Genomic DNA, 72,089 nt, shown 5'->3' with positions numbered 1-72,089 from the left:
AGTTTTTTTTTTTTTCAATAACTTCTGCGCTATATTATAATGCTTACATTAAATGAAAAAATTTTTGATTTCATACTGTTTGAAAACATCTTTTATCTAAATATCTTATTTTTACCAAGTGAATGTTTTTGTGTTTATTATTTGGTGTTTAAGTATTAATGATTAAAATGTTTTAAAACACGATTCATTGTGTATAATAAGGTTGCAAAAAATGCTTACTTTTTTCTAAAAGAGTTAGGCTGACTAGTCTTCATTAATTTATTATAATTTCTTGCATTTTACTGTATACATTTAGCATACTTATGTTCAAACTTTTTATTTTAACAAAAACTATTAAGTAAAATTTCTGTTAAATTTAAGTTTTATTTAAAAAATTATGCTTATGCTTTTTTGTTTAAAAAAGCATTAACAGAGGCAATTGTAAAATGTAATTCTTCACTTGAACTAAATAATATATAGTTTAATAAATTACTGAATTTGTTAAAATTACTCCTTTTGTATATTAAAGATACTGTTTGTGTTAAAAGGCATAGTATTTTTACTGTTTTAATAAATGAGAAATTAAAAATTACATAACTGAAACTAATGGAATTGTGTTTCTGAACTACAAAGTTCTTGCAAAATATTCTGAAGAGGAATGAAAATTGCAGCTAAGGAAGGAGCAAGAAAAAAATGAGAGAGGAAAATAAAATTCTGATGATAAGTAAATAAACAGAAAGTATAGGGCAACTTTTAGGAGAACTTCACCTGACAACAGGCGCGTGTCGTGGCAAGTACTGTGGTTATGAGAAAAAGTCATTTCAAATAGGGGTGTTTTGTGAATAGTTTTGTCTTGATTTTAGATCACCGGGGGTAAACCAATTGATACCTTTATTTCTCCATTGTTCCCCCATTAGAAATGTGCTCTTACTTGTTACCATAGCAGCCGACAACACCAGACTAAAAGCCTGGAGGAGTTCTCCTCTGAGCCACATAAAAAATAATTTTATGTTTTGTTTATAACTTACTGCTGGCTTCAATGTAAGATTTAGCTAGGATAAAAATTTTTTTTTTATGAAATACTATTCTAATTCAGATTTGTGCTGTATATGTATGTAATTTTGTCTTGTAATATGTGACTAAAATTTGTAAAATAGATTTTCTTATATCTAAATATTTGGATGTACTCAATCGATATATATTTAGTAAAAATTCCATGAAAATAATAAACAGTTTTAATATTTTTTTTTACATTTTATTTAACTCTTTATTTTATCTAGTCAGTATTGCTTCGTTTTAGAAATCTAATGTTGGTTGAAACATTTTAATATTTATCATTTATATAATTATATCATTTAATAATTATATCATTTTTTTTTTTTTCATATGCTAAAATAGTTATTTGTTTTCCAGGTACATTGCAGTGAAGAGGTGATACAAACAGCGGGGTGGAAGAAGTTATGAATAGATATATTTCTGATCTGTGGCGATGTGTTATAATTGTAAATCTGTATATTGTATGATAGTTGTAAAATAAATAAAACTTAATAAATCTTATTTGATTTAATGTTTTTTTCTGTATTTAAAATTATTAAGTTAACTGCTCTTCTGGATTAAAAATTGTAATTTTTACGAACATATGACTTTTAATTTTTGTAAGTAAACAAATCAAATGGTAAATTTGGTTAATATATATTTTTTTTTTACTTCGTGTGTGTGTTAAAGTAAATTTTAGTTAAATTTTTCAAGCTAAAAACTAAAAAATATGCATTTAAAAAAAATAAAAATAACCCAAAAGCATTCTAGAAGAGTAGATAATTTCAAGCAAGCAATTTGGAAACATGGATTTAAGGAGAGCAGTAGACTTCTTAATTATTAATTTGAACTATAAAAAAAAAAATAATTTTTCCATAGGGGTTTGGAAAATCATGTAAGTATTGAGTAATTTTTTCTCCTACCAATTCTTTATATTACAAACTTTTAGGCATGAAAAATTTTAAAAATTCCTGAGAGACATGAAACTTCGTAAATAAACTAGTATGTTGCTGTAAAGAGGTAGTAAGATTTGCATTCCATATTCGTTGAGTTACAATTTGAATTGTAAAAATTTACAAAAAGTGAGATTAAAAACAAAAAGGTTTTTCTAGGATTCTTAAAAAAAAGCATTAATTTCGGCTGTTTTGCGTTGTTTTAGTTTGATAAGAATTAAAAGTTTTTTTTTAAATAAAAAATAAATGCTATAGTTTTAGTTTGATAAGAATTAAAAGTTTTTTTTTAAATAAGAAATAAATGCTATATTTTTTAGTGTAATTAGTGCAGCGTAAACATTAAAATACGGAATGGTTTCTTCCCTTCTTAGTTAAAAAAATTAAAATTACGTTAAAATTGAAATTAATTTAGTTAAATTTACGCGAAAAATTTATTAATTCACCTAACTCAAAATAAGCGTTAAAAATATTGATAATAATACGTAAATTGTACGGATTAAATCCGTTTGTATTTTGGTTAAAATAACGTTAAATGTGCGTTATTTTAATAAAAATAAGCGTTAAAAACACGTAAATATTCATGGTGAAAGAAACGAATTTATAGAACCAAAAATAAACGTAAATAGTTGGTGAAAAAAGCGTAAAATATGCGTTAAAAAAGAAACCTGCTTGGTTACAATCACGTGAAAAATTGGTCACGAAATTCACCTTGGTCAAAATAAAGGCAAAAATCCGTCATTTTTACGTTAAAAACAGCCCAAATATTAACGCATTTTTAACTAATTCTAAACTACCACTTGAAACGTAAATAAAACGCTTTGAAAAAACGTTTTTTTGCTCTAAACCTTGTGGCATTTTAACGTTATTTTCACGTAATTAATACTTATCGCTGCTGCATGGGATGAAATTTTATTTTGGTAAACGTAAGTTCTGGAAATATTATTTCATTTGGAATCTTATTTATTAGAGTTCATAAGGCGATACCATCAGGTGAAAGAAAATAGAGATTAGTTTTAAATCTATGTTAAACTCTCCATTGGCCCATTTTCCACCGAAATCCGATTGACTACTTTGAATTTTAGTAGATACTAATTTGATATTAAGCGTTTTTAATTTTGAAATTATTTTGAATTTAAATAAAGTGTTTTATTTTATGACTTGCCGCAAAAATTTTAGGTGTAGATTGGCGGCACTCGAAAATCGCTAAATCTGTAGCTGCGATGGCTAAAACGTAAGTACCTAATTTTTATTCCATATTTTCTGAATCATATTACTTCAAATATTAGAATATGCAAGAAGTATACATAAAAACATAATGGTATAACATAAATGTTATACCATTTAATTTTTCAAAAAAAATGCTTCTCTGGTTCAAAAAAATGGTTCTCTGGTTCATTGGAAATAATAGATTTTCTGTTGATTAGATAAATTTAAAAGTATGCTTTACACTGCACTCTCAAAAAGGCAGAAATTCAATTCCTTCATTGGATTTTGCTTAAAAAAACCTATGCCATTAATCTTATAAAAAATGAAATTATATATGACAGTATTTCACGTTGTAGCAGGAAATCGATTAAATTTACTGTTGGGTGCAAAGCTATTTTGTGTATTTATTAACAAATTTTCTTCGGAAGGAAGATGAATCATTTTCACTACTAGTGCAAAAAAATTTTAAAAAAATCTTACATATTAACAAAATAAACAATAATTACTCATTGGAAAATTATACAAAAAAATTCCAGATGAACTGTGGAAAAACGAATGGCTAATATTTGTTTTTGGTTCACAAACTGGAAATCTCCACATCATCACAAATGGTTGTGAGTAAATAATTTTTTCAAGTTAGACAGGGTTGGATATAAAAATTTTCAATGTTTGGATCATTTTCAGGATTCGTTCTTTAAGTAAAACTATTAGACTTTTTATTTGCGAAATTTTTTTAAAATGGTTTTTGAGTTTAAAACTGAAGAACTATCAGAAATTTGTAAGAAAGAAACATCAATTTACACGCTGCAATACTTTTTGTGAAATGAGTGAACTCGACATGAATGTATAAAAATAACACCTTTCCTGGTAGTGAATTTAGTCAATATCTAAAATTTACTGATGGGTAGAAGGAAAAAGGGCAAAACATACTCGTTGCTCATGCAATAGATATGCTTCCTATGAAACTTTTTTACGCTGAATCAAAAGAAATCACACCCAAGTCGATATACCTAATAGTTAAGAAGTTATTTAAGATTTATATGGAAACAGAGAAAATTAAGACTTATGCGAGGTTAGGGGCCCTGGACTTAACCGCACCGATCGTTCCTAAATTACGGTGCAAACTGAAATCACGTGACTAATTCGCTTTCGTGTAACCAGTGTCACCGGTGCGAATATTGGAACGCGACCAAATTTTTTATATTTTTAAAATTTTTCAACTAGTTATACTTATAAATATTTTTAAAAACAAAGAAATACGATGGCGCAATGTACCATCAATGGAATCCAAGTATTGTTTCCTTGTCAACCATATCCGGCTCAAGAAGAATATATGAAAAAAGTAATCGAGTGCTTACAGAAGGTAAATATACAAATGTGATTGTATATTAATGGAGTAATTTTCTTTTGCTTTCAATTTAATTTAAATTATTTTATTTTGTTTCTCATAAAATTTGGCTATTTTAAATTTTTGCTTATAAACAATTTTAAAGACACTAAAATTACAATGAAACATTAAGTTAAAAACATTATAATAGAGTGTTTTTCTGAAAGAAAGTTTGCAATAGTTTAGGCGATGTGTGACTCTGGGTTTATTTTCCTATTTTGGGAAAAATTCGTATTAATTCTATTAAACGGTCCCTTCAAAATTCAAATTCGTAAAAACTATCCGCTTAACAAGCATTTCTTTATAAAAATGATTCGAAAAATGGGAAGATTTCCGTATCCTGATTTATTTTATTTTACCTGTCGTTGAACAGCCGACCCAATATTGGGTTTACAACTACTAATGTTCAACTCCGTAGCCTTGAAATTTTGAACCTATCCAGAACACAAAGAAACTCCTGGATCAGTACCTCTAGAGGTTTTTATTTGTTATGAGAACATGGAGGACTTTGCGACTCGACAGATTTAACGTTCTTTTTCTTCGCAATTGCAAACTTTTCAGTTTTTTCAAAAAAAGAAAAACATTATTTTCTTCTATTTTATAATATTTTTTATAATAAATTATAATTCGCAACACAAACATTGCAATATTTATTTTTCATATTTAATAATTTATCTCTTTTTAGAAAATGGTATTTTCGATCGTTGATTGAACTAGATTTGGAAAAAAATTCTTTGCAATTAACTTTTTGCCTTTTATTACCATCTTACATTAAACCCAACTCAGAAGACAAGGATGCCAAGTAGTCGTACTTTATTTAAGAATTTCGTGCTAGAGCTATTAGTTACACAATTTCACTGTTGTCGTTCTAACCATAACGGCAAATTGCGATTTTTTTTAATATCACAAATTCGTTTTTAAAGTTTAATTTGTTAGAAATAATTTTAATGCTTTCAATTAAACACATTTTCAATTTCAAAATACCCTCAATTGTTTTTATATTTGATGCTGGATTTTACTTTTTCGCCTTATCATTTACCATTGTATATGTAAATAAATTATGAAAAAGTCATTCGGAAAAATATTTGTTTTAAGTGCCACATAAATTTGCACAAGACTTTTTGAATTAGAATTAATTGCATCAATCAGGATAACTTAAAATATATTATAATAATATTAAAAAAAAGACTAGTATAATAATGACCAATGAATACAGGTAAGACAGAATATATTAGTTAATATTTAAAAATTAATAATACTTAGCAAATTATTAATACTTAACTAATATTTAAAAAAAAATTCTTAAAGCAGAGAAAACAATTATGTTCGATTTTTTCTCACCCTAAAATTTGTAATACTAACAATAAGTATTTTCAAAAGTTCAAATGTCAAACAGCAGCTTAAGAAATAACTAAAAAGTTTTCTTTAGTCTAGCATTTTTTTAGTACAATTTTTAAACAAAATATTTAAAACAACGTGATTTTATAAATTTTTTAATGTTCATTTTAATATTTTTTTTTCTTCAAATATTGCATAATTTTTAAATAACAAATTTTCGAGTATATTTCGATGTTATAATTATAAGACAAGAAATATAAATAATTTTTTCTTGGAATATTGAGAACAGGAAAATTAAGGAAATAAATAATAAAAAAAGGTTTCTTAATTATGTAACTAAATTTATTTGCAACTTTAAATCAATTAATTCAAAAACAATTTTATTAAAATTATTTTCTTTCTTTATATTCCAGTCTCTTTATTACGCTCTGATATGGAATCCAACTCAGAAGACAAGGGTTCCAAGAAGGAAGTGAGAAATTTGTTAGAACTTTTGGGAGTTAGAACTTTTAGTTAGAACTAGACATAAGAATTGTTCGACATTTTATTGCATTACAAATTCGTGTTAGTAGTTTAACTCGATGCAAATATCAACTAGTTTTCATTGCACACATTTTTAGTAACAAAATTCTCTCAATTGTTTTTCTGATTGACGCAGGATATTTTTTTCTTATGATTTACCATTCTGTATGTAAATGAATCATGCTAAAGTAATTCAAAAGAAATTCTCTTCTTTTACACGTCGCATAAATTCGTAAAAAACTTTTTGAAGTAGAATTAATCGCATAATGTAAAGTATTATTTGAATAAAAACATAATAACGCTAGTTTAATAATTACAAATGAATATAAGTGAATATCTTTAGAATAACTTAGGAGATACTTAATAGAGATTCTCAAAACCGATAAGAAAATAATGCTCAAGAAATTGGGTATAATATGAAAAAAACACAACTACTTCGATTTAGTAGGAACAACATATGACGCAATGCTAAACGAATGGAATTTAGTTGTTGTTTATTTAGTTATTGTTATTAGTAGTTGTTGTTATTTGTTTTAGTTGTTGTTGTTTATTTAGTTGTATTTAGTTTCAATAACTTTTCTTTATAATGCAATAAAATCTGGCGAGCAGCTATTTAAACGATTGAACACTTCGTTTGTTTATTTGTGGCTTGAAGTTAGGCTCGCAGAAAATGCCGTTCATGGGTTAAATTTAGTAGGAACAACACAACCTGTGACGTAGGCTATATTATACCCAATTATGCGTAAAGAAATAATTTTTTTTCTGCCCTAAAATTTGTTATTTACCATTTTGTTAAAGGAGTAAGTATTTTATAAAGGCCAAATGTCAAACAGAAGAGTAAGAAATAACTCTAAAACGTTTTTCTTATTCGATTACTTTTTTAATGCTATTTCTAACAAAAAATATTTAAAAAAGGTGATTTTAGAATTTTTTTAAATCTTAATCTTAACAAATTTTATTCCAAAAAATAATACATTATTTTTCAAAAAATAAATTGTCGAATATATTTTGGTATTATAGATATAAGAGTAAAAATATATTTTTGCCTTAGAAAAAAAAGAGGAAATTTTCGCATTTTAAAATATGAACAGAAAAGATAATAATAAAAAAAATTTCTTAATTATGCATTTAAGTTTATCTGCAACTCAATAATAATTCCAAAAGCGATTATATCGAATAAATTTCCGATCTTCATATTCCATGCTTTTTATTACCCACTTATATTCTCCCCAACTCAAAAGTCAAGCGAATATAAATGAAATTATGTTTCTTAATTATGTATCTGAACTAATCAACTAGTTTATAAAAATTACAAAAGCGATCATATTCTAAAAGCTTCAGTTCTTTCAAATATTTGATAGAAAATTGCACAGCGGATTAAAAATAAGTATACAATTTATAGTAATTCTTATTTACATTATATACGATTTAGATATAGTAATCTTTTTTATTTATTATGCACTAATCTCAGTTATAACTCACCAATTTTTTAAGGAAAAAAATTGAATTTTTTTTTTCTTTCTTTTTTTTTTTTTTGCAAATATTTCGAAAATATTACGAGGTAGTTAAAATAAAAGTAAATAAAAACACGGCAATAATTATACTAAACATATAATGGCTGAGAATACACAAAAATTTGGAACGGAAAAAATTTTCTCGTTTTATTTAAAGTCGTGCAAGATAATTATGGATTTTATTATAAGTTCTGCTAGAAACCGAAACTAATTATTTAATCCATTTATTATTTGAAATAATAAATTTGTGAAAGAAAAAATTATGTCTGAAATATATTTATAAAATATCTAGGTAAATGATTATAAGAAATCATAAAATATCTGGGTAAAAATTATCTTTGAAATCGGAAATCTAATTTAATCCCAGCGTTAAACGCATCCTATTCAAACGTTCGAATCGCTTTCACCAGCAAATTGTTAGGTGAAAGACATCCGATAGATGGGAGGAAAAATGAAGATCGCAGCCCGTTAGCAAAATCCGTTCGAAAGCGAGAGGCGGCTTGTATTGTTTACTGTGTCGTAATTTTAGCGTGTTATAAAGATCTCCTAATAAATTATTAGTAATATTTGTTCGGTCTTAAGCGAAGCGCCAGCTGTGGTAATTGTTGTGAACTGCTCAGTTTTCTTTTGAACTCTTGTTGGAGTCACTCGTGGCTACTATTACAATTGATAAAATAAAGTATTGTTTTGTTTTAAACTTTCTAGTAGTTAATGAACCCGTGTCAGGGGTGTTTTACCGAATGTCTCTGCTTCCCCTTTTGTATGGGCGAGGGGATGATCAATCACTATATTCTCAACCAAGTCTAGGTTTTATTACCTACTAGATTGGCACTCTTTTTTCGCCTCAGTATATGCCAAATGATGATCGCCAAAGGGGAAAGTTTATAGGAAGGAATGGCTCTTTCGTAAAACACAACCGGTATATTTGCTTCTAGTCGTCTGCTGTCGAAGTACCAGGAGAATGTATATATGATTCTCGAGATCTCTCATATTCTGAGGAAGAAAAGATTACAAGCTAACGTTCCTGAGACGTTTGCTTTATTAATGCATTTGCTGATAATTTCAATGGTTAAAACAAAAGAAAAGAAACTAAATTTGAAAACTTTCTTTTAAAGTTTGTATCATGAGCAGCCTTTTACCTTTTTTATTAATTTATTTTTTTTAATTAATTTATTTTATTATACTTGCTTTTGTTTGTTTATTATTTAAAAAACAAGATTTTATTTCTAAAATGATATTGAAAGGTTATATCCTAAAAACAAGATATTACGCTGATCAAGGGTCCTCTCCACCCGATTTGATTGATTTTTGTTTCTTGACACGAAAGTTTATTTTTTTATTTTAAGTTAAAACCATTCACTTTATAACTTCTTTGCAGCCATCTTTGTTTCTGAAGAACTATAATTATTCTCCTGTTTCATTTTGTGCCGGTAATGAGCTTCCTAACCCGAATTAGCACACTTTATGAAATAAAGTATTCTGTATATTTTATTCGATTTATTTTTATAAGATTCTAAATAGCAACATTATTTAATGTGCGTAAACATCTTGGCTTAGCTATTAAAAATAGCATCAGAAATAGACTTGTTTGAAATGATAACAATTTTAAGCAATATCAATTAAAAGCAATATTATTTGAATAACATTGCTTTTAAGCGTATTCAATGTCGCAGTTGATTATTGTTAGAAATATAAAATAATTACGAAAAATTCTTATGAGACTCTAATACTTTCACTTCAGATAACTCAAAAAGGAAATTGATTTAACTATGTTAAAATGGTTAAGGAAGTGAAGGAGGAATTATGGAAAACTGATTTAATTATTCATAGTTGCAATTTGAAGTCTTCCACACCTGAAAATCTTGCTCTAAGTTTAATAGAAAGAACAATTTGTCTAGTTAGAAATAAATATTATTCCTTATTATTAAAGAAAGCTGATATTTAATAAAAATAATTAATTTCTGCCAGTTTCTGACTGTAACAAATCTGAACAATCAATAAAATGAAATTCTCAGGATATAATAGATTTCCCAAAAGAGCTCAAAACGAATAGTCATGACCAATTATTGCTACTAGGTAAATAAAAAGTAGGTAAAGAATCAATAAATCACTACTAAGAAACACTATGAAATCATGCTCAAAACTGGAAAACATATATCGACACAATTAAAGAGCTTAATGGAAGAACCAGGTAAGTGACATCTTTAGGAGAAAAAAATGAATGTGGAAAAATAACAAAAAGTGTGTTGCATCAATATGAATAGTGGTTGCTTAAAGGATTCATTTTAATCATCAATCAATTTTTTAAGAATATAACTTACCTCGTTTTTCCACTAAGTTTTTCAATTAATATAGCTAATATAGCTTTTGTTTAATAATACATCTTTATTGGTGGCTTTACGTTATTGAAATAAAAACTCGTTTTGTGTAATTCATTTCATAAGAATAAAAAAAAAATGCCCAAAAATCAAAGTAATGCACAATTTAAATATAGGCGTAAAACAATGTTTATAAAAGTTATAAAAATAATTTATTTTAAACAAGATGAAGTTTAAATTAAAATAATCAAATTTTGCGTTACACGCAAAGAAAATTCACGAAAATGTTTTTCAGATTGCTTGGCGGTAATAGGATTTCGACTAAATGTTCATCCTTATCTCAATGAAATAATTTTTTATAAGTTACCATTTTTTATTATTATTTAGGCCTAGCCGTTGTGACTCAGAAGATCACGAGTCTCCTTGAGGTCAGGCAAACCGTGGGAGGTTTTCGTGGTTTTCCTCTCCATGTAACGCAAATGCTGGTTAGTTCCATCAAGAAGTCCTCCACAAAGGCAAATTTTCTCTCAATACCTGAACCAGGACTATCCTTGTCTTCTGGATTGGATTTAAAATTGAATTTACGGAGTTGAACATCAGTAGGAGTAAACACAAAATTAGGTCGGCTGTTCGACGACGGTTATAAAATTATGAAACAGATAATGTATCAACTTACTGAATATGAACGAAAAGCTCTTCTTTTTAACTGAACCAGTAAAACAAAATAATCTACAATTTAAGAATCGAAATACAATTATATACTTATGAAAGCTATAAAAATAACCTATTTTAAATAAAATTAAATTATCAAATTTTGCGTTACATTCTAAAGAAAACTACAAAAATGTTTTTCAGATTGTTTTTATCGGTAATAGGCATTCCAGCCAAGTATTAATTATCTGGAAGAAGTTATTTTTAAATAATCAAGTTTTTTTTTCCATCTCATCCTTGATAGATGGTTTATCATCTTTGTGAATATAAGGAAACGTCATTATTTTTAATTCAACCCAGAAATCAAAATTACTCATAAGTTACTTGAAGTACAATCATAATCATTAAAGTTATAAGAATAACTTATTTCAATTAAGACTAAATAAAAATAATCAAATTTTGCGTTACATGCAAGGGAAAACCACATAAAAGTCTTTTAGATTGCTGAACAGTAATAAGATTCTAGCATCGTTCTAATAGTTCTTTATCGCAATGAAATTATTTTTTTAACCATTAAATTTTTTTAATCATCCTTGACAGACAAATTGTCATCTTAGTGAATGTTGTGAGACACTTTTCTTATATTTTTAACTTTTAACACGACCCAAAAATCAAAGTAACTTGCAATTTAAGTATCAGAGTAATATAAAAGCTACTGTAGTAACATATATATTATTACCTATATATTAACCTATATATAATAGGACTTCTTCTCAATGTTTATTATAGCAATGAAATTATTTTTTAATAATCAGTATTTTTTTATCATCCTGGATATATAGCCTATGATCTTAGTAAATGTTGTGAAATGCTCTTCTTATTTTTGTACTTTTTTTACTTTTTTGTACACAACGCAGATATCAAAATAACTTTTAATTGAAATAGAGGAGTAAAATCACATTTTGAAAGACCTTTTGTATGAAAATAATTAGAATTTCCATTACGCATAAATGAAAACCTGGAAAACGCTTTTTACAAACTAATTGAACGCTAACAGATAATAATGAGACTATATATCAGCAATTATTATCATTTTCCAATTTCTTGTGCTTTATATGAAATTTAATGTTTTGGACAGCTCAGATTGTTCACTAAAATGTTCTTTATTTTATTTATTTAACTTAATTTATTTATTTTTTGTAAGTACATAAATTGTGTTTTTTTTTATTTCAAGTATTTGAATTTCAGAATCACATAAAGAATTAATTTTTAAGAACATATTAGTTTTTTTTTAATTTTAAAGTTTACAATTATAAATCTTTCAAAAATTCGAGAAAAAAAAATGTGTTATAAAATTTGCGAATTTTCTTACTTTTCTGCAAAGAGACAGAATGTTATGAATTAATATTAATCATTATAAAAAAAGGAACAAATTACAACAAAGAAGCACCACAGCTCTCTCGGGGGCGTGGATATAGAGTAAAACTATTTATTAGACCAGTGCTGTCAATACTAGTCACAACTGATCTAGTATTTCGATTTGTCGAGCATGCGCAGCTAATTCGTGTGTAAGAGGGAAGATGTAGTTTACAAACATATCACAAGCGAGATTTTTGACTTCATATTGTTATGCCAAAAATCAATCTTATGTTAACCCCTGTACTTGTTTTCGATGTCAGTATACCTACCTCAGGAGTTCCTTTCGTTCTGTAGGGGTGGGGGTAAAGTGGTATGTTCGGTGAAACACCCCTATAACCGATCGCAGCTATAGCTCGCTCCAAAAACGAAATAACGTGCTGAAACCAGTTATACTTCCTGCAGACCATCCTTTCACTAAATTGTAAATGACTCATAGCAAAAATCTCCATTTAGGACCTCAAGCGTTATTATATTGAACGAGAGAAAGGCCACTTCGTGGTCGATCGATAGCTTCGAAAATTGTTCATAAATGCATAGTTTGTTTTAAACATAAGCCCCTTCTATCAAATCAAACCTTGCCTCGAGAAAGAGTAGACCCTAATTATCCTTTTTTGCACTCTGGTGTTGATTATTGCGGCCCTTTTTAAATTAAATATAAACCCCAGAGGAAATGGAATTTCCAACGGATTTATGTTGCAATATTTGTGTGTTTAGCCTCGAAGGCGATTCACTTAGAAGTGGTTTCCGATTTAACAACTGATGCTTTTCTTGCTACCTTAAAGTGTTTTGTGGCTAGGCGTGGCAAATGTGCCACAATATCACATGATAATGCAAAAAAACTTTGTTGGGGCTAGTAGATAATTGCAGCGATTGCAGAATTTAACTAGGTTTCCAGACGAAAAACTAGCATCCTATTTGGCATCTGAAGGGATAGTTTGGAATTTTATTCCTCCCAGAGCTCCTAATTTCGGGGGTCTCTGGAAGGAAGGGGTCAAATCCTTTAAGTTTTACTTAAAACGAGCTGCAGGAAATCTAAAATTAGCATTTGAGGAATTACTTACAATAACAACACAAGTCGAAGGAATCCTAAATTCTCGGCCATTAACACCTTTGTCAGATGATATTGATGACCGGGATGTTCTAACACCTGGGCATTTTTTGGTTGAAAGGTCCATAACTACCATAGCTGAACCAAGTTTGTTGGATAAATCGGAAACCCGACTTTCTCGATGGCAAAGGTTGACAAAAATTGTTCAATACATTTGGACTAAACGGTCTCGCGATTATTTGAACAATTTGCAACAAAGATCAAAATGGAAGGTAGAGAAAACGAACATAAATTTAAATGCGATGGTTTTGATAAAGGAGGATAATCTTCCTGTAAATCAGTGGAGCTTGGGACGCATTTTAAAGCTATTTCCTGGAACGGATGCTAGGGTCAGAGTAGCGGAGATTAAAACAAGCAAAGGAATTATTAAACGTAGCATTAGTAAATTGTGCATTTTGCCATTGGACAATTAAAAAATATATATGTTAATTTTTTTCTCATTATGTGTACCTCCAGCATTTATTCAAAGTTCTAAGTTTTATATTGGAATATGTTTATGTACCATTTTTGTGCTAATTTGTATGTTTATTGAATATTCAACGGCGGGTGGATGTTCAATATCTCAGAAATATAGCGCCAACTTGGCATCCTTGTCTTAGCATCCTCGCCACCGTTTCTTGAAACCCTATCAGTCGAAATTTGTTTGTTGATCTTATATCATGAGCGTGCTCGTAGCACCAATGATAATAAAATCTTTAATGCAGTCCAATCGCTATTTTATTCATTTGTTATCAAACGAACCAGCCTAGAAATCAAATTAATTAGTGTCGAACAGTGATAACAGTAACATTTGCCAAATATAAAAGCTGTATAACTAAATATGTATACATACATTAATTAAAAAAGAGTTAAGTTTGTAAATTAAAAAATTTCTTAAAAATTTGAATTATATTTATTTGAAATGCATGTGAAATTAATATTATTAAATAAGTAAAATTTAAACACCTATGTGAATACATAGATTAATAAATATGAATGTTAAATAAAAGTTTATGTTTAAGTTTGCATCCATTCTTTTCACTATAATGCTTACAATCTGGAGCGAAACACATAACCATTTTGAAACTTTTTTTATAGCATTTAATGCACTTAACTCGTAAAATCTACTGATACCCCGTATAAAGAAAACTACTTAAATTAGGAATAAGTCCCTTAGAAGCGCTATATAAATGTATTTATTTCAATAATAAACTAAAAATCTTGCCGTCTTAAATTCACATAGGAAATGCCATTGAAATGGTTCGTTCGAAAAAATGTTTGGAAGGACGCAGCGTTTGACGTCATCACTGTCCCTGTCTATAAAGAGTTCTGCTGTGTACTACCTCTCGCCAATATTGCAAATTGAAAGAAAAAAAATGGAAAAATTAATACAAGATTAATTAAAATTTTACGACTTTTATTAAATTACTATGTTCCTAGAATTGTGAAAATTTTAATAATGTGTAAGTTGGACTTTCAGAAAAGTCCCAAAATTCGATCTTTTCAACAACTGACTCGCGATTCCCACAGTCTTTCAAGTGCATTTTAAAGTTTATTAAATGTTGTCAGTTTTTTGTCAAGATATACATATATATTTACATTTAATACCTAAAAGGATATAAATTTTCTGCAAAATGTTTTGAAAGTTGGCATCCCTTTCTTTGGTTACAATTCTTTTTTCGTCTTTTGTTAAAAAAAGAGAGTGAGACTTTTACTCCTCATAGCTTCTATGTGACAATTTAAAATTCTGTGTAAATTGTTAAAAGTAGGAAGGAGTGCGATATAAGTGTCATAATTTTCATTTAATGATCAAACATTGTATAATTTTTTGCATATTATGAATTTATTGATTGTTGTAGCATCATCCTTTTTTTTTTCAAGTTCTTTCTCGTCACAATGCATCATAATCATGGGCAACTGGTTTACCTTGAAGTGCCTGACTAAACCAACGTTTTCAGTTCTGTTGAGAGAAATCATGTAAATTCATTTATATCAGATTTTAAAGCAATTTGTTTTTATTATTAGTTATCTATGAATATTGTTTGAATTTTAAGAATTATACTTTTGAAAAAGTTCGAATGAAATATTTTATTCTTGTTTTCTAAGACAGACTCTTTCTTACTTCCCTTCCCTCTCCCTCTATCAAGGATCAAGTTACACACAATTAAGACAGTCAGAAGCTAAGAGATTGAAGGGACCAAAAACTATGTATAATGTTGGAAAGAGTTAGCTGGGCACGTGCCCCCCCCCCCCCAATAACTTTCCAAAATTTAAAAAAAATTTTATTTTATTTCAATTTTTTCATGAAACTCTAAGTTTAGATTGTTTAAATATACTTAAAATAATTTATTCTTAAATTCATTTTATTTTATTATTTATTTATTTTTAATCCTTTGCAACTGAGTACTTTAAAATGCTCTTTGAACAAATGTAAGCACTAAATCATTTAACATATGTAATATTTTATTTTATAACCCTCATTGAACAGCCGATTAAATTTTTGGGTTTACGTCTATTAATGTTCAACTCTGTAGCCTTGTAATTTGGAACCCAATCCAGAAGACAAGGGAATTCCTGGATCAAGTATTGGGAGAAATTTGCCTTTGTGGAGTACTTTCTCATGGAACTGATCTGCATTTGCGTTATATGAAGAGGAAGACCACGAGAACCTCCTACGGTTAGCCTGACGGCAAAGAGACTTTAATCCTTCATCCGTCTACCACTGAGGATATTTCTCGTCACCACTGTGATCGGTGCTGGAATTCGAACTCGGTTCCCCTCATTAGAAGGAGAACGCCCTAACCACTGAGCCATCGTGGCAAAATATGCAATATAGTCTTTTCACATAATTAGAATGCTGTGGTTACTAATTATTAAAGTACAAAATTTTTAATTTGTGGCTACGCCTTTGTAATAAATCTTCAACATTTTAAAAAATTTGATTTGTCAAGTATGATATGTGTACTGATAAAATTTTATAAAATGTAAAGTTAGCAAATCTTTATAAGTGCTTAAGTGTCATGAAAACAGTTGAATATATTTAAAATTTTGTTATTTTAATCAGTCAGCATGATACCGGAAACATTTTCTTTTAACGCTGATTTATGTCTCTCAAAATTTTAAGTATTTTTATTATCAACATTGTTTTCATTATTTTAATTTCAGATATTTTCACATGATTATTCATTTAAAATTTGAGACGAAAAGTTTGCTTTTTTATTTTTATCATGTTTAAAATAATATAATTGTAAAATAATTTGAATCTTAAAAATTTCTTTGACTTCAAGCTGAATAACATTTAAATGGAGAAAATTTTCACGTAATTATTCATTTGAAATTTGAGACAAATAGCTTGCTATTTTATTTTTATCGAGTTTAAAATAATATATAAATTAATCCTAAAAATTTCATCTTAAGCTGAATAACATTTACATTTTAATAAAAATTACCAATCAATGTAGAAAAGAATAATGCTTAAACTTTCATCTGTGAGGTTTGTATGTACTTTGTGAAAACATGTTGGGCGATTGCATCTTCTTTCTTTTTAAAAAAATCCCATTTCAGACATTTATATGTAATGTTATTTTTGTTTTATTATGTTATTAATGCCTAATCTCTTATCAGAAAAATACAAACAATCGAAGTGATTGCTTTTGAACAAAAATTTTGTGATTGCAATATTCTCAAAAAGTAACTGATAGTAGTAAAACTTTTATCATTAATAGTGAAGGCAGCTTATAGTAAAAAAAAGATGTTACGTTTTTTCGTCTTTTCTTGTGCGCAATTAAATATAAGTGCAAATTTAATTTTCATTAATACAAAATTTACTACTTTTTTGGTTTCGAAATTTGAATGTTACCTGAATTTTTTGGCTAAAATTGTTGGTTAATACATAGTACCTTAAACTAATTATCAAATCGTAAAAATTTCTGATGTACCAATTTCACATTGACACAGCAGAAGTTATTTTTTCATTGCAAAAAATAAGTGGCAAAATTTTTAATTAAAATTCACAAAGGCTTTCCTGGTTGCACTCCCAGAAAATATTTCTACGCGTGCCTTTGAGTTTTGCTTCAAGTGTTTTGTTAAGTAAAATTTCAGCTTCTAAAAGGATTAAGTTACGTAAGTATTTTTCTATTTAATTTCAGTGAAAAATTTATGCAAGTAAGTAATTTGAATATTTTTAAATTTTCTTTATTGTCTCGATTGTTACAAAAGGTAATTTAAAAAATCAAAATATTTTATTTTAATATTTTTAGAAGTTATAAAGGTAAATTTCAACTCAAATTGGATGTAAATTTAACTTTATTTATGTAGTGTGGTTTTTCATTATATTATTTCAGAATATAAATAATGAATGATAAATAGGAAATTACAAATGGCTTAAGTTACGACTTTTATAAAGCATGTTTCACAAGTTTTACAAAACTAACTCAATTCAGATTTTGATAAAATAGGCTAATTTCTAAAAAAAAAATTAAGAATGCATTTTAAAATTTAAGACTTGAAAATTAATAAGGATTCATCTGAAAACTTAGAAAATTTTAGTCTTGAAAATTCAAAATCTAATATTATATAGCATTAAAACTAATGCAAAATAATACTACGAAGAACGCTAGATAATATTACTTTGCAAAGAATCTAATATTATATAATGCAGAGCAAACAGCGACCCCTTGTATCTTTCTAATATTAGAAGTTGTGCAAGATAACATTAGATTTTATCGGTTTTCTGATATTTTCTAATATTAGGTACTACTTGGGAGTTTTATTTTTATCTGCTACAGAACAGATTAATTGGAAACTCGACTTTCCCTTCTCAGCTCTAATTTGCAGCTGCTTAAATTAGACATTTGAAAAAAAAAAGAAATATTGCAATTTAATTCATCTATCAAGTTTTTAGTTTTCATAACTGACGCATTTCCGAATTTAATGCTGATCAAAAAAATTACGATCACAATTCCTCAAAACGAATATGTGGGTGATTCTTTTTAAACATGACAATTGGACCAAAAAATTTCTTCAAATTTAAAGTCTTCAAAGTAATCTAACATTTTTTTTACACTTCTTTAGTTACACTTATTAATATCTTACAGATAGCAGTGTAGTTTATTGACATTTGCTCGAGAGAAAAATAAAATAGAAATTCGCCAAATCTTGAATGCCAGGAAAATGACATATTAGCTTAGAAGTTAAAAAAACAGTTATTTTAAGTTAATAGTAAGTAACTCAACTTAAGCTTTATGTTAGATGGACCATAAATTACTTAAATTAATTATTTTTATCCGCTGTAGAAATAATCAAAAAAAATTTTTGTAGCTGATATGTACAGAATAAAATTGTGTATAATAATCAATCATTAAATAAATAAATAACTTTGATTACATCCAATCATACATAAAATTGGTATTAGGTTAATATTTCCTTTCCCTCCTTACAGTATTAGCAGGCAAAAAAATTTCTGGTAACACTTCAATGTCCTGTCATTCATAAGCCAGGATAATGAAAAATTCGTCACTTTATAGCATATAACTTTACTTTAATATTTTGGCCTAAGACGTTTATATTCTGCAGAAAAAAACAGGATTTCTAAAAATAACTCAGAAAAATCTATGTAGTTTATGATATTAATAATTTCAAGAAGCCAGAAAAATGACAACACAAAAACCTACTCACCTTGAAAAAATTTTTGAAATAGATTTTAACCCTTTATATCACCGTGTTGCATATCTGCAACATACACAAAAAGCCTATGTCTTTCCCCCAACAAATTTTGAAGGACGATTTCGGCGATTGTCTGCCAAAACCAGTGCGTCAAGATGAAATTGGGCACTGGCCTAATTGGGCTAACAAAAGAATCAGATGCAAATACCCAAAATCCAAAGATTTACACAAACTATTTGTGAGAAAAGTGGTGTAGGACTTTGTTGCAACAAAAGTAACAACTGTTTTAAAAATTTTCATATGAATTAAAATTTTTGAATCTTTCAATCTTAGTGCCATTTTTCACAATGTTGCAGGAATGCAAAAAGCACTTTTTTGTCATTTTGCTTAATATTGCAGAAATGCAACAATCAAATTTTTTCCAATATTTATTTTATTTTATGTTGTAAATTTTTTTTATTATTTTTTACATGCTTAGAATGATGTATGAGTAATTTTTATCAAAATCAGAGATGTTGAGATATAAAGGGTTAAACCAGAAAATTGGTTCTTTATTCATGCAACTAGACATGCTCAGATAGGAGGGTATCTAATCAATCTATTAACATAAGATATTGATTGATGGCTCTATCTATTTTGGTTATAAACCACGAAATAAAAGTAGCCTAGAAAATGACAGATTTTCTTGGGACAAACAAATTACTTTAAACGAAGTTTTTGTAAATAATACCCTCTGCGTTTATTCTAGAAATGCTTACACCAGTTGAGATAAAAAAAATTAGATATTGAAAAATTTATTGGAAGTTTTGAAGCTAGTTATTATTGGAGATATTGTTGGGACATAACAAAAACATGAAATTTTGAAGTTCAATTAAATTTTTTAACTATACAAAACAGTCAATGCTATGCAAAGTCATTTTAAAATGCTAACAGCAATGCTATTTATTAATATTTTTTTAAAAAAGTTCTTTTAGAATTATAGTATTAGATCTTGGAGCAAGGGACAGTGAATTGTCATATTTCTTCAGAATCACCTAATATATATATATATTTCTATTCTAAATCGCTCTAAAAAATTAACTACACATTTTGTGTATTTAAAGACAATTTGTTTTAATTTTGCCTCTTCGTTTAAATTAAAAGAGGGGGGGAAAACGTAATCCTCAGAGATATTACATAAGCTTCCTGAAGCAGGAGGAGCAATTCAATTCCATTAGTCTGATTGGTAAAACATGTCTGTCTTGCTTTTGACTGAGGAAGAATAAAGTTTGGATAAAACGAAAGCGCTGCGAAAAAAAGTGGGGAAAGGGGGAAACTCAAGAAGCTATTCTTCATTTTAGTCGCTAATTGGCTAAAAAAAGTCGCCGATTTTACGCAACTCACTGTAAATTAGTTGTTTTTACTCATATTTCTACTAAAATAGTCGCCCTAGTTAATATTGCTTTAAAACAGTCGATTTAGTCGCCAAAGGCAGCCCTATATTCATAACAACAACAAAGTTTAATATCCAGAGTACTGTTACATACAGAAATTTCTTTTTATTAGAATGTCGTATTACAGCTCAAGAGAAATAACAAAGTTGATAAAGAAATTTATTTATCCTTAAACGATTTAGGGTTTGAGAACACTTAGCCCACCACACATGTGATTCAGGCATTGTAGATGCGCCATACTCCTCGAGGTCATCGTGTTCCCCGTAATCAGTGATATAACCCTCATCATCCTCATCTTCCAGATAAGCCCAAAATTCAGCATCTTTACACATATTATCAATATCCCTATCTAATTTCTCGATGCACAAATCTATCCTGTTCATATCAAAACGTTTTAATGGAGTTTCATCAACAGGAAATGAATCAAAAAAATCTCTGAAATACTGAAGGGAGGATCTTCGTAACAACAAAAAACTTTTTATCTTACCGTGCCCTTGAATACCACTGGTTCTACACCCAAATTTTTCAATAGGTGTAATAGCATCTACCATCAAAAATCCAATTTTTTTCTTCTCTTCGTCGAAGAAATGCAATTGGTATTTATGGCATAATGCTCTTAGAAGGTCTGCTGTACAGCTCCTTGTAATATACATTAAAGTAGTAGAAATTTTTTCTAAAGCATTGAAATTTTTTCTGTCATGCATATTATAACCATAAAAATTAGCAATACTATAACCATGCAAATTAATAAGACGTTCTAATTCTTGTATGAAATGCATTAAATATTCTTCTGAATTCTGTTTTCCACAGTCAAAGTTATCAATATCCAAAAGAAATCGAGATATAAACTGACTTACTTCTTTTAAGTCATGAGTTCTATTCTCTAGGGACATCAGGATAAATTTATTTATGTTATATTCAGGCTTTTCAGTATGAATTATGTCTTTAAGACGATTCATAATTAAATCACTATTTAAAGATTTTTTATTCGTATCAATATCAGAATTAAGTTTATTTATAGAGCTAAGCAATTCACAAAACTCCCAGGCATTGTTACTACTCTTAGTGTCTTTCAAGTACTGCAGGAGTCTCTCTTTTCTTGACATATAATAAAAAGGCACCTAAAACGAAACAAAAAATAGTATAAAAATAATGACTGTCTAAATCTTGGCCAAGGTCTAAATTACAGATTTTCTTCGTTGGAGTGGTGTTTTGAAATTTTGTGAAAAATATTTAAGTTAAAAATTGAAAAACTTATTTCGAGGAAATAAATAATTTCTTCGCAATTTAAGCATGTCAAAAATTAGTTTCTCAAGATTTGATGGCTATAAAAATAGCTTTGTTTTTAAATAAAATATTTTGAAATTTTCGTTTGTTGCAAGATATTTCACATAAGAACTCGCACCCCTGCTAAACTTTTCCCGTAGCCCTGTGGGTACGCGTACCGAACTTTGGGAAACACCATACCTTAGACACCTTAATAAACTATGTTTACTGATCGAAAACAAAACTAATTAAATATAATAATAAAAGCTTAAATAGAAAATTTCTTCGCTGGCTTTTGTGCCAATAATTAGATAAATTATTATCCTATTGCGGTCTTTAACGTCATAACGGAAACTGGTAGGAAAACGACATCCACAGCCTGGTCGGTAGGGCGCTGGGCCCATATCCAAGAGGTCGTGGGTTCGATCCTCGCCGGCCAGTTCAAAATTACAGGTCTACGGAGTTGAACATTAGTAGTCGTAAACCCATGAAATTGGGTCGGCTGTGAAACAGTTCTCCAACCAGTATTTTTCTTTTCAGTCTCGCTTTCAGGCCTGGTCTGAAGAACTTTAGAGGAATCTTTAGGAGGGAAGTAGCCCTGGCATCCTTTTAGAAAGTGATTGTATTTACAATGCGAACTAAACGAGAATTGAATACTGCCCTTAAACGGGAAAAATCTTTGGCCCTAAAAATTATGAGGATTTGTATTTTATAGTACCTAGGAAAGAAAAAGTACCTTCATTGGTAGTTTTTCCTTTCTGAAGAATTCTTTGAGGTACTTCAGAATCAGTCCCTGCTATATATTTCATTAGAAAAAGCGATTCATGAAATGAAACGGTGACCGCAGCAACATTTTACAAATATATTGCAAATGTTTCTACCCATGGCTAATTAAAAATGCTACTAAATTCCCTATTTTGCTTCTTCTGGTTAGGGATAAATCTCATATCAATTTGAAACCGAGCAAGTTTTGTTCATCAAAACAAATTCTCTGGTTTAGCTTTCCACCTAATTCATGGAAATCTCCCGTTAGATCTGGAAAGCAAAAGAATTGTAAAACAATATGCCGAGAGAATTTTACATTCATTTTTAAATAAGATTTTGAGGCATCAACTGATGAAGTTCAAATGCTTTTATGAAGTGCGATATTTTTCCATTCGATGTAGAAAACGTTGACAACAAATGCAGGCAAAACAAACACCAAGAGTTAATGAGCAAGGCAGCTTATCAACAAAACACATGCTTCGAGAATAACATGCACTATTTCTTCAGAAGCTTGAGAAGGAAATCTCACAAGTTATGTTGCAAATTTTTAAAGGAACGTTGACAGAAAAGTTTAATTTCCCAAATATCCAATGTCCTGTGCTTTTCTCAATATGGAAGAATTTATTTCAGAAAGAACATTTGGTTAATCAAATTTTGGCACTGAAGCTGATACAACTAACTTTGATAATGAAAGTATCTTGAAAACTGATTTTGATATAAGTCCTCTTGAGGCATTGTTAGTTGCAAAAACAATTGGTTCCATAAGTAAATGGTAAGTACTGCTGAAGACCCACTAGATATAAGTCAATGAGAGATGGATTTTACTCAAACTTCGAAACTCCTTTTTCTCATTTATTATCCAGTGAGGAATTCTAGCAATGGTACTGGAAAATCAAAAGAAATTTCGAAGATACATTTACATTGGCCAAACATTTGGAAAAAAGAGGAAGGTTAAATCAAAAGAAATAAATTACTTTTTTGCATTAGCTTAAGAAAAAGATCTAAAATTTAAAGAGATTGAAAGAGCTTAAAAAAAAGTTAAAGCAGAAAGTATGACGAAGAGAAAAAAAAATAATTAAAAAGATTTAAAAAAAACTTTAAAAATATGGGGAAAAGATTAAACAAAAAAGTGTTTTTATTATTATAATAATAATAAAAACATCATCTGATTACACAATAATAAACATTCATGATTTAGAACGGACTATTAAACTCTGAGAAAAAAATGAAAAACAATTTTTTTTAATTCTGTATTCAACCATATTTTACTTTCCATTCCATGACTGAAAAAAAAAACATTTTCCACGTTAACTGTGGTTGAATGCGGTTATATTCCAAGAAAAAACTTGTTTTCAGACATTTGTATGACCTATGAATTCCTAAAGAGCTTCAGAAACTCTCAAAATTTAGTGTTCATTCACTGGAAAATTTAGTGTTTATTCACTGGTAAGAACTTTTCCTTCACTTGCTTATCTTACTACTTATTATTCAAACCACCAAAAGTTTAAAACAATATTATGTAAGTTATCTAAAAAAATTTCACGTAATTTGCATTTAATAACAAATATGTCGACGCCATCAACTAGAATTACAAATTTGGAAATTTTTATGATTTTTTTAAAGGCAAACTAAGCTTAAGTGTTCCTTTACTGGTAAGTTTACTTTATAAGATGTTGAGAAATTTGCGATAATGTGAGAGATGCTTATCTTGACTACGTATTTCTATTAATATTTATAAAATATATATTCAAGAAATTGATAAATATTTTATTCCAAATCTATTTATACGTATGTATATTTTTGAAATTGTATCAGTTATTAAGGAAAAAAAACTATAAAATAAAAAATAATCACATTAAATAAGCACAATCTGGTGTATAATCATATTCTATCAGAAGCATGCTTTTATAAAACTAGACATTCGTTGAATAAAATGCTTTTTATTTAATAAAATGTTTTATTTAAATTTCTTTACTAAATTGCAAATAGATTTTTAGAGGAATAAAAAAGAAACATCGTATTTTATAGTTTAAAAAAAATAAAAAGATTAGCAAACGATTATTAGCGAAAAAAATATGAATGAAATTTTACGCTACGCGTGCTAAGACAAGTTCTTCCTAAGTTTATCTCATTTTAATATAAATCACCCCATTTAATTATTTCTTCATTGTCGCCAAATTATTTTTTTAAAAATAATTAATTTTTCTCATTTTCTAATAAATAAAAACAGTTGAAACTTTTAGATTTTTCAATTGAAAAATATGTAGATTAATATGGTATAAAAAAATCTATACCTAATAAGTTAAAATTTTTTCATCTTCAATTTAATTAAATAATAAAAAATAATAATTATTAAAAATTATTTTTTTCATGAAATTATCTTTGGGTAAATGAGTTTTATGAGTGGGAGCAAATTTTTTTTGAATTGCTTCACTAGTTTTTTAAAATATGACTGAAAACGCAAAAAACGAAATTAACATTAAAGGGTCCAAACTTTGAATCGCTCTCCTAACCAAACTATGGGGACCATATTTCCTAGATTGCGGCTACCCCCTATATTTTGAAGATAAGGAATCCAAATATGTAAAAAATATGTATATATATATTTGTGTGTGTGTTTATTCAGAGAAAGTACGTTTTTGTGTCTGATTTCGTAACTTAATTAATAGTTAGCACTAATTAATTGGGATATTTGAGGTCACCCTCAAGAATCATTAAGATTGACACTTTGTTCGTGAAAATCCGATCATTGGAACAAAAAATATTCAGGCTAATTCGTTTTTTTTTTTTTCTGCGGACTGTACATAAGTTAAAAATAAATGAATTGAAATAAATAATATAAATAAGTTCAAATAAGCTGAATTATAAATTACTTCGAAATGAAAATTTAGAAAAACTGCAACAAACGTTGAAAATGGTTATTAAAGAACCATATTTCTTTATTAAAGAATATAATTATTTTAATCGGAAACGGGTGATGACAATTACTAATGCTTGTCGTTTTCATAATTCATTCATTATATTGGTGTTAGAAATATTATATTTTATTTTAAAAAATGCCATTTATTTAGAAATAATTTCCTAAAGTAACCGAAAGATTAAATAAATTATGATAGATTATATATAGATTGTATCTAAATATAATCTGAGGTTTCAATACTCATCATTAGCTATAAAAAAGTATTAACTCGCGGAACCACTGTAGCTTTTCCGAGGTACCATAAGGTTCTGTGGAACGCCATTTTGGAACCTCTATCTCAGACATTGGACTTTAGGGAGCAGAAGCTGATTGTTACAGTTAGGTGGTCAGCTGTCTGTGGCTGTAAAAAATACTCACTATCAGAACTCCTGTAAATCTTTACGGAATAATAGGGTTATGTGGAACACTATTTGGGAACCTCTGTCTTAGACCTTGGACTCTAGGGTGCAGAAGCTGATTGTTACAGTTGGGTGGTCAGCCGTCTGTGGCTGTAAGAAGTACTCACTATCAGAACTCCTGTAAATCTTTACGAAACCCTAAGGTTTCGTGGATCACCGTTTGAAATCTACTGTCCTAGGTAATGCTAAATTTTTTTTTTCAGTTTTAATGCCTTTTTATTGTTGTTATATTTGTATAAAAATACAATTTTATTAAAAATATTTTTTTGTTATAAAATTGATCTTTATATTAAAAATATTAATACAATCAATAATTAATAATAAGGATATTAGTAAAAACTTAAACGGTAAATTCACAAATAATAACGTAAAAAATTCAAAATGTATGACGCGAAATAAATTAATAAATAATTTAAATTACGTTTTCAATTTGATAAAAAAACTTTTTAATAATCAAAATAAGCTTAATTAAAAATAATAGACTCAAAATCTGTACAACCAATTCTTTTAAATCGATCTATATTAGCCCGGGGTACCCATTTCTCCAAGGCTGGTGGGGAAATTCCGTACCTCCACTGCCCAATTAAATTTTCGTTTTAAGAAGACAACAAAAATGCATTGATAAAAACATATACCGACACATTTCTTTTTATTAAAATTAATTTTTTTTACTAATTTACAAAGCTATGAAAATTTAATATTTCATCGTTTGTCAATTTGAACTTTATTTTCAAATGACAAACTACAGTACTGAAAAACAATTATATGGAGTGGTATGACATAGGACTGATCTCCTCCATAAAGAGATTTTAAAAATTGCCTCATCCCACCCCTTAAAAAAATTTTAAAAATATATATATTTTCTGTGTAACATAATTACTGGTTATACACTTATATTTATAATTGAAATCATTAAGATGTGAATTGAATATTCAAAATTTTTTTTTTTCCTTTTAAAAGTCCTCTTTTTCTAAAAATGACTTAGGTTACTTGCCCCTCTTCTTAACCCCCATCACTCTGTTAATACCCATTAATGTTAGAGGATAAGATAATACTGAAAAGAATCGATTCGTGTCACAAAACAGATCTCTTAATGTTAAAAGATATAAAATCGCTCAAATGAGTCGAACAACCAGCTCAAAGAATCATTTAAATACTGTAATGTTAAAGTATAAAAAATCGACACAAAAATCAACTCTTTGGCCAATATTAATGCTAAGAGATAGGATGCATTCGAAAGATCGATTCATTTGGCTTAATGATTCATTTAATGCTAAGAGAAGCATACAGTTCATTGAATCATTAATGCGATTCTCAACTTTTTTTTCTCCCTATTTCAGTTTGTCTTCATCCAATCAGAGGTTCGCATTCATATTTCAATTTATTATCCAATCAGCGTAACAATTTCATTTTCTGTAGATTTCGCTTCTTGGTTTTGAATAAACGATAACATGGAACTCCGATTTGCTTTATTTTCACAGAAGTTTAAAATTTGATAACAGATTTCAATGGAGAAAAATACGAAATAATACTAAAGTACTAAAAAGTAATACCTGTGCTTTACAGCTTTAAATTCTTTTTATTAAAAAGGAAGAAACGCAACTGTCGAAAAAAGCTTTTCAGTTGTCGTTGCCATCATTAAAATAACTGTATATCAATAGAGTTAATTTTGTAAATGGAAAAAAAAGGGTAATGCAATAGTAATAGTACTTTCCGTAATACAAAGTTATTGTTTCGTCTCGGCCTATAAATTCAATATTTTACTTTTGATAAAATAATGTTTAAAGATATAATTTTCAATGCTTAAAACTCAATTAAAATGTAAATCATCCCCAAGATAAATGATTAATTTAATAGTACTTTTTCGATAATTGTTTATCAACCAAACCTTTTATTTATTGACAACTAATGGTTAGCTTAATTGAAAAAATTGCTGTAATAATTATTTTACAATCTGGGACTAAGTTGAAAAACTGATTATAACTACGTGGCACTATGTTTTCGCTGGCAGGCTTCAGGGCCACCTACTCTGTGTGAATTATTTGGTTCCCTACTGAACCCCGCAAATCAAATGTCTTAAGATTTTTCTAGGGGGAAAAACGGATTATTAATTTTATATTAGTATTAGTTTTGTTAGATAAAGTGTAGTTCGTTCACCAGGAGTTGACACTTGTTGCTCCATCATCTCCTCGGACGAAGAGTTTATTTCAGAGCGGGAGTAAGAGGGAAAAACATCTCCGCGCTTAAAATTGAGACAACCGTTAATGCACGCCAAACACTAACAGTGAATTCTTTTTAAGTCACTTCCTTCGCTTTATCATCTGCTATTATACCTTTCGTTACTCTATCTAATTAAATATATTTTAAATTCAAAAACGGCTGTGTGCCCAGCAAAATGTTTTAAAAAGGACAAATTATTCACTCAAAAAGAGAGAAATATCATCAGATTTATGAAATATTTAATGTTATAATGTAATAAAAAATGTACATAAAGATTGCGAAATAAATATTTTTGTCATACGGTCGCCAAAATAACAACTTTTTTCAGGATTGTTCACATCCTTCTCTCAAAAATAGCGATCGTCGCGTGATGAAGGCGGAGCCAAGTGCCAACTCCTGGTGAACGAACTATCAAGACAAAAATGCTGTATAGAGAGGCTACCGAGGGGCTTTACAGAAGGTAAAGCTTGACTAACCCTGTAAACGGTATGTCAGTGTTCAAGAACATTGTTACAAAAAAGTTCATATTTACCTTGTCCAAAAAATAGTAGCAATCTCTAAACTGCTGCAAATAAAACTCTTCACAATCAGAATTATCTCTGTCAATAGCAAGTGAAAATCTTCGTGCCAATAAACATTTCTCTATAATAGATTTTGAGGCACAGTTCAGTAGTAACAACCTAGTTGAAATTAGTGAAACAGCATCAGACATTAAAGCTTCCATTTCTCTATTATGATCATTAGAGTGATTACCTTCCTCAAAAATTACATGGGGCACTATTGAATACAGATAAGAGATTGAAGACAGACATCCATCATTTAACATATTTTGCTCTAAATGATCAAATAATCTAGCTTCAACCATTTTTAAAGCTCCTTGGGTATCTAAAAACTCATCAGGAATTAGCGTATTTGCAATTCTAAAAAAGCATTCAACATCACTTATAAAAGATTTTAAGTATTCTTTTGAACTCTGGCTCTTGGGATTCAAGAAATTAACCATATCAATACTAAAGAGAAGTGAAATAAGCTGCTGACGTGTCTCATTAGAGTTATTTCTAAGTGCTTTTAAGATCGTATCAATTAGAATATATTCAGGCTTATCTTTATGAATGATTTCTTTTAGCTCACAGATAATTGAATGAGCTTCTAACTCATCTTTGTTCAGGGTAATTTCTACGGGAGGGTGAAGAGAGATACAATCAGATTCTTGAGTGACTTCTTTAGCGTTTATGAGAATACCACAGAATTTATGGGCTCTGTGGCTTTCCTTGATAACTTCTAAGGTCTTCTGAAAGTTATCCTTAAGTCGCACATGAGAAAAACATACCTGTATAGAATAAAATTATAATTAAGACCTGGTAATACTTGCCAATGAAAAGTTTAATGACATTTTTTGCCCTGAATTATCCGAGGTTGATTTATTGCATTAAATTAGCTGTAAAATTTAAACCAAAGTTACACCATCAGAACATGAGAAAAACATGCCTATATAGAATAAAATTATATTAAGATCTGGTAATACTTGTCAATGAAAAGTTTTGCCCTGAATTATCCGAGGAAGATTTATTGCATTAAATTAGCTGTAAAATTTAAACCAAAGTTGCACCTTCAGAACATGATAAAAACATGCCTATATAGAATAAAATTATAATTAAGATAAGACCTGGTAATACTTGTCAATGAAAAGTTTAATGGCATTTTTTCCCCTGAATTATCCGAGGAAGATTTATTGCATTAAATTAGCTGTAAAATTTAAACCAAAGTTACACCTTCAGAGCATGAGAAAAACATGCCTATATAGAATAAAATTATAATTAAGACCTGGTAATGCTTGTCAATGAAAAGTTTAATGACATTTTTTCCCCTGAATTATCCGAGGAAGCTTTATTGCATTAAATTAGCTGTAAAATTTAAACCAAAGTTACACCTTCGGAACATGAGAAAAACATGCCTATATAGAATAAAACTGTTAAATTTAAACCTAAGTTACACCTTTCAGAACATGAGAAAAACATGCCTATATAGAATAAAATTGTAATTAAGACCTGGTAATACTTGTCAATGAAAAGTTTAATGATATTTTTTGCCACGAGGAGGATTTATTGCATTAAAAGAGCTGTAAAATTTAAACCAAAGTTACACCTTCAGGAAAAGTTGAGATTTGTGTAACGTTATTTTAAGTCTATAAATGTTCATATTTCGTTATTATGGTAATTAAATTATGAATTACGAGAATGAATTCTTTCTTTATGCGCCTTTATATTTGAAAGTGCAATTACATTAACTCCATTTATAAAACGCCATTACAATTTAGAAAGCTCCGTTACATTGAAGAAAACATTTTAACACTAAATAGAGCCGCCACCTCTTACATCAGAAAGCTTCCACACGGTTTCTTGCAAGTAGTCTGCGCAGAGTACTTAAAAAGCCAATTACTTGTGCGCATGAACCCAAATTCTATTTTAAAAATACTTGAGAGAAATTTATCATATATATTTTAGAACTGAATCTATAGTGGTTGACAAGTAAATAAAACAAACCAATTATATTCATAAATGAAAAAAAAAAAATTTGACATATATTTGCTACCACTTTCTAATTTTTATTAGATTTCATATTAAATTGTTCTTTCTCTACTTGGTTTGCTTTCATAGTGGTCTGATCAGACTACCTACAAAAAACCTTGTGGAGGCTTTCAGTTATAGAAGGCGTTGATAGACCACCTTTACGTTGAATTCCATTTCTCATACATCGAGATGGGCCGGGAATTTTTTTCCCCTCCCTTTTATGTGCTTAAGTTAGGTCCATCTTGAGCAGATTCATTATCGTTACTAGGTTTACTAGTGCAAAGATCCTAAATTACTTAACAGTAGAAATCTACTTACTCTGTTGTTCCAAAAATGCCATTTAGGGAGAATTTGCAGAATGGCCTGACGATACATCGTATATAATTTCAGATAAATTTTCCACACAAATTTTTCACTAAACCAAGTATACACTAGTTTTCTAAATAGAAAAAAGATTTATTAGTAAGCAAACACTATGCAGAAATTACACGACTTTATAGCCTTACCTTATTAATTTGTAAAGTAAACTCTCGATGAACCAGATTATCCCGAATGATCTCAGAAAAAGTTGTTCATAAATAAAATTGCTACAATTTACGCCTACCTTGAATTACATTATGACAAATTATACGTGACGAATTGGCGCAGAAACATTTTAACTAATAATCTTTAAATGCATTTTAGACAAAGTATTTTTTTATACGTTCCAATTAATCAAGAAAATTGTGTTAATAAAAGTGCAGGGAAGGCAGGGTTAGTCTGGTTGATAAGGCACTGAACCTATGTCCAAGAGTTCAAACCCTGCCAGCCGAAGACTCCCCGTGTAGTAAATGGTGACTGATGTACGGTAAATCTGTCGAGTCACAAAGTTCTCCATGTTCCCAAAACAAATTATACCTCTGGGGGTACTGATCCAGGAGTTTCCTTGTCTTCTGGATTGGTCAAAATTACAAAGGCTATGGAGTTGAACATTAGTAGTCGTAAACCCAAAATTGAGTCGACTGTTCATTCAGTCGACTGTTCAAGCATTATTAAATCTTAAATTTTGTTAATTATTATATCTTATTTAAATTTCGTTGTGTAAAAATAAATTTTATTTTAAGCTCTTGAAAAAAAGACATTTTTGCTAAATTCAATTTTATGAAATTAACAATTAATTATCTTTTAAAAGTTAATTTACTAAAGTTTATTTTAATAAAATATCATTTTAGAACCAGATTCGGAGCATGTTAAGAAAAATAAAATTAGTAATCATAAATCATTTTAAGAATTAATATAAAATCATCAATGCTACAATTAAAATATACTCCGAGTTGATTTTCAACACTACTTTTTTATATGACAATAATCATTTACATTTTCAAAGTAAAATCAGTAGATAAATTATTAAAATATTTATGATTATACAAAAGATATATAAGGCAAAAATAATTTAATAATACCTGGAGTGGAGGGAATTAAAAATAAATATGTGCACGTGGAGGAATACAAACTTATTGCGTTTTCCATTACTTGTTAGATCAAATTTAGAAAAGCATTATTATTCATTAAAATTTTAAATTACCTAGGCAATTATTAAGGAAGAATTTAAAAAAATAAATTAAAGCAATTTACATTTTGGCGGCCCCTGAAATCGCCGGTGGATCCACCGCTCACGACCAACAGCGTGTTCACGTACAGCTCTACTACAAATTGTTGATTGGTCTAACACGTTGCTGCGTCATGCTTTAGTTGTAACTGGTGTTCAACGCTTGCATACGTCAGAGGGGGAGAAGCAGGCCCGTCGCCAACGGGGGGGTGAGAGGGGTGTCTCACCCCCCAGCGATATCACCAAGATTTAAACGGATTTCAATGTTATCTGAGTTTCGTCCATTTCGAGATCCCAGCTGGTTGCTCCTTCACCGGGTTGCGTATTTACAAAGACTCAATGATACAGAGCACTTGGCGCGATATTAGGGATTGTCGCCAGATTTGTGGTAAACCCACACATCCTCTTTCGATTGTTGTAACCCCGTACAGAATGCGTTGTTGTGTTTACATTTCAATTTAAGGTTAAGAAATCGTGAAAATGTGTACAATATTTCAACAGCAGTTTATAAATTTTTATCGTCTTTCGAAATGAAATCGACGAATTGTGATTAGCATAACAATACTTTAGTATCGAGCTGTAACAAAACGATTTGAGAGAATTATAATACAAGTTAATTTGTTAGTCGTTACAAGTTTTGAAAGTTTTGTTTAGCTTATTTCTAATATTTAAGAAATGCCAAATTTTAAATTCTTCTTTTTAGTTTTTGAATTAATTAATAGTTCCCAGCTTTTTTGCTTGTTTGTTTATTTCTAACAATTAGGAAGTGCAAAATTTTTAATCCTTTTCCAAATCAAGCTATAATGATAAAAGTAAGCATCACTATTTTTAATAAGATTTTTTATAGTTTTTAATAATTCATAATTTATATGAATCAGTGGCGTGCCAGCCGGGGGGGCAGAGGGGGCAGTCGCCCCCTCTGAAATTTTAGTGAGGGGGCAAACAATATATATCGCCCCTCCTGAAATTTAAACATTCGAGAAAATATAATCAAGTAAAATTCCGATTAAAAAATAGTCAAAAAGTAAAATTTTAGAAAAAAGTAACTTTTTAATTGAACTTTGTAGCTATTTTCCTAGTAAAAAACCTAATTTTCCTCTGAAATTAAAGTAAGAGGTTATAATAAATATAAAGGCAAGAAATAAAGCCAGGTAAAATTGGTAATTTTAGGAAAAACAATCTTTTTTCTTTTCAATTTTGAAGCTATTTTTCAAAAAGAAAACCATATTGTCTTCTGAAATTTAATAAAAAGGCCTATATTGCGTTTCGCCCCTTCTGAAATTTAGACATTCACAAAAATAAAGTCAATTTAAATTAGTAAACTTAAAAGAAGAAAAAAAACTTTTTTCAACTTTGAAGCGATTTTCTAAGAAAAAAAACTTTATTTTATTCTGAAATTTAAATGAAGGGTGAATAATGTACTTCGCCCCTCTTGAAATTTTGAAATTCGTGATAATAATGTCAAGTTAACTTGATAACTTTAGAAGAAAATAACCATTTCTTTTTCAACTTTAAGGTTATTTTCGAAATCAAAAACTTTATTTTACTGTGAATTTAAATTGAGGGGGCGAATAACGTGCTTCGCCCCTTCTGAAATTTAGCCATTCTTGAAAACATAGTTAAGTTAAATTGGTAATTTTAGAAGAAAAAAAAGAACTTTTTCTCAGCTTTGAAGCTTTTGTAAAAAAAAAAATGTAAGAAAAAAAAACACTATTTTCTTCTGAAATTCAATTGAGGGGGCGAATAGTGTGCTTCGCCCCTTCTAAAATTTAGCCATTCGTGAAAATAAAATTAAGTTGGTAATTTGTAAAAAAAAAGAACTTTTTTTCAACTTTAAAGTTTTTTTTTTAAAAAAAACATTATTTTTGTCTTAAATTTAATTGAAGAGGCGAATAGTGTACTTAGCCAGTTATAAAATTCAGATATTCGTGAGAATGAAGTCACGTTCAATTGGTAACTTTAGAAAAAAATATCCATTTCTTTTCCTACTTTAAAAATATTTTCAAAATCAAAAACTTTATTTTACTGTGAATTTAAGTTGAGGGGGCAAATAATGTGCTTTACCCCTTCTGAAGTTTAGCCATTCGTGAAAATAGAGTTAAGTTAAATTAGTAGTTTCAGAAAAAAAGAACTCTTTTTCATCTTTAAAGTTTCTTTTTTCTTTTTAAAAAAACACTATTTTCTTCTGAAATTCAATTGAGGGGGCGAATAATGTGCTTAGCCCCTTCTGATATTTAGACATTCATGAGAATGAAGCCAAGTTAAATTGGTAACTTTAGAAAAGACACACATTTTTTTCTACTTTAAAGCTATTTTCGAAATTAAGAACTTTATTAACCTCTGAAATTTAATTGAAGGGTGAAAAATGTGCTTCGCCCCTTCTGAAATTTAGCCATTCGTGAAAATAATGTCAAGTTAAATTGATAACTTTAGAAAAAAAGCCCTATTTTTTTTCTACTTTAAAGTTATTTTCGAAATCAAAAACTTTATTTTACTGGGAATTTAAATTGAGGGAGTGAAAAATGTGCTTCGCCCCTTCTGAAGTTAAGCCATTCGTGAAAATAAAGCTAAATTGGTAATTTTAGAAGAAAAAAAATTTCAACGTTAAAGTTTTTTTTTTAATTTCTTTTCTTCTGAAATTTAATTGAGGGGGCGAATAGTGTTCTCAGCCACTTCTGAAATTCGGAAATTCGAGAGAATGAAGTCAAGTTAAATTGGTAACTTTTGAAAAAAAGTGCTGTTTTTTTTTCTACTTTAAAGCTATTTTTGAAATTAAAACTTTTATTTTCCTCTGAAATTTAATTGAAAGGCGAATAATTTGCTTTGCCCTTATTGAAATTTAAACATTCGTGAAAATAAAATTAAGTTAAATTGGTAATTTTAGAAAAAAAAAACTGTCTAAAAAATTTTCGTAAGACAAAGACTTTTCTTTTACATATAACTTTCTATATAATTAAAAGAAAATCTCATCCCAACGTCATCTCTTTTACCCTTCCCTGGTGGAAAGAGCAATAAAATGCAACCTTCACTGATAAAAATTGGTTTCAAAGCCACCCCTGACCTTCAAAAATTTCCTTTCCACCCACTTTGGCATATAATTCTGGTGGCCAAGCCACCCACAAAGACAGTTATTTGACTCCTCAAAAACAGTCACCTCATGTTACACACTATGGGTAAAAGTACTTTTGCTTCTTAAATTTCATTTTTATGGCCTTTTACTCCTTTGTCCTCTTTTTAAAATGTCTGATATCCACAGAAACATATCTTATTTGGATATCTCTTCGTAAATCGTCTCAAACAAGCAATTATCCAGATTTTCTGAGAAAACAGGTGTTTTAAGCTTTTAAGGGATCTAAACTGGGGAGGACTTGTTGACATTTTCTCTGGTCTGGTCTTTTTGTGATGAGACATTTCTTAGACTAACGTAAATAAACGCTCTCTGTTAAATTTTCTTTTTAGCTCTTTTAATTACATAATTTAAGTTATCAATTTCAAAAGAAAACATATTTTTTTATTTTGTTTAATTGTTTTAAATTACTTGGGTTTTTTTTTTGTCGTTATTTTTTTTACATCAGTTTGATAAATTAAATAACAAGGAAACGTAAAATAGATATCGAAGGAGGTAAGCAAATGTTTTCATTTCATTAAATTATTTAATGATTTAATAATTATGCATTTATGTACTATTTGAATTGTTTTAGATAGTTGTTCGTATAATAAATGTTTTTATTATGTTCGTATATCAAATACATTTAAATAGTACATTAGTTCATGATTTTACCGTTTGTTGTTGGTGTATGGATTAGTTTATATTACGAATTTAATTTTTTTTAATTGTAAAATGATATTTTGAATTCTTTTTGTTTTTAAACAACTTTGTTTTTATACAAAAATGAAATTCAACCTTTAATTTTTTAGGAAAATCCTAGTCAATAAAAAAATAGTAAATGAAATAAAAATAGTAAATGAAATGACGTCGTTGAAATAAAAATTTTTTTTTCGTATTTTCGATTATTCTTTCGACTTTTAGGAGGTACATTTTAATATCGGTTCTTTAAGATCATCAATGTCTTTATTTTATTGAAATTAATTTTCTTTTGTTCTTTTGGCACAAAAGTGATATTTATTGTAGTTTAATATACTAAAAATAAATAAATAAAAATGACCGAAAAACTATTGATTCTAAAAACAGGAAAATAACACGATTGAGAATGCATCATATCAGCTCTGAAAGGTGTTTTTCTTTTTCCTTTTTCTGATTTTTTAAATTTATCATTTTATTTTTATCTTATATGATAACTATTATTATATTATGTATATTATATGATTACGTAGAGCAGAACTCTAACACCAAATCTGTTATACATTTACTCTCTCTCTCTCTCTCATGTGAAATAAACCATTTTAAAAAAAACATTATACACCAACAATAATTTGTATAAATAATGATGATTCGTTTAAATAATGATAATTTTTATTTTAATACAAACAAATTAACTCCCATTTTTATTTTCAGCAAATTATTTATTTAACAATTCAACAATTAATTTATTTAAAAAATTATTCTTAAAAAAAGGTTCATTGAAAATTTCCATAATATTTTATTATTCTCAGTAATAAAAACCTTAATTAAACAAGAAACTTATTTTTAAGAATGGGGCAATATTGGAGGGAAAAACACATTCCGTAACAATGGAGGGAAAAAAATTATCTGCATAATTTTTGTACTCTTTTTTTTTAATCATAATTTCATAGGATGCTAAAATTGTGTTAATTAACTTTGTGAAAGCTTTTTTCATGAATATTTTTCTGAATTTAAAGTATTAATTTTCAAAAATTTTAATGCTGAAATTATAAATGTTGTTGATAGAGATTAAAAAATTAATGCGATCAATACTATTGTAATTCATCATTTCTTTAAAATGTGAATATTTCTCTTTATCAATTGAATATTTTTATTTCCCGTTTTAAACATGACAATTACGACTAAAATCCAAATCAATTAAACTGGAACAAGATGAGAAAAATACTACACATAAAACTACTTAAATTTTATTTATTTTTCCGCATTTGGTATTTTATTTTATTTTTCTTTTTAAAATTCAGAAGCAAATAAAATTCATTGTCAAGACAAGCCATTAAAAAGAATTTTTTATTTAGGAAAAAAGCTGTATAACCTTTTTCTTTGGTATTATATTTGCTTTGGAATTTCAAATAAATAAATAGTCCCCCATCATGATTGTTTACTCATATATGACGTCGCGAATATATATATATTTACATGCCATTCTGATCAGAAGTTTCAATAGGCAAATTATTCAAAAAAGAATCTTCTTTAAAATACAGCCATATTTTTAGGTCCCTGTACACACTGGAGTAACGTAACTTTATTTTTAGCTCGATGTTAATTATATAACTGATGAATATTTTTTTTATAGTGGCTTTTTAAAAGAAGAGCATATGTGATACATAAAATCGTAAAATTCCATCCAATTTCTATAACACGTGTTGAAAATTTTTAATTCTAAACATATAAGTGATTTCATTTTAACTATATATTAAACAGATTCAAGAAGTTTTATAAAATTGACACTTCATGACTTGCATTATAATTAGCTTGTTGACTAGTGATACTTTATTTAAGACTTTTTATGATTACTTTAATTATTTAATTTTAAGTTAGACGCTTCCATTGCCAATAAGTGATACATGCGCCAGTTTTATAAACTTTAAAATCAATACAACAATGCAGATATTTACTAAAATTGTCTGAAAAATTAAGTTTAAAAATAATAATAAAGTGATAACTTAATGAATTAAATTAGCTCCAAATGTTATTATTCTTTTTTTGATTTTACAATATCATTTAATTTAATACGTCATATTTTAACCATATTATATATAGACAAAGCTATACTTTCATCAAAGTTTACATTTTATATTAAATCCATTTTTTGATTTTATAAAACCTTCCAAATACAATTTTCAGTGTCTGACCTGTTAATTCCATCATACCTGTCTTTCTGTATACCGGATAATAATAATAATCTGAATCAAAATATTTTGGTTTTATTTGATGGCCTGTAGCCTTAACAGCTTCGTTTAAAAACAATTTTCTTTGATAGACAATATGAATGAAACTTTGGTGTTAAAATTGTTGTTTCATCAATTAACATAAATAACGCACGTCGCATGTCGTTTTTATCATCAGTTCTCAAATTCATTATATCCAATTTTAAAAGTTCTATAACTAATTTGTTTTTCTTTTAGCTTGCGTAACATAATAAAACTATAACTTATAGTTCAATTAAAAATTAATTTCAGAAAATTTCTTAGAATTTTAAAATTTATGTATAAAAAAAAAGCTTTTTCTTATAAAATAATTTCAGAAAGCTAAAAGTATGCAAAAATGAATATAGAAGTATGCATCAAAGAAAAAAATGGGATAATTTATTTTAAGATTTCGTCTGAAAGAGAAAAAAGAAGTCCCTGGGCAAAGTAGAAATCGGGAGCCATCACCGATTTTATAGTTAATACATTCAATGTCAATTTCTCTGCTACTAATCAATTTTCAGGATCTCTTAAAACGAAAATCCTCGCTTTAAGTTCCAATTGTTCATGCGATTTCCTGACAATTTTGAGGAATCTCAACTAAAATTATAAATTGTAGCATTTAGAAGAAGCAAACAAATATTCAGCTTCGACATTGACACCCAAATCTTAAAAAAAAGTTTAAAACATTGCTCAATTTTATAAAGAATTATTAAAATAATTAAATATCCAATTAGTAGTAAATTATATTTCGTTTTTTTTGCATCACATTATTTTTACTAGTAGAAAAGCGATAAAAACAAAGATAAAAGAAATCTATTGCCTTTTCATATTCTAATTGGCCAGTTAAATGTGAAAATTTACGGAACATGTACAGAAACGGCTAAACCGTCCAAACGCAAACTATTATTTTGTTCAAATTTAAAAGTTATTTCGTTACTCGAGTGGTGAGGTTTAGCACTTTCTTGTAATATCTCGCATGCTCACGCACTTTTAATTTGTGATTCTGTGCAGTGCAGGTACTTCAAATAATAATTATTTATGTACGTGTAATAATTATTTATGTACGTGAACTAGCAAGAGGCTAAAGCTTTCTATTTTGTAGCAAAATCAAACAATGTATTGAGCGTAAATGAATAAATAAACAAAGCGAGCATTCTTAGATCAAACAATCGCATTTTCATAGGACTCAATTCGGATAGTTCGGGAGCCTAACTTTAAATATGCGAAATAATTAGTGTAAGAGTAGACGATTTTAAGACTCAAGAAATTTCCCCCACGAAAACGTACTTGCTTTGAATAAACTTTTTCATTCAACGTATGCAGATTCTTGACCCTTAAAATAATGGGATAGCCGTAATGTGGAGAAAAAAAAAAAAAAACACAGTCCGACAATTTAGTCAGAGCAAGTTAGAGCTTTCTTATGTTTGCGATTTGAATATTTTTGTTATACACAGGGCTGTCGATTCTAAGGTTGTTCAGTGATGTTCAGTAATCTTTTAATTTATTCCTTTTTTTTGTGCGTCAGACAGAGTTTAATGCATTTTTTGCCAGTATACCTGACTCAGTAATTACGATTTTTGTCTGACATTATTTACTTTCTATATTTGGTCATGTATTATTGAAATGCGTTTTCCGAACATTTTAATTTTCTAACTTCGTAGTTTACTTTGATTATTTGTTAGTTATTTTCAAAAATATTTTTTTTCGGATTTTTATTTTCTTTATAATAATTTCTATTCCTCTGTCCTTGTTATTTTTCAAACATTTTTATGCTAAATGAGAATTTTTGTGATTAATTTTGTAACCAGTAACTCTTAATTCTCATTATTAAAATAATAAGTCTTAATAAAAACTATGTTATAATACAGCAAATTTTTAATAAGTACAGCAAATTTTTCAGATTTAATCTTTGTTTAGTTGTAATAATTTTTTTTAGATTTCATTTTTATCGGATTTTTGCTTTTACGTTTATGTTAATGATATTTTTGTTAATTGTTTTCTCTATATTTTGTTAGAATATTTTAAATTCTTTAAATATATTTCAATAAATTTATACTTCAAAATTTTTAAATATTTTAAAAGTATATAACATAATTTCCTAATATCATTTGGTTGATTATTTTAAATTTCCATTACAGTTTTTCGCTATCCAATTTTGTTTCGAATAACTATAATTCAAAAGATAATATTACATCGTTAAGTTAAAAAAGCATGTAGCCTCCAATATAGAATAAAATTTTGGTTATAATTTTACAAGTAATAATGTGTTTAGATTATACTTCTGTAAATAAGAAACATATTTAAATATGACGCTTTGGAAATTAATTCCTCCATTTGTTTTAATTTCTTCATCATGAAAACTTAATATGATAAAGTTAATTCTACTTCATTGAATTACTGCATATTTATATGTTTAAAATTGTATTTTTTTTTCTTTGTTTATATTTTAAGCTTTACCTTGGAATAAACCAGAAAAATCAGAAGACTTGTTAGAATTCAAAGTTATTTTAAAATAAGATTTAATTTTAGAAATCAATCTCTTTTACTCCTTCATTTATTTTAAGGTTTTTATACCTTGTGCTTATCATTAAAATTAAGATATAGTTAATTTTCCATTTTTTTGTAAACTGAAAATTTATATTCATAATTAAATTCAAATCAATGCAAATAACAATGTAAATCAAAATGTAAATAACAAGTTATTTTTAATTCAATATGTTTTTGAGGAGCGAAAAACCATTCTATGTCATTATGATTAAAATGTATCTATAAAATGTATTGCTCAGCATTAATAAATTTAAAGGAGTAAAATTACAAAATTCATTAATTAAATTTTTTAAATTTTAATACACTTTTTTTCTTTTTAATTAGTTTCGGATTGATAAATAATTTTTTGTTAACTAAATTGGTATGGATGTAATAGTTAAATCATCGTCGTCATAAACAACGGAAATAGTTTAGATAATTAGAATTAGACAAATTACAATATTAAAATAACACAACTAACTTTAAAATATTAAATCAAGCAAAGCTTATGACTTTGCATTGGCTCGCCCCCCCAGTGAAAAAAAAGTTGGCACGCCACTGATATGAATATCTTATATATATATATATATATATATATATATATATATATATATATATATATATATATATATATATATATATATATATATATATATTCAAATGAAGTTATTGAAATTAATTGCACAAGGTATTGTAAAGTAATGTTTACATTTCAAAATAAACAAATACAAGAGTTTATGTTAAAAGATCATTTTATTCCATCTGGTTTTAATATTGATGACTTATAATTAAAAAGAAATGTTTAAAATATTTACACTTGATAAAAAATAAAATAGGCGTAGTTGTAAAGTTACCCCTCAAAAATCATACAAAAAGAATTAGTTAAATTTAAAATAACAACTTAAAACAAATACAAATTTTTAAAATATAAAAAAAAAATATTTGAAAATTTAAATTACTTTGGTGCCGCCCTCTATTGACAAAAAAAGTAATCAATGTAAAAATAGACAAAATAAAAATTTAAGAAATTTTGATTTATTACATAGTCGCTAAATAATTTTTGAATCAAATATTTTTAAAAAAAAATTAATGAAATAAGCCATGCGATTTAATAAACTACTAAGATTGAACCAGGTTAAATGTCACAAACTGTCAAACTAAAATAGCGAGCGACTAAAAGTGTCAACAACGGAACTAACCCAAACGCAAAGGATTGCTCTATATGCCTTTTTCTTACAGCGCATGCGCAGCTTTCTTTTTCGCACCAAAAATACTTAGATGTTCTTTATCGCGCCAAGTGCTCTGTATCATTGAGTCTTTGTAAATACGCCACCGGGTTCGCTGTAGGCCGGAAGTGTTTGGATAGGATCCCGTTTGATAGTAGGAAATTAGCGATATTATTGAGACAATTCCATGCTGGGCTGTCATATGTAATTATTGGACGAATGCAGGTGATATATAATAATCTTTTGAGATTCAATGGGAGCTTAGAGTTCGAATTTAGTAGTGGTCTAAGATTGGAAAAGGCTGCTAAAGCCTTGTTTTTGACTTTATCAATATGGCTATTCCAGTTGTATTTGTCATTTATTGTTAGACTTTAGTAACAACTAGGAGGCTCCGCCCCCTGCTCGCTAACGCTCGCCAACCCCCGAGAATTGCTACGCAATCCTATGTGGTTCACGCCGTGAACCATGGCTCGCTGCGCTCGCTCGCCAATGAACACAATGTTCTAGCACAAAGACATAATATATTATCATCAAAGACATAGTATTTTATCATCAAAGACACAGTATTGTACTTATGTAGAAGAATTCTACCAATGTTCTTATTGGCTTTTAAAAAAGTATATTAGCTATTTAGATTGTACATGGTGAAAAAATCAAAACATTTGCTAAATAAGAAACATATTAGCAAAGTAAATTATCAAATATTGCTTCACTGATATTCTGCATTTTAAAGCGCGAAAATTCAATGCATAAATAAACGCGAAATATAAAAGAAATTCAATGCATTCAATACAAACACTTAAACGTTTTTTAGACGTTTAGGTAGCTCCCAGTAGAAAAATATCAATTTCACAGCGGCCTTTTAAAGCATTCTCACTTCAATTAATTAATTAATTCCTAATTGAGTTTAAATTAAATATTGTCATGTTTTTAGTGCATGAATCTGAATTGAACAACCTGATAATGCTCACTCTGGTTATTGTTATCTGGTTGCTCACTACGTGCTCTTGCGCGCCGAATCCAATCAATTAAAAATTAAAACTGTTGCCAGCGCGAGAAAAGAAATATCATCGGTTTTATTGATACATACATACATACATACGTACGTATTAGCGTTTTATATAATATAGATTTTGCTTTAGTAACAATTGGCACATTATTTGAGAACAGGGTAACTTTGTTATTAATTTTTTTATGCCTTTTCAAGACGCAAAGAAGTATTTATATCAGAGTAAAAACATTGTAGTGCGATGAAAGAGAAGAAGAATAAAGGCCGTACTAAAGCAGGGTGAGCAAGAATCGTCTGAGAAAAATGTGGAATGTCTTTTGTACAAAATGAAACGTATTGGATTTGCTTACAAAGAAAGTGACTTCTTAAAACTAATACCGTAAACCAGGGTGAGTCTACCCATTTTTACAGTTTGTAAACTTTCAAGTGGTTAAACTTTTGTAAATATTAAAGAAAAAAGGCTTTTAATAGGTGTTTCGGAATCGCTATTTATCCCTCTTTTAAAGCTGTGAAATCGATTTTAGAAAAAATTAACAGTTACGCTGTTACTATATATTTTTATTGAACTGCTGACAAATCTCTCGTATGGGGCGAGTCTACCCATTCTACTAAAATGAATTTTAACATTGTAAATAATCAAATTTTACTATTAAATTGTTATTTTAGTTACTATATAGGATATTTATGAAGTAAATTTCATAACTTTATTATATATTCCATTTTTTTATTCATAAAATAACACAAATTGAGTATTTGATCGATTATCACATTTTGATCACAGTTTTGTTTTTATAATCATAAACAAGAAAAATAACTCTTCTGGTTCCCGATGACAATAATGTGAAAGAGTTTTTCTCGTTATTTTCAATTCGGCTGCGGCATCTTGAATTGTTATATGTTTGGCTTTTATCCTTTGGATAGCTTTTTCCATCTCAGGTGGCATTTTTTTGTAACATTTAAATCCATTTGTTTTGCGAATATAATTTTGAACCATCTGTAATAATAAATAATAATTTATGTAACTTGCATTAAATAAAAAAAGTTAATTTTGTAATATAAAAATTTTAAAAATAGGTATAATAAACATATTTTGTATTTACATTTACATTTAACCTATAAATTTTCTTATTAATGATATATTTATCAATGCAGAATTAAAATAATATACTCAAATTCATTTAAAATGACTTAATTTTAATATAAACAAAGTTCTAAATTATATTATTATGCTTTATTAAAACTAAATACGAATGGGTAGACTCGCCCCGCGGATTCTGGCTTTTTGCTTACAACAGCAAAACTTCCATTCTTTTTGTTGTTTTTTTTCATATAAAATTAATGTAATCTTAGTCTTAGATAAGTTTATCACTTAACCAAAGTGAAAATAGTAATAATAATAATATACTTACGGAGAGCCAACTAAAAGTTTGCTGATTTTCAATACAAATCTCTCAAAAGACGTTTGAACAGGTCGGTTAAAAAGACATGAAATAAATAAAAACGGATCGAACTACTACAGCGCCATCTTCCTTAGAGTCTGAACTAAGTCCTCCGTCGGTAAAAATTTTTTTATTTGCAATTTAAAATAGTGAAAATTAAATAAAACTAAAATGGGTAGACTCGCCCCTGGATGGGTAGACTCGCCCCGGTTTACGGTATTGAGTTCTTCTATAAAATAGAATTTCATCTATAAATTCAGCAGTGGTAAAATATGGCTGGTTATGACTGCGTTAACTCACTTCTTTGCTGTTATCGTAGAGTTGTTAAAAAAAAGCAGATGGTCTGTAACTTGATTTTCTGTTACAAACCACTTAAAGATGAAAGTTTGATCAATAAGGTTTCCGGAAGGAACAATTTGGAGGAAAGTGAAGTGCTACTTAGTATTTGTCCTGATTATGTCTTACGGGGAAATTATTCACTTCGATTTAAAGAAAAGCTGGAGAACGAAGTTAATCTAGTGTCAAACCTCTGAAGCTACTTTCTATAAATTAAGTGCTGGGGAAAATGATACAATAAACACGGGGAAGCAAATTTTTGTTGCGATTATACAAATATCTGATCTTGCCTGATTTGGGTGTGGTGGTTTCAAATTACAAATCAATTTTGATCGAAAAGCTACATACTTTTTTAAAGGATATTTGTAAATTTTTCTCTCTCTAAATATACAATTTTAAAAATGTTATATATGACTGCGTGGCGTTTAAATGTTGCGACTAACTTCTAGGGTAGTTAATGCACATAATCAGGATTAAAATTGCATAGGAACACATATCCGGGAATTTCCTTGGCTGAAAAATTTCCGTGCATGTGTCCTCACAATAACTAGCATGTGGCATATCCTCAGAAGTACAGGAAGAAACAATTATAACAGAGAAGCACCTCTAGACATTGACATATGACGACAGTGGCGACTTTGCTACTTTAGTCCTGATAATGTGCTCTGAACCCCCTGGAAGTTAGTCCAAACATTTATGTGACCTCCTTAGACCTGAAAATTTAAATTTTCAGTTAGTATTCAATGGCCGGTATATTCCAATAACATATTTGACACTTTTTCTTCAAACCTAATGAGTCAGTGACTTGGTTCTTTTCATTTAAATATTTTTTTAAACTTACGTATTTTAAAAATAAATTTCGAAATCCTTTTATAATTTGTAATTATCAATTATTTAATTATAGTATATTTCTGTATCGAGTAAGACTATAAACGTTTTTTCATTAATTATCTCATTTATTAATTAATTCAATTCAATCAATCAATTTTCTCAAAATTTTTTTTGTTTTTTTGTTTTTGATTTTCAAACAGTTTTTTACTAAACTTACTCTTGCTTTGGTTATTGGTCTTCGGTGATTGGTCTTTGCCTTTTACGATCTTTCCAGCACATCCAAACAAACTGAAAAGGGGTAGAAAGCTTTATGGTTCAGGGATGTATCTGGCTGTAAACTAAAGTAAAAGTGAAAGCCGCGATTTGCAATTTTTTTTTTTGCTTGATTTATGTTCTATTTTTTCAAAAAAAAATCTATTATAAATTATCTACGGGGGTGGGAAAAGTAAATTCAGCAATGAAAATAAGATAAATATGCGACAAAATTTAGTTAAACAGACTGACTTTCAAGAACTTTATAAGAAATTTATATATATGTCACGGCGAAAGACCGAAATCGGTGGTTGTTGACTTTCACCGGTGAATGTTGACAAACACCAAATACGTCGGTGAAAGATCGAATATTTCCTTACATTCTTGTACATTCGGACCCTCACCTGTGTATGTCGACAATCACAGATATGCTTTGGTGAATTTTCGAAATATTTATTACGTTCGATTTGATATGAATTTATTCGTGGATATAATTACATTTATTCGATATCTTAACCCTACACTGATGCTTTTTTAAGGTTAAGTACCACTGCCCGGTATACATTTGCCCGGTATACCCTACTCTGATGTTTTTTTAAGGTTAAGTGCCACTGCCCGGTATATATTTGCACGACTCTCCAAACACTGATGTTTCCTCTAATCTATCGTCAGTAAGTATTAAAATATAGAATAAATATAAATATATCAAATAAATATAATAATATTAACGAATAAATTAATAGAAAATTGGATATAACAAATATTTCGGACATACACCATGCGACTACGTGAATGTTGACATTCACCGGTGAATGTCAACATTCTCCAGATTTCGGTGTTTCACCGTAACATATATATTAATATTTAGGAGGCACTTTATAAGAATTTGGGAGGATAAATAAATTTAATGTGCACATTTTCAAATAAAATAAAATAAAATAAAATAAAATAAACGTTGGGGAAAAGTAACCGGTTGCTGATTTAATTTAAGCCGCACTTTTTTCTGTTAACTCACAGCGTGACAAGTGGAAAGTGTTTATTTACAAGTCTAGACCACCTGTTATACATAATATTTTTAAACTTAGTCATTTCGACAAAAAATTGACTAAAAATGTCCTTAAAAAACTGCAACTTGGGAACAAAAACCAATTTCATATTTGAAATCAGAGCTACAAAGTTTCTGAAATTTTCTCATGTAACAAAAAAGAAAAAAGAAATTGCTCTCCAATGTAATTTACTTATGGTTTATGTTAGTTACTTGTTAGTTACATTGATGTCCATCTTTCCCACAAACCATACCCATTTCTCCCTTAGTGTAAGTAATACAGGAACATTATAGCCCCTTAAAACACATTTATATATCTTTGTTTGGTACAATATAATAAAAAGTTAGTAATAAAGGCTCAATTGTACGAAATAAATACACATACATATACATCAAAGTATGTTCGTAGAATATTTGTATTTTTATAGATACGTTTTAAATTATTATTTTTTTAACAATGGTTGTTGTAAATTCCACATATTCTAATTTCTTGTTCTTAAATTTTTTTCATTAATACATTCTATTATGCTTGATAAGCCATTTAAACTTAATTGAAGAATAAATACGGATAAGAGTTATTGTTTAAAGGGGAATAAATCATGTAACATAATAAAAGAATCAAGAGTGAATAAAAATATAACAGGAATAATTTTTTCACTAAAAAACACAGATTTTGAAAACTATAAATAGCAAAGAAACCGCAGAGCGTCAACTACTCAAATCTATTGAATCAGCTAACCGTTGCCTGTTAATGCTGGGAAAAAACACTGAAAGAATTTTATGATGGCGTCACAGTAGATCATTTTCAAGTATTATAATTCAGGACTAAAGTATCAACAATTTTAAAAAAAGAATCGTCTTCAATTTTCACAAATAATTTACATCATCATATATTCTATGTTTCATACAAGACAATTTCTTATTGAATACTTTTTTTAAATTGAATTTACTTACTTTTCTAACTCTTACTTTGTACTTTCTCCCTCCCAGGAAAGATCGTCCATCCGTATAAGGCAGGGATGGGCAAACTTTTCTGGTCGAGGGCCAAAAATCGAAGGAAATAAAATTTGGTGGGCTAAATAAAAACATCTAAAATTAAAAAAAAATACTATATGCAAATTTCAATGTAAATATTTAATGAGATGAATAAAATTGCGATTTCATTTTTAAAAGTTCCTTATATTAAGGTTCCAAGTGAGATGTACTTTTTTTCAGGGTCAAGGGGAAATGTTTGTCTGTTATTCTACATCTGAAATGATTTTTTCTCAGGTTCGTAGATGAAAACACTTGTTCACACATAAATAAAAGGAAGCAAACATAGCCCAGCATTGATTTTCTAGGCATGAAATATTTGGGAAACTAGCTTTTGGTAATGATTTGTAAAACTCAATTTTTGGCATATTCAGAAACAATTACTTCAGATGGCACCAATCTACGGCTATTCTATAAAGAACTTCTGCTCATTTTACCAATTGAAACTGTCTGTGCTAGCCTCCATCAATTTATGTTTTGTAGAACAAAAATAGAGAAAGTTAAAAGGTCCGCAGTACTTAGTTAAAAAAGAAAGAAAAATAACTTTAAACGAAGTAGACAAGAAAATGGATGTATATTGTTTATATTCGCCACAGATCAGCAAGTTAAAATTCCATCCGCGGGCCGGATAAAACCTTCCGGCGGGCCACAGTTGGCCCGCGGGTCGTAGTTTCCCCATCCCTGGTATAAGGACTTGCAGAGAGATATGGGGAATGGACAACAAGTTGGGTAGTTGAAGATCCTAGCATATTAAATTAGGGAGAGTGATTGAAATCATCTGGAGAATCTTTTGTCTCTGGACGATTCACGATATCGATGAAAATTTCCAATTCTATAGCTGAGAACAAAATATACAATTAAGGAGGTGATAATTTCGAAAGCCAGGAATTATGAGATTATGAAAAGAATCAGATATTACCTATAATAGTAAAATATTACCTATAATAGTAATTACCTATAATAGGAGTTTGTCTGTGTGTTTTTCTCATTTGTCATCTCATGGTCATTTTTTAAGAAAATTAATCTATATATAAAAATTAAACTGTTTTATCAAATATTTGGAAAAATTCTGAAAGAACTCATCGATGTCTGCTAAGTTTTGGTTCTCGTTAGTAAAAAAAAGTATTTACTACACTTTTTTTTTAATATTTAATAGCAGGGTACGGTGAAAAAAACTAAGGCAAAGTTATTGCCTCATAGAACAGAGATTAACTGATTTATTATTTGTTTGTGAGTTCATTTCTTTTGGTTTATCACTTTAATTGTAAAATATTTAGTAATATCTCTTAGTGTACGCATTATTTGTTGGCTTTCATATAATGTCAAGCAAAACATCTGCTATTTTCGAGTTGTGTAAGCAAAGAGAACGAATGTGCGAAATCGTTCGTTTGCTCTGTTATCATCTTCGTCATGTGTTTTTTAAAACATCAAATCCAATTTGATTGAAAAAACATAGTGTAATTGAAAACTGAAGTTATTGTTGGAGACATCTTCACGTTTCACCTCTTTATAAAACTGTTTTAAATGTTTTTAATATTGTGTTCTTAATTAGTGATTCACCATTTTGTTTACGTACCTTTGCTTCAAAATTAATGTATGACTCCAAATGTGTATACTTTTATGTACAGCAATCAAAGAAAGAGAAACAAAGCGAAAGAGGGTAAAATAGAATTAATAAGATATCAATGTTTAAATGTAGGCTATTTTAAAATTCAATTTCTCAGGAATTTTTCAACCGATACTGTTCAAATTTTGTATTTTGCTATCTAAAATTACATTCCTCAAAGTTATTTAATTTTGCATACCTTACAATTTAAAATTTTTTCAACTAGTATTTAAATAAGATTATAGAAAATAAGAAATAGGTATAAAAGTTATTTCTTGTCTGGAATTATCTTTGGATAATTAAATTTCATTATTTCGTGCAAAGTTTTTCAATTCGCAGTAAAAGTTCTTGAGTTATGGCAAAATACACAAAAAGTAAAACTAACATCCCAATTACTTCCTGTATCTTAAGGATCAGAATTCAATATCAGTCACAAAAAGAAAAGTTTATTTAACGAATTAATTAGCGTATTTGAGGCCACCCCCTTAAACTATCAAGTACCATCCTCGAACCAGCAAGTCCTAGTTCACTAGCCCTAGTTGTTAGAAAGTTTTTGAAAAAAAAAGGTTAAATGGCAATTTATTTAATTGTTATTTCACCATATTCAAATAAAACACTCAAATAACCATAAATAAGATGGTATTCAAACTGTTAAGTTTGAAAAAAACCGTTTATTAACTGCTTTCACCTAATACGGTGAAACAGAATTTCATCGCAGCAACTAGGCCCACTTAACAAAGCCACTTTGTTTTTTGAAAATGGCCGAGAGGGATGATCTGTCAATCTCATGACCTACAGAACAGGAGTTCTAATCCCTGCACTGCCATCATAGTATTTCCTCTATTTCCACATGAAGAGTTTCCAGTGTCCTGTAACCCCCAAAATCGGGACCCTGGGCTATTTGGCTCACTCGCGCATAGATGGCAGCACCATAAAGCAGCTGAATTATCTCTAATGTCCAGTATAATTTCTCTTTTTACGGTTTTGAAATCATGCTAGTTGTGAATGGTTAAAAAACCGTAAAGGTAAAAAATGCTCTTTACCGTAAACTTTACGGTCAATTGGATGGACAGACTGCTGCCGGTTATTTTACCATAATTTTAGAATGAAAATTCCAACAGTGTACATGAAAAACCTATCACTAGATCAGAAGTTATTCAAGATGGTTGGTTTCTTTTTCGCAGTGTACTTCATTTTTGACGTACAATGTATTAAGGATGTTTTTTAATGAACATCCTGTAAACTAAGTGGAAATGCAAACATTTAGGACTAATTGTACTTATAAATATATACTCACTATGAGTTTTCTTGATATGCTGTATTTTTCTGTTCGGATTTCCCCACAGTGAGTTTATTGTACAACAGAAATTTGGAGAGTATGTGTCACTCCAGTGAGAAGCGATTATGATATTATCCATGCTAAATCAAAATAGACAAATATTAAATTAAGATGTAAATATTAAATCAAAATATACAAATATTAAATTAAGATGCAAATATTAAATCAAAATATACAAATATTAAATTAAGATGCAAATATTAAATCAAAATATACAAATATTAAATTAAGATGCAAATATTAAATCAAAATATGAAAATATTAAATTAAAATGCAAATATTAAATCAAAATATACAAATATTAAATTAAGATGCAAATATTAAATCAAAATATGCAAATATTAAATTAAGATGCAAATATTAAATCAAAATATACAAATATTAAATTAAGATGCAAACATTAAATCAAAATATACAAATATTAAATTAAGATTTTATAAGTACAGGTATATCTTCTGGTTCATTGGAAATTGATTTTCTGTTGATTAGATAAATTTAAAAGTATGCTTTAAACTGCACTCTCAAAAAGGCAAAAATTCAATTCCTTCATTGGATTTTACTTTAAAAGAATCTACGCTATTAATCTTATGAAAAATGAAATTATATATGGCAGAATTTCACGTGGTAGCAGGAAATCGATTAAATTTACTGTTGCGAAACGATTTTGTGTATTTATTAACAAACTTTATTTAGAAGGGAGATAAATCATTCTCACTACTAGAGAAAAAAAAACTTCGAATAAAGCTTACAATTAAAAAAAAAAAATAGTGCGTGGAGTCCCTCCACGCGGAAGAAGTTAAACTTCGCAACCTGCGACGTTAATTGTAGAAGAATCAGCAGTCGTAGAAGGATAACTACTTCTATTCAACGACTCTTTTTTCGCTTCCGTGCTCTGTAATCACGGTAATATTGTGCATTTTTCCCTCGTGGACCTCTTGAACCAGTGGAAGTGCTTGTGGTTGCCTCATCGTCTCGCCCTGGAAAATGTATTTGTATTAATAATGTTTGTGAATGCTTCATAATGTAATTTCAGAAAAGAAAACCTAACAATCAATTAATATTCACAAGAGACGTACTTTGACATAACCTTAAATCCGTCGCATTGTCCGTGGGATTGTCTTCACTCATTTTTTACAATTGTTATCCTCCAAATTTGAAAATAAAAAATACTACCCTATGAAATTATATGTGTATCGAAACAAACTAAAAAAATATTTATAGATTAAAAATAAAAAAATAATATTTTCAAAAACCACGTTTTTGTAGTGGAGAATAATAATTAAAAAAAAATTTAAAAACGAAAAACGTGGGGAGCATGAAATACATAACAGTAATGTTATATTAGTGTGTGTATGTGTGCTCTTGAGAATATGTGTAAGTATATCGCTGTAATTGTATCTGAATGTGGATTTGGAATATGTTTGTGTATATGCATATGTATGTGGATGTATATGTGGCTGTGCATGTGTATGAGTAAGAAAATGTGTATATGTATGTGTATATGTACTGTTATGTATTTCATGCGCCCCACGTTTTTCGTTTTTCAATTTTTTTTTAATTATTATTCTCCACTACAAAAACGTGGTTTTTGAAAATATTATTTTTTTATTTTTAATTTTTTTATTTTGAATTTTTTTTATTTTAAATTATATTTTTTTTAATTTTTATTTTATATTTTTAAAACATTATTACTTTTCAATTATTATTCTTCACTACAAAAAACGTGGTTTTTAAAAATATATATTTTTATTTAGATTATTTTTCTTAGTCAAGAGTAGTCAAGACTACTACAAGACCACTACTAAAATAATAGAACTTTCATTTTAAATTAGGGATTCGCGATCGCAACGAACTATAGGTGGCGTTGTTGTATGAGACGCATACCTGCGATTTCTATATGAACCGTCATTCAGTTTCAGTTACTCTGGAGACGTCTTTAATGTAGCACGTAGCATTGCAACGTTCCTTCTTAATTGTGGCTTATTAAATTTAAAAAAGAAAAATGTTTGATATTCTTTCTTATGCAAACGAAAACAAAATGGTATCTCTTTTTATTAGAGAAGGAATATCCAAAACATATCGGAAAAATATTTGTACATTAACAGAAAAAAGTATGTACTATATTCTTATAAGAGTTTAAACCTAATGCCCGAGAAATAGTTTTACTAAATTTAATGATATAACATGAAAGGCCTATTTAGACTTTACATTCTATAGTTTGAAGAATTATATTACTTCAAAAATTAAAATGAACAAAAAGTATACATAAGCCTCATAATTTTATGAAATTTAATTTTGTAAAAAGAGTTTTTTGACAACAATTTTTATCAAGAAATTTCAAGTTTCAATAAAAATCATTATTTAAAAACTAAGAAACGTAAAATAAAGAATGCTGATGAAACAAAAACCAACAATTCTTTTTTGTCGCCATTTTTAGTGCTACGAAAATTTTTCTTTGGGATTTGCCGAAAACAAAACAAGATGCAATTTTATTTTTTCAGGAGGGAAATATTTTACCGAACGAACGAAAATGTACCGATTCCCACAACATGAAACTTTTACGTACGTTTTGGAAATGTTATTTCATTAGGAATCTTATTTATCAGAGTTCATATGGCGATATGATTGTCTTGAATCTATGCTAAACTCTATACCGGCTCATTTTCCACCGAAATCCGATTGAGTACTTTGATTTTAAATAAAGTGTTTTATTTTATGATTTGTCGCAAAAATTTTAAGAGTAGATTGACGGCAGTACCGAATTTTTATTCCATACTTTTCTGAATCATATTGCTTTAAATATAAGAGTATACAAGAAGTATACATAAACACATAATGTTATACCATTTAATTTTTCAAAAAAAGTATTTTGACAAAAAAATTTTTCAAAAAATTATAAACTAAAAAACGGAAAATAAAGAAATCTTAGGATAAAAAACGATTTTAAGAATTCTTTACATTGAAATAAAAACTTTCATATTGTTTCTTTTTATAGTTCTATATTATTCTTATAGTTCTTAATCAGAAGTAAAAACCATTCTGTAGAGAACTATCATCAATAAGAAGAAAAAAAATTTACAAGCAAATTTTTTATTATAAAAATCATAACACTCACCTGTTTTATAAATCCGCAGAATTCCAAATGAAATGTCCTTAAATTTTATTTTCAAATACTATATGCATAGATTATCCCTTCATTACTTTTAGATAACATACCACACATCAAAATTTTATAAATGTAAGATCTCGATATGAATTGGAATAGGTAGCTTAAAAACAGAATAGCTGAATTCTAGTTGAAATTATTCCTTCAAAACTAAAAAATACTTGCCAAGAAAACGATACAAATTTCAGCACAAATGAATCTATTTCAAGTAGTTCGGATGATTCTTTATTGTTGTTTTATGAATAATATAGATACAGAAATATATACCGTTCTATAAAGAAGAACAATATTCTATAACTATTATACAGTTCTGTGCATATTCTGATTCTTATTTATTCATTGGAATGACGAAAGCAGTGCTGACTTCGCTTTTATTTGTAATGAATTGAAGACAGAAAAAATTATTTTATCGTAATACACACAATCTGTAACAGCAAGTGATCATGGAATCGGAAGTTATGTTGCTGGTAATAGAAATGTAAAAATCATTGAGAAATTGTTCTTCAAATGCTTGGCGTGTTCTGCTTCAATGTTTGGCATGTTCTGGTTAGCTTTTTCAAGAAGTTCTACCTTTTCCTTAGGGAAATTTTGATTCTTATTTGCTGCTAATAAAAGGTCGTCCGTCATTGTCATTGGTTTTGTGGGAACTAATGTCCGATATTTTCAGTCTCCCGCTAGATGGCGTACTCGAGCGTTGCGATCGCGAATACAAAAATCTTTATAGAAAAACAATACCTTTACGACTTTCATTAGTTTTATGCTGATGACAACCAAAACAATCTGGAAATGAATGAGGAAAAACTGGATCCTACCACGTGATTTTTCAGCCAATAAAAATACTCCGACAATAAAAATCTTTTCACCTGACATGTATTATACTAATTTGAAATAATGGAATCGACAACAAAAGACAATCTCGAAAATTATTATTTTTTTTTAATTTTAATTTTATTTTACTTTGCATGTCTTTTTTCTCTTCATTTTCATGCATTGTCATCCAATTCTGAACTATGTGCCAAATTTGAAGTTTGTAGTTAGTCGGGAAGTTAGTTTAAAAACGTGGTAAAAAACAATACTTTTATGACTTTTATTATTTTTATGCTCGTGAGAACCAAAACAATATGGAAATGAATGAGGGAAAACTGAATCCTACCACGTGATTTCCCGGCTAATAAAAATGTAGCGTTAAACGTTTAACGCAACCTTGTTAGAAGTCGCATAAGAAGTATAACTTCAAAAAGCAATAATTTAAAATATAGATAACAATACTACTGAATATATAGAAGACTAAACACTCATAACCCTATGAGATTCCAATTGAACAACTACGCAGTCAAAAATTTTCAAGGTGGCCATACGTGAATAATTACTCATAGGAAAATTATACAAAAAATTCTAGATGAAATGTGGAAAAATGAATGGCTAATGTTTGTTTTTGGTTCACAAACTGGAAACTTCCACGTCACCATCATCACAAATGGTTATGAGTAAATATTTTTTCAAGTTAGACAGGATTGGATATATAGAAATTTTTGATTTTTGGATAAATTTCAGGATATGTTCTTTAAGTAAAACTATTAGGCTTTTTATTTGTGAAATTTTTTTCAAAGAGTTTTTGAGTTTAAAACTGAAAGAACTATCAGAAATTTCTAAAAAAAAAACCCATCAATTTATACGCGGCAATACTTTTCATGCAATGAGTGAACTTGATATGAATGTCTAAAAAAACCACTTTTCCTGGTTGTGAGATTTAGTCAAAATTTAAAATTTACTGCTGTGTAGTAAGAAAAAGGGCAAAACACACTCGTTGCTCATACTATTGATATGTTTCCTAAGTAACTTTTTTCATTGAATCGAAGGAAATCACACCCAAGTCGATATACCTAATAGTTAAGAAGTTATATAAGATTTATATAGAAACAGAGAAAATTAAGACTCATACATAATTATGCATCAGACAAGGGATAATGATACCAGGCAAGAGGTTCCAATTCATTTTTTAAGCAATAGATATGAACACTTTAATTCCCTAGCAGTTAATGAGTCAGAATTTGCTCCGTTACTATATAATATCTTAACTGACATTTTAACTATTAGATGCATCGAGTTGATGTATTTTGACTTCATGGGTGTGGTTTCATTGAATTCAGCGAAAAGAATTGCATTAGAAGCATTATCTCAATTGCCTAGATAGCAAAGAGTATGTTTTTCCCAGTTTGCCCCCTGCCCTCAGTAAAGTTTAAATAAGGATTAAATCTGTCTCAACTCGAAGACTGGTGCTAACTTGAGACAAATCAGATATTTTAAAACAATTTATAGCTTTTCCATAACTATTTCTGTGTCCAAATACTTAAATACAGGTCTCACAGTTTAGGAGCATATTATGTATAAATTAAACCAGTAATTATTTTGAATGCTGTACTTAAGATATTTTAAAATTTATTTTAAATTTTATAAATTTACATGTTGTAAAAAATGAAAAATATTTGCACTTAACAGATTTCTCAAATTAAAATTCTTAGTAAACTTGGAAAATGTATCATAAAGAATTAATTTTTTGTCATAAAAAATAATTTACTCACGAATTTATTTAAAATGGATTAAGTTAGTTTTGTAAACGAAATATGTCTTGCAGTATGAAGTAATTGAAAGTCAATACTATTTTCAACTTACTCGCAGTCGGTTTTTATACCACTACTTACAATCTTGCAATCAAAAAAATCAGATACAGGGACCCTTATTTCTTCCAACAATGTAGTATTCAAATCATGGTCGTGAAAAAAAATCGGCGTAATTTACTGCCTAGAACATCAACAATGAAAATAGAGGAACTTAAAATAGCATTTGTTTGTATTCTGTCATGCATATATAAATTAGAATTGAAAAGAGAATTAAAGACTTGAAAATATAAGTGAAGTGCATGCAGTTAATTGAAAGAAAAATTACCTGATAATTTTCGGGTGGTACATTATTAATACAAGCTGCAGGAAGTACACTGCATACAGAAAGAAAATTACTCAAGCTTCGCGGTGAACAAATTCCTTCTATTCGGCAAAGCATGGCAGGTTGTAACCTAAAATTAATCAGTATTAAGGCTCGATTGTGATGAAGTGTTCACCAAATCAGCTTTTGTTTAGTTTGAATTTATTAAACTGAACATTCACTAGAATTTTCATTCTAAAGTTACGGTAAAATAACCGAAAGCAGTCAGTCCATCTAGTTAACCGTTAAGTTTACGGTTGGGAACATTTCTTTGCTTTTATGAGTTTGAAACCGTTTACAACTGGCATGGTTAATAAAACTTAAGTACAAAACTATACGGTTTCTTGGGACTGGCATGGTTTTAAAACCGTAAGAGTGAAGTTCAACTGGATATTGGATTCAAGTTGCGACAGACTTTTTGTTAGGTAATGAACACTGAAGTTAAAATGTGGTTAAATTGTATTTTACCATGTGAGCTGCGAAATGAGACTCAGTTAGTTTATCTAGTGGTGACATCTATCACGGCAAGTAGGTACTACACTATTTGTGTTTATCAACCCTGCGATGCTGCCATTTATGCTTGAATGAAAGTTTTGTATTCCAATAGTACAGGCTCACCAATTGAGAAGTGCAGGATGATGGAAGTTCCTCATGTATTGAAGGAGTGGATGAATTGTTGTTGCGTCAACACTGGGATTTGGACGAACATTCGGCTGGTCATGAGTTTGACAAACAAGCTCTTTCGGCTAAAGTATATTCCCAGTTGGAAGTAACTGAGTGGTTTCATCAAGTGTTCACCTCACAGTTATTACTATAAGATTATTAGGCATCCGCTGTTGAACTAGGCATATGATGGGGGAAAATAAAATACGATTTTGTAATCCATATCACATCGGTTTCCAGCTTTCGAAGAGCGTGCACTTGATTCTCGAGCACAGTTCTACGAGCACAGTTGGCACGGATAAAATTCTGGTTCTTAAACCGTATCTGGTGAAAACAGTCAATTAACAATTTTTCACGCCGTTAATAGTGCGAATACCGAATTTTTATCGCTATTTAAGTCTTGATTGAATATGATTAGGTAGCAATTACATAAAGTTAAAGTTGACCATTTTTCTAAGAAATTTCTAACAGTGTAACGACAAGAAATTGTCAACAAAAAAAAATAATTCGAAACTTTTTGTTGGAAATTAAAATTCTAAAGCACGTTAATTTTCCTCTATGAAAAGAATTTCTTAATGATAAACTTTAATATGTATATTCAGAAATAGTTTCAAAATAGGATTTTTAATAACTTTACCTAGATGCCCCAAGGGTAAGGTGCCAAAATTTCAATCCTTAAGAGAATTACCTATTTCAATGTTGAAGGTATCCGGAAAGAGTGTTTTCCATCAATTGTCATTACCTTAGTAAACGTGGTTTGGACGCGATTAAAGGATTTGAATAGGAAAATTTGATAAATTTTAAATCAACAGATCAAAACTGAAGGCAAAAGATGAAGAAGACAATCAGATTAAGGAACGTATAAGAAATGCTAAAACTAAAAAAAAAAAAAAAAAACAGTCACAAACTAAATAAACTGGTTATAAACTTTGAAATGTATGTAGAGGCATTATTGAAAACCAAGATGTTAGTGTGTCAACATTAAACTCTCCACGAACTAATGTTATAACTGCTGTAATATATTTTCGATTGAAGACTAGTAGTTTCATTGTGCTAAGCCACATTTATATCAACGGTTCCAGTTTGTATCTATCTTTTACTTAGTATGGTTTCTAGATACATTCTTTATTAGTTTTCGAAATTTTCATTTGATGAAACCTCAATAAAGGAGCTTCTAATGTCGTTTATGGAAATCATATGGTATTTCACCAAAATTCTTTTCTGAAAATGCGGTTTATCTTTTTTTGCCTCAAATCATTTGATTCCTTTCATAAATTTTTACCTTATTTATATAATTCTTAAATATTTATAAGCTGCAAGACACTTACCCGTTTGGATTACAAAATGTAATTCCTGGCATCTCTATTTCGGATGGCATTGACACCTGGATATCAACCACAGTTGGATATGTCCAATAGAGATACTATAAGAATTCCAAAGTCTGAAGTAAAAATCCCCCAAGGCATGTTCCAACCACCAGTAGTTTTAAAATTTGCTTCACTCTATCAATTTTCTTCGCCATAGTTAACTAAAATTCTAAAAGAATATTTTGCTTATGTTTTGTGTGAAGTCCTTATTTGAATGATGGGCTAACTCCATCTTTACACATATTGGGACATAGGGCCAACCATCGTGATCTTGGATCTTAAATTAAATTTTTAATTCTTGTTATTTTTTATGTGTTATTTTTTTAATTTGTGTTGTCTTATTAACTTAATAAACTGTTGATGATAAAGTATTATTAGTCAGCACAATACCTTTCAAAGAAGGAAGAAAATAGAGGTGTCGCCTTATTAGATTAAAAGAAATAGCGCTTCATAACTTTTCGAACGTTTTGGAATTTTTCTTCAGAACTTCAAAGAAATAAAATGATGCGATTTGTGGTTTTGAGGGAGTAATTTCAAATTACGCGTTTGTCAATTTATCTTCGATTAAAATTTTTAAATTTATCTCCGACATAACTAGCAAAAGAATAAAACAGTGCTTTGAAACAAAGTTAATTTATAAAATTGATTATCTTGACTGCATCTTGATTTGCATACCAACTAAATAGCGTAATATTATTCAACAGTCAAAGTTAGTGTTTTTATTTTATTAAAAGTATTAATTATAAATTAACTCAAAGTTCCAATACATATTGATAACTTGATAAGAAAAAGAAGTATAAGGCTTTCGAAAAGGAATGCATTTTCACTCATGGAAATATAAAATGATTTTGCTGGTTTTAAAAACTGTCTGTCAAAGGCGGTAAGTAGGGCATTTTAAACAATCTAAATAAATAATAAATTGCTCCTTGAATATTTATCTGCAGTTTCCAGTTTTACTGAATAAAAACAAAGATTACGATCACTCTAGATTGTATGGCATTGCGTCCCAGGCTAGATGAAAAAGTTCTTCTTCTGTTGACAGTTAGTAACATCACTTATAATTTTTCATTATTTACTTTAATTTTGTTATGAATTTAATTTCATAATAATTTCAGGGAGAAATAAAAAATGAAAGAAGTGATAATAACATAGCTCGTTATGGCTTTGTAAACCCACTCGTGGCTTGTTTCTATGAAATGAATCCCTCTGCATCAATGTATACGTATACATTTTTAAAGCGTGTGAAATGTAAATAAACTAATAAAAAACGATGGAGGTAAAGAAAAACAAATGTACATCACAACTTAAGATCTAAATACATACCTAAATCTATGCACTAAACAAATTGCACGCTATTTTTCATTGTACTTGATATGCCAAATAACATAGCAGTTTGACAGCATCAGAAAGCTTACATTGAAAAAAATACTTAAATTACGTAAAATGTACTAAACTAAAATTTTATGTATAGTCTTATTACTTCGTTTTTTTATATTAAAATAATGATGATTGTGCCAGTTAGTCAAATGAAAAGTAAAGAAACAAAACTTGAACATTCAAAAACTTTTGTTCAAATGTTAGGAATTTAAATTCATGATATAAAACTTATGGCTGTTATGTGTTTAACAACAAGAAATAGTTATAATTAAGTTAGGAAATCAGAATATAAAAATACACTATATTTAAGGATAAAAATTTTTCTAAAGAGTTAAACTTGTAACAGAAGTCTAAAAAGTGTCCTAAAACCACTTAAAATTAATCAAGTTAATAAAAAAATGTAGAAAGTAAGCATAATAATTAAGTTTGTAAAGCTTTTAAACTTTAAACAAAACTTTTCAAAGCTTTTTACAAAATTCCTTTAACAAAGATATTTTTATTTAAAAAAAAATTTCAATAAAATTGTCCTTTTATATTCAAGCTGTCTGTCTTACTAAGATCCATTTTAAACAGCTAAAATTAGATAAAAAGTCATGAAATTAATGCATTTATATTGCGTTTTTAATGAACAGTTATTTCAAGTACTCACCACCACAGATTTCCTTTGATCAAAAATAAAGTACTCCAAAACCTGAAGATTAAAGACCATAATAGCGTGCGTTTGATGGAAAAGCAGTTCATTTTTTAAAAATCATTTAGAACAATTACTTTCAATAATCGTTTGGGTTTGTTTTGTTAGTAAAATTGAAATGATTATATAGAGACGAAAATGAATATTTAATTCCCTTTTCGTAACAATTCATCTGCCGTATTCCCAGATTGCTCACTGAATGAATCAATATAACTATTTATAAATAAAAGCAAAAAATTTTGAAATTAAAGCGAATATAATTAAATACATTATTAATCTAAATATTATTTGTAATATGTATTTACGATTTGTTATAAACATATCTATGATTCGCGAATGATTAATATGTAAAAATACATTAGATAATGACGTAAAGTGCTCGCTTGAAAATTTATTAACTACAATATGTGTATGTTTTTTTAACATATCGTAGTTAATAAACTATAACGCAACTATAACGATAACACGATTTTTTTCCCCAAAAATTTTTTCTTTTGCTGTACATGAGTGTGAAAATAGAATATTTATTTTTTGAATTAGGAATGAAAGTACCTACTACGACTATCCTCGAGTAATGGAGGCTTATGATTTTATTACTTTATAATGGATTGTCTTAGTGGCACATTTTAAGGAGCTCTTTGGATAGGTCTTTTAGATTGCAACGGATAGTTGCAAAACATGAATACAAAACCTTTCAACAATTCACAAAATCTGTCAAGTATTACATGTAAGTTAAGATTTATTCTAAATGATAAAAAAAAGAAGAAAAAAAAACGTTTAAAAATTATTTCGTGCGACAAAAATTCACCACTATGCTAATTTTGTGCCCCATTTGCTGCATAAAAATCTACTGAAACTTAATTTTTGCACTCAGTACAACACTTTATTCAAAATACATAAAACACACAATATTAAGAAATTTTATTTTTCAAAACCTTTGTTTTAGAGTGAAGACAGTAAAATCCAAAATAAAAGAATTAAATTTATTTTTATAAATAAGTATAATTATATTGTCCGTATAAATTGGGTAATTGGAACTATATTTAGAATTCAAGTTGATAATCATTTCAGAAAGAAATAAAAAAAAAAAGAATAGTTCATTATGGCTCCCGGCTCGTTTTTATATAATGAATCAGTCTGCATCAATGTATGTACATGCATTTTTAAAGAATGGGAAATGTAAACAAATTAGTTTCAATGGAGGTAAAGTCGAAACAAATGCATACAGCTCAAGATCGAAAATAATACATAAATCTATTTACTGTTATTTAATAAATAGCACGATGTTTTTATTGCACTTGATATGAAAAATAACATAACTGTTTGATAGCATCATCAAACATATACACTGAGTGTCCAAATTATTATTACCATCTCAGAGTTTTATACAAATGAGTTATTGCGTCACAGCGTTGCCGCTAGAGGGCAAGATAACTATAACACGGGAATGCTGGACAAGTGAGTCATCAGTTATACTGTGTTGCTTGCTCAGATATGGGAAAGAAAAGTGATTTAACTGAATTTCAACGTGGAATGATTGTGGGTGCGAGATGCGTCGGAACGAGCATCAGCAAAACGGCTGCACTTGGGAAGTGTTCTAGAGTAGCAGCTGTTAATGTGTACAAAGAATGGACAATAAAGCAAAAAACCGGATCTCAATGTCAGACTTGTGGTCGTCACAGGGTACTGAATGCTCGATCAGAGAGAAGGCTGGCCAGGGATGTGCAGCGCAACAGGAGAGCAACAGTGCGACAAATTGCAAGTGATCTTAATCAAGGAGCAACTGTGAACGTCTCTGAACGTACTGTTCGACGCACATTGCGCAGTACAGGGTATGGAAGCAGACGACTGAAGGGACGGTCATAATAATTTGGCCACTTAGTGTATACTTATGTTTATAAAAATGATTAAATAACATAAATAAAAAAATACTAAACTTAAACTTTATTTATAATCTTATCGTCTAGACTTAAAGATGTAAAAGAAGACTAAAAAAGTGTTCAGCAACCACGTAAGATTAAATAACTTAATAAAAAATTTAGAAAATAAACAAAACAATTAAGTTTGTAAAAGAAGTTTAAATAAAACTTTGAAAAGTTTTTTATAAAATTCCTTTACCATAGATATTTTTATTTAAGAACAATTTTTAATAAATCTGTAACTTTTGTACAACTCTGTAGACGATATTTTAATGAATTAGAATTAAAAGAACTTTTTTTTCATCAACTACTTATAAATATTTGAAACTGTAAATTAAATGTCCTATAGAGAAATGGTCATGTTCCAAAGTCTTTATCAAGGTTCTTAAAGAATTCTATTTGTGCTTAAAATTTCAGCTTTAGTTTGCTGCAACTGTGTATTTTGCGCAATGCATTTTGAGCAAAACTTAAATGAAACGTAATGCAGCAAGTGCCAAATATAATGTAGAGATAAAGTAGTACATTGACATATTTGATGATGATTATTGGACAGTAATAATGTATAAAAAGTGTTTATTATTTTACAAATGGGCTCTTCATTTATTTATAAAAAAACATCAAAAGCGTAAATCAACATACAACATCTTTAAAGTATACATACATTATATTTAAATAGAAATTTACAATACTTCCAACAATGTTGGATGTACAGAAATTGCTGCTGAAAGAAAAAGTATTTACAAATCTCTTGAAAGCTTTTTTATCTTTTCTAACTTTCCGTTTCTTACTCTTGCCTTCTTATAACGCTTGAAAGGATAGCTAATGATGAGAATAACTGTCTCTAAGAAATCAAATACAGCAACCAATGAGATTCCAAGCCAAATTCCAACATAGCCACCTATATTGCTGAAAGCCTCTACATTCTAAAATATATAATAGACAGTATTTATCATTATTATTTGAGAATTCAGTATTTATTATAACTAATAGAGAAAAATATCTAACTCAGTTTAGAAATTTATGCCGAATAAAATCTGATAACTATACGCTTACGTATCATATTTTCTTACTGATTATAATGGTTACAAATTACAATTTACTGATTTTTTTACTAAAAAAACTGATTGACAAGAGCTTCATAAACGAAATGAATGCTCCTCAAACCCAAATTTATAATTTAAACCTCAACTCATATCTCAGGCTTTTCCTTGGGTATATGCAGTTTTATGTTATAAATTATAAATTCAAGAATTGACTTTATAAATAAGTACAGTTGTTTAATTAACTAAGCAATTTAATCGATCAGTAAAAAATATAATTGGGTTACAATGTCACATCGAGACATAAATTAAATAGAAACACGATGGTAAATTTTAAAACAGAATATTACTTTCTCTCATTCATTAAAAAATTGTAAGCACTTAGATCACATATTTTAGTGTTTGCTTTTTATGAAATTACTAAGCTGAAAAATGTACAAGGAGTACGAGGAATTTAGAAATAAGAAAATTATACTAGAAACTTATAAAAAATGTGTGACAAACGAAAAGATTTAAGATTATGTTCCATAGATCCAATTCTATAATTTAAATCTTAATTCCAATCTCTTGCTTTTTTTCTGTATCTATTCATTTTTATGTTATAAATTATGAATTCAATAGTTTATTTTATAAATGAGAACAATTATTTACTTAACTAAGAAATTCAATTGACCCGTAAAAATATAATTAGGCTTGAGATATCAATGCATATATTAACTGGAAACACGAATATAAATTTTAATTAAAACGTGCGTGCGTGCGAGCGTGTGTGTGTGCGCGCGGAAATAATGTTTTCATGGAACACATTCACCCATATTCCTCATAGAACAATCCCTGACGTCTGTAAGCTACTTAAACATAGTTGCAGACCAAGTTCACCCATTCATGGCAACAGTTTTTCTTGCGGGGAATGGTGTTTACCAACAGGATAATGCACCATGTCATAAGGGTCGAATCATCATGGATTGGTTCGAGGAGCATTCCAGTGACTTTCAAGTCATGTCTTGACCCCCAAATTCACCTGACCTTAATCCAATAGTGTGTGAATCCATTAATCCATTTGTGGTCCTACTTGAAAAACCAGATTCCTGCTGCCAAGCTACTCAATATGAGGGAATTGCAGGACCAGTTGGTGAACGCTTGGTACCAGATACCTCAGACTACCTATTAGCACCTTGTGGAATAATGCCACAGCGGGTGCTAGCAGTTTTGAGGGCTAAAGGTGGTCCTACATGTTATTAGTAGGGTGGTCATAATGTAATGGCTCTTCGGTGTATATAACTGCTTTTCAGTGAGCTGTAGCTCAGCCAACATGATTATTTTAATACAGTTTTTATTAGTTAATAATTCTCGAACATATAATCCAATCTTAACTTTTTTTTCCTGTTGTACATTTAAACATTATTTATAACGCATTGCACGTGATATTTGAACATTTTTACGTACTTCCGTAATTTCAAGTTTCTAAGTATTGCAAATTTCCAGCAGAAAGGCAAAATGTAAACAAAAAAAATTAAGAAAAAAAGCTTACAAAAAAGCATTTAGAAATGCAATATCGTTCAAGCAAATTGGCTATTAAAAAAAGCAAATTCATTAAAATCAATGGTCTTTTCGGCATGTAAAATTTATATTCTGTAGTTGCATTCCTACTGCCCGTAACGCTTTTTTTTTTTACAAATTTTTTCTATAATATTTGATCTGGATATCAAATATTTTTTTTTCATTCCAATGTACGTCCTGTACATTTTTTTCATTCATGTCCCCGTACATTTATTTTTTATTGGTAATTTTAAGTTGTAAGTCTAATAGATTTTGTGCAGCTACACAATATGTAACGTGAAGTTAAATACCCAAAACAGCTGCAGTGGAGTTTATACTTTTTTAATATAGTGAGAAAAATGTATAAATATAATTAGAAGCTCTAAAATGTTACAAAAAATAAAACTAAATTTCACCTGAAATTTAGGAATTTTTGCATATGTTATTGTTTCCATTCTGTCCTTGGCTATAAGCATCTTAATATCTTGTCTGAAACAAAAGTAATTTTAACATATAAAATTCTTAATAATAGATTTTATGACTAAAATTAGTTTCTTTTACGAATTTTACTTAAAAAGAAATATAGTGTAATTTAAACATTCCACATGCTATAGAAATATGTTCGACACAATAAGAAAATATACTTATTTAACAATGATATATTTTATAGACAAAGTGGTATTTATTTGTAAAATGTATTAAAAAATTTATAATTGATGCTATTTTATTAAAACTTTTACAACAATCCCTAAATTTATAACCAAATAACCTATCATTTACATATTATATATATATATATATATATATATATATATATATATATATATATATATATATATATATACATATATATATTTAAAAAAAATGAAAGCTTCAGTAGAAAACTCAATATGCGTATTTTTTTTCTTTTTTTGAAAGAGGGATAAAAGTGCTTAAACCAATATGAAATAATAGTTGGCAGGTTTCAAGCACTTTAAAAATAGGCACCCTTTTTCAAAACTTGCCAGACGTAAACATAAAAAGTAAAATAAAAAAATAAAAAAATAAATAAACGTTATTTGAAATAATAATGTAAAGTTGCCTATTTAAGTTGGAACTAATGTCGTTAGTTAATACGATTAATGCCCTGATTATCTTGTTAACGACGTTACTTCAGTCCTACCTTTTCAAATGTGCGTGGAAATGCATTTTACCCTAAATTGTCTTTCAGCAGCAGTAGTTTTTCTTGTTCAGTTTGTCATCTTTTCCCCTCTCGGCTTCTGTAGTTTTGCGAGTTTTGTTTCTCACCTTTGCCTTTTTTTTTCTTTTTTAAATTTCAAATAATTATTTCCATTCAATTTCAAAGCACTTGAAACATGCCTAATGTTATTTCACATTTGTATATTTTTGAAGCGAATAAATATAATTAAAGCTTAACCCCTTCCCGCCCCCGTCTGACCTCTCAGTAAAAAAGGGGGATTCAAAAAGGTAGGCTTAGTGGCGATTTATGGCAACACCAGAAGGCCTCAAAGAATTTTGTGAAATCCTAAAATTAACAATAGTAGTAACTCAGAAAATAGGAGTTTGAGTGTTCAAACATAATAGACGAGGCATAAAAAAAGAACATTGAAAAAAAGGTAACAAACATGGTGATAAGTACCAGAATTTGTCCAAAGCCCATGAAAACAGAAACAATATCAAGAAGAAGAGTTACAGCGTTCAATAAATATAATATCCAAACTGGTTAATATGTTACCGCTTCAGTTTCTATGGATTATTTAGTTATATTATATACTTAATAAGCCAGTATTAGACCTCGCTCTCTATGGGGGGGGATTGTATTTTGTTTATCGCTAACTATTCGGCAACGTACAACACGGCGGGAAAGGAAATCTTACTATTTTAAACAAATTTTAACAGCTACCGATGCATTAATTTTATATTAGTGCAATAATACGATACAAATATACGATGCGATTTAACTTAAAAAAGTATCGATTTTTTTATGGAAATGCAAATATCAATACATTTTTCATTTTATCTTTTTGAATACTTAGATATCAACCGACGTATTTTCATAAGTTATGTACGATTTAAATAGTACGCTATTCTGCCCTGTCAAAATATGATACTGAGCCAAGTCAATGCTGAAAAACAATTCGATTTATATTTTTCTCTTAAAATATTTAAACTTAAATAGTTTAATATCTTTAAATAATTTCAATTTTTTTTAAAGTTTTTATACTGTGTTTTATGGTATATTTTATAGCTTATCACGTGTCAGAAAGCGTTGTTCTCATATTAATATCTTCTGAGGCAGTTGAATATGTGGTCTAAAGTTATTTTTTGAATGAAATCTATCTAAAAAAATTAGTTTTATATATTTAAAATAGTGTTTTCAAGCTTACAAGAATCTGTTCTGATGGTTATATTTATATAATTAAGTAATAATAATAGTCTGTTCTGATTAGTCAATTCTCCAACCATGTTGAAGTCATGTTCGAGATTGCCACATTTTAAGCATGATTGCTCTTTTTCAGATTTAGCACGGTTGCTGAATATGGATTTAAGATTGGTCTAATCAAGTGTATATTCTAACCTTAATCTGCAAGGTTTTAAAATATGAATTCAAAATTAGTCTATGTGTTTACTGTAACCTCGACCAGCAAGAATTCTGAATACGAAATTAAAATGAGTCTAAGTATATGTTTATTTTAGATTTAATTGCAAGGTTTCTGAGTAAGGATTTATATTTAGCCTAGGCATGCGTTTTAATTCAATTATCAGGGTTTCCAAGTGTGGACCAACAAAACAAATTGAGCAAATTTGTACGATGATGTGCTTCAACGCTTTCTGAAATAAAATTTCTAACACCGTGCAGTTCTCGTAAATGCGAATAAAAAAATTGCAATATCATACAAAATTATTCTGTTATTGCTATCTTTTACTGCTGAGTAACAAATTATTAAACTCTCAGAGTTATAATTTTAAATAGTTCAATAAAATACTTACTCAGGAGCTGGTTTACGTGGGCATCCATGCTAGAAAAATAGAAAATCTTCATTTAAAAGTACACTCTTTAATTAAATTACACATTTTAAAAATACTAGACTTCTCATACCCACCTCATAAACCCAAAATAAAATACTAAATTTCTCATGCCCATCTCATGCACCTAAATTAAAATAGCAGATTCCTCATATCCACCACATATACCCAAAATACTAGACATACGGTTAAATATTTATATTACGGTTAAATATTTATATTTAACCGTATTTTATAGTATTAACTAGGCACACCTGATCAAGTCATTTATTTTCTTGTAGATGGGTAGATATTATAGCCGAAAAGGTTAAATATGTCAATTTTATGAACAACCGAACAGGGTTTCAAGTTCCAGCGTTGACATCACGATATTTCCGCCACTCCCTTTAACACATGAAGAGTTTCCAATTTTCTGCTCTCTCTCTCTAATTTGAAAACAATAATCTAATTCGAGCATAGATGGCAGCACTAGAAAGCTCTAAACTTTCCTCAATGTCCATTAAAATTTCTTTTTCATGGTTTTTAAATCATGCTAGTTGTAAATGGTTAAAATCATTTTTTCACCATAACACATTTTTTTAAAACCATATTAACTGTAATTAGTTTCAAAATCGTAAAATTAATTTTTTCCCCTTGAACTTTACAGTTTTTTGGATGGACAGGCTGCTGCCTGTTATCTTACATTATTCTTAGAATGAAAGTTCTAACTATAAGTAGTATAATAAATGTCTGCAGGAAATGTTTGTTTTCAAAATTATAATTTTTTTACCCAACATTAAATAAAACTTACAAAATTGAAAATCAAATTTAACCAAATGTATGATTTTTATACCATGCTTTTAAGTATGTTAAAATTACTGAGAACTATGAGAACTGCGTATGCTGTTACTGTAATATAAGCTTACTTTGATTTGGAATGGATGTTTAAAAATTAAATCAACTTAAAGAGGTATTAACACCTTTAAAAAGTGCAAAGCTTCATTTTTGTCGAAAAATTTTTTTTTAACTATTTTGTTTTGTCAAAATATTTTTAAAATTTCTTAGGAATAGTAAATTCTATATACATTCATTTACCATATATTCCAATAGAACGTAAGATCTTAATATTCAGTGTATATCTGTCTAAAAGATAATTCTATACATTAAGTAATATTAAAATGGGAAAAAAAACAATTGTTTGTAATATAATAGCGTAGAAAAAAAATAGGTAATTCGTTTGATTAAAAAAAATTTTTTGTGTAACAAAAGATTTGTTTAAATTTCCATGAGAGACGACAAAATTTATTCAGTTTCGTACTTATTTACATGATTCCACGTCTAATATTTAATCTTTCATAAAAATTAGTCATAAATTGAAATATAACAATAACGCCTTGAAGTATAATACCGAGTTAATTTTCTACAATTTTATTAAGGTCTTAATTGGAACCATATTTCTGTTCGAATTAATTCATGCAACTGATCAATTTCAATATGACAATTCTACTCTTAAGTAATTTTTATTAATTAGTTTCTATTGCATAACTTTTTATTGCTAATATTGTATAAGTTCCTATTGCAATTGTCATGACTCGCAAAGTTCAAATTCACTATCCAAGAATATTTCTTAAGTTTTGAAGCATTTTAAATTAGAGACATATAAACATGTACGGAGCGCAAGATAAAAAAAAAAAATAAAAAAACGAACGGGTTGGAAAACAAACTTTCTTGCTAAAATACAATAGGAAATTATATCTCAACAGATATTAACCCATTCACAAATCACACCAACAAGTCAAAAAATATACTTAATATTTCGAAGCATTTCCTACGAAAAACTTAAACATTAACAAGTTTGGAAAAAATTACGTTTAGTTCTTGAAAGTAATTTAAAATCTCCATGAGAGCAATATTTGAACCTTAAAAAAATTATTCCAACATTACAAGTACAGACGTGATTATTCGCGTCCACAAAGCGTAGATAATCCGCAAAAAGCTTAAAATTCAAATCAATTCCATTACAACGTAATCAAATTTTTTTTAATATGAATGATAAGTTTCAACATCTATTATTATCAACTATTTGGCAGTTCTTTTTCACGTTTTTTTTTATTTTTGTACGAAAAGGCTTATCAACTTTTTTTTTGTTTCTTGAATTTGGAAAGGCAGGAGGCACAAATGAAAGAGGCACAAGCAAACTTTTGATTCGGGAGTTCATACACTATTGAAAAAAGAACGCACAGAACATAGTTATGTTTCATAGTAACATAGTTATGTTTCAAACTTGTGAATTATTTCCTGCTCCTGTGCACAAACGATTTTTAGAAACTCTTATCTGTAACTAAAAATAAACCTCTGGCAACAATTCTGAAATCATGCATAGGACCCATTAATTATTCAAAGCACAGCTTCTCTCTTCTTTCTCATGGATGGTGTTTTCTACACTAGGGAACGCTGCAAGCTCGGCACCGCCTAAATTTCCGGGTTACTGTTTCCGCTGTATTTTAAAGCCATTTGGCATCATTATGTTTTGAGGTTCTTGCAAACAATGTATTTGATTACTTATTACTTTTGTTTACAATGCTAAAAGTGTTAACACTAACGTAAGATGGTGCACAGCTTGCAACAAGAACAAACAGTAATAAACTTATGGAAAGAGGCCATATCAAGACTGCCAAAAAAGCGAGTTATTCAAAATCTAGCAACCATGTCACCTTTTTTAACAATATATATCTAAAAAACTAAAACAAATTTTCACTTCAAACTCCCCAGAATTACATAATAACATTAATATCTTATGAAATACGGCAGATTTGAGCTCAGAAATTATCTAATTTATTTCTTTTATTGAAAACAAAATTATCCGTTTGAAAACATCGCCTATCAGAATGACATGTAGTAATCAGCTGCAAACTTTTTAACCGGAACTACAGTAGGTGCCGAATTTGAGATTGTTATTGTTTACATTTCTATTGAAAACACCATCCATAGGAGCATAGGTGTTGTGGGAGGACCACCCTCATTTGTTAGTAATCAATTTTATAACTGATAAGAGTTCCAGGAATGTGTTACATGTTGATCCCTCCTCTTCATACGAAGGCAAGAGGGAAAAAACTAAATTTCTTTATCTTGCTACCACTAACATTGCTTGGAATAGTAACAATACGATCAAAGAGAAGAAATTTGCGTGGATGATGGCCGAATCTATTCATAGAAATTTAAATTTTATTTTGCATCTGTAGTTTGACAGCTGTATATCATGACCATACATGGCAACGTTACTTTTAAAAAGTAACGAGTAAAAGTACAAGTATTTTTAAAAAAAGTAACGAGTAAAAAGTAAAAAGTTCT

At 28.7% G+C, this 72,089-nt stretch overlaps 1 protein-coding gene and 2 long non-coding RNA genes across 5 annotated transcripts in view; 1 reads left to right on the top strand and 2 right to left on the bottom strand.

Moving 5' to 3' along the window:
* The window catches only part of LOC147811014 (uncharacterized), a 7,487-nt gene extending 5,951 nt beyond the window's left edge, over positions 1 to 1,536 (top strand). Inside the window, exon 3 of the long non-coding RNA XR_015433098.1 lies at positions 1,393 to 1,536. This is a non-coding gene — a long non-coding RNA (uncharacterized LOC147811014). The remainder of the gene's footprint in view (positions 1 to 1,392) is intronic.
* Positions 1,537 to 20,586: 19,050 nt separating this feature from the next.
* Positions 20,587 to 32,607, bottom strand: LOC107446868 (uncharacterized). 3 transcript variants are annotated; one of them, XM_016061649.4, is made up of 4 exons: positions 32,320 to 32,607; positions 31,024 to 31,144; positions 28,668 to 29,465; positions 20,587 to 21,627 (listed from the first exon to the last, which is right to left on the bottom strand). In XM_016061649.4, the coding sequence occupies exons 2-4, from the start codon at positions 31,078 to 31,080 to the stop codon at positions 20,635 to 20,637; spliced, it is 1,848 nt and encodes a 615-aa protein (XP_015917135.2). In that variant the 5' UTR covers positions 31,081 to 31,144; positions 32,320 to 32,607; the 3' UTR covers positions 20,587 to 20,634. The 3 variants fall into 3 exon arrangements, with proteins under 3 accessions (XP_015917135.2, XP_015917143.2, XP_015917128.2); XM_016061657.4 differs by having other exon boundaries at positions 32,270 to 32,389; XM_016061642.4 differs by having other exon boundaries at positions 32,148 to 32,376.
* A 31,141-nt stretch (positions 32,608 to 63,748) lies between these two features.
* Positions 63,749 to 66,215, bottom strand: LOC147811013 (uncharacterized). Its single transcript, XR_015432872.1, has 2 exons — positions 66,149 to 66,215; positions 63,749 to 64,076 (listed from the first exon to the last, which is right to left on the bottom strand). It is a non-coding gene; the product is annotated as an uncharacterized LOC147811013 (long non-coding RNA).
* Between the last annotated feature and the right edge of the window lie 5,874 nt (positions 66,216 to 72,089).

Source organism: Parasteatoda tepidariorum, chromosome 4 (assembly GCF_982258835.1).
Source record: "Parasteatoda tepidariorum strain Cologne lab strain chromosome 4, Ptep-v5.0, whole genome shotgun sequence".
NCBI lineage: Eukaryota > Metazoa > Arthropoda > Arachnida > Araneae > Theridiidae > Parasteatoda > Parasteatoda tepidariorum.
This window is presented reverse-complemented; position numbering and strand designations above follow the sequence as displayed.

Coding starts and splice junctions, on each gene's coding strand:
- LOC107446868 (XM_016061649.4), bottom strand. CDS start 31,080: ATGTATCGTCAGGCCATTCTGCAAATTCTCCCTAAATGGCATTTTTGG. Junction 29,466..31,023: donor GGCATTTTTGGAACAACAGA/GTAAGTAGATTT, acceptor TATTCTATACAG/GTATGTTTTTCTCATGTGCG. Junction 21,628..28,667: donor GCTACTATTTTTTGGACAAG/GTAAATATGAAC, acceptor GTTTCGTTTTAG/GTGCCTTTTTATTATATGTC.